Source organism: Macrosteles quadrilineatus, unplaced genomic scaffold, assembly GCF_028750875.1.
Source record: "Macrosteles quadrilineatus isolate MER2022 unplaced genomic scaffold, UCM_ALF_1.0 Scaffold_8__2_contigs__length_117827958, whole genome shotgun sequence".
NCBI classification, from domain to species: Eukaryota; Metazoa; Arthropoda; class Insecta; order Hemiptera; family Cicadellidae; genus Macrosteles; species Macrosteles quadrilineatus.
This window is the reverse complement of record NW_026542601.1, coordinates 108772506-108844594: the sequence shown is the minus strand read 5'-3', so window position 1 is coordinate 108844594 and position 72089 is coordinate 108772506. Positions and strand designations below refer to the sequence as shown.

The following is a 72089-nucleotide window of genomic DNA, read 5'->3' as shown; positions in this document are numbered from 1 at the left end:
TGGTTTAAACAATACAATATGTTGTAATTTAGTCGTATTTAGTACTTAAGGCGTTGTTTGTATGATACATAAGAACTTCAAAAGACTTAACTCTAAAAAAACACTGCCCCAAGAACACGTTTTGGAGCTGTAGTTTAGAATGGCACACTGTTTACTGAGAAGTGCACTTCTAAATTTAAAGTTGAAAGTGTAAATACGAATTGTAAAAATACTGGTCTAGGACATATTTTCATATTGAAACTAGTTATACTTTACTAAAATATGATGTGTATATGAAAGATCCTGAGAGCCTGTGAGAAGAATTCCTACTATAAACCTTACTAATAACATAAACAGGTCAAGAGTGGGTTTCTCGTTGTTCTTAAATATAAAAATAAAAATAAGATTTGTAACACCATAACTGAAAATATACGCCAACAAAATATTTACAAATTGATTTATAAATATATGCACAGTGAAGTAGTAGATAAATGGAATATTTTACTAATACATTGACGAGGAATATATTTTGATACAAAACGAGAAGTCAATTATTATGAATTATCCCCATTATGTTTTGGAAATATCCAGTGCGATGGTACAGAATCGAAAAAAATCAACCCCCTACCCTTATCAAGGACCCTTATCAAGTATTTACTTTAATCTCATTGATATCTATGTACAATGTTTAGATAAAAACTCAGTTTTGGGCAACTAATACGTATTTTTACGAATCATACAGTAAATCAACACATTTGAAACAAGAAACACAAAAATATATGCAATAAATTGATATTTAGACTACGTAATGCTCCTGGCTAACTATGGGTAGTGAAAAATTATATCAAAAATTTTCTCCATGCCTGTGACAATTTGAAGCCAGGAAAGTTATAAACATGTAACTTCAGGTGTTGGCTCTCTCCATATCAAATTATCTTTTGTTGACGTCTGCACTTGGAATTAAATTACTTTCTTGGAACTATGCCATGATGAGCAAAATGCTGGTTGATATGCTTGTAAATCATAGTGTCACATTTATAATAGAACGTTTAATAACTTGGTTTTTGGATAGATAGTAAGTATAAAATAAGCTATGTCGATTCCAAGATTTTTATACCAAACGATAAATATAATTAAACAGTTATACTGTGTATTTTTATAAACCTTTAATGGTTCTTGAACATGCATTTATTTTTCAAATTGCAGGTTTAGCGTTTGAAGTAGTATTATTTTTCCTAGAAGTTAAGTATAAATTTAATTTATACTTATACTATTGTGGTTACTGGGATATTCGTATCACGCGCGTTCCAAGCATTATCCAATGCGCATATTATCCATTAGTTATCTATTGTAGTATACAATTGTTAATTGTACGGATCTAGTAATATATTTGATTAAATCCTCGGCAAATCATTGTGTAAAAAAAGTTAAATTAAAAAAAATTATACGAATGTTTATAACTAATCTATAGTGGTAGATACAACAATGCCACACAAAAATATGGGCAATCAATCCAAAAGTTTGTATAAATTGTATTTGGCCTGGTAAAACTTAATACGAAGCACCCAAAATGACGATGATATCGAAAGATACGCTAGTTATTGGTATATTCCAATTTCCTGAATGGCGGATATCGTACAACTACTTCCAATATCCGCTGCTTTCCTCAACCCTCTTAAATAAATTGGCAATGTCGGTGAATGTACGGTAGTCACCTAACACGACAGTGAATAAACATGTCAATCTTCATTGTACAGTTGAACACAGTTTGCTATTTTCTACCGTCACTATTCTGTTTACCTTTATGTGCGAAGAGAAACAAGCTAACTGAATATATCTTTTGGAATCTGGTGGGATTGATGTATTTAGTTATTTGGAATACATTTATACATATAGTTTATTTAGTTTTATTGTATTCACATTAATCCATACAGACAATTAATTGAGCTACGTATTGCATGGTTAAGTAATTTCTAAATATCTAAACAGTTTCTGCAAAGCGTAAAATGAAATAATTTTTCATGAACATTTGTTCACAAGTTGAAAAATTTGAACGACTACAGTAAATATCACTTTTGAATTCTGTGTAAACATTTTTTTTTTTATTTAGAAGATTTAACTAGATTAATTCAAGTTAATATCCCTGGTATAATTATAATGGCTAGGAAATAAACATTCCTTACACATAAAGCTGTCATATGTTTACCATTCAACACCAAATATATTGAATAAATCCCCTTTTCTTAACTTAACTGGCTTCACATAAACAAAACTGAATATGGTGAATATTTCAAACAAACTTTTCACAAAACACAACGTAAATATTATAAAGACTAATAAACAATAAGTATCATAACAACAGCAGATATTTGAATCTGTTAAAACTGTGTCCCAAATAAAATCGGACAAAGTTCAACCCATTCATTTTTGCTACATGTTTAATTTTTATATTTTTTTTTAGATAACCCATATAACAAATCTGAATTTTAAAAGATCTATAAAATGTTTTTTTTAGAGTATCCAACTTCGCTAACCTGCGGATATAGTAAAGTGATATCCCTGGCATTACTGCATATTATGCCAGGGTTGTTTATGTATATTATGTTTTAGTTCTACCCATTAAAACTTGTTTATGCTTAAATCTGCTGATTATAATGTACTAAAGTATAATTTGGTAAAGTAGCATAGAATATAACGTTAAAGCAAAACATTATGCATTGGACAAAATTACAATGAAGTTATGTTTTGAAGCAGAACATGTTCACTGTACAGAATTTTTTTTAAATTTGTTTAGTTATGGCTTTCTTAAAACCAAAATAATGATATAACATTTGTACTTTCAGCTAAAATTTCAAAAACATTGTGGCCTAATTAGAAATTCTTGGAAATAATTCAAAGGGAAGATATATTCTAGTTATTTAGATCGTAGTAGTATTTTTAGATATTGAGACTAGGAAAATGTCTAGGACAGTGTTTGATTAGCTTTTATATTTCTTAAAATACTCAACTTATATTCAGATTTTACTGTTCAATTATAAACGTTCGTAATTAAATCATGTTTTAAATATTTATTTTACGTAAATTTGATTTCAAACAGACATTTCAAACTTGACGAAGCCAAAACTTTGATATATGAAACAGGAAATTAAGGAAATGAAATATGATTGCCTTCAAATGCCCAAACGTATATCCCCGCTATGGTATATACCCAACCCACACAGTTTGGCATCCAATATCCAACCCATTATTATTACTAAATAGTAATAGTTCGAAATATCGATATCGTATCTATGCCCACCCTTTGCCGTAATTAATTTATTTCACGAAGTTAATATGCAGTGATTTTTTTGTTACATTGAATTCAGTGGGGTTAATATTTCTAACAACTTTTTTTATGGTTAGTAGTTAGGCAGTTTTTAATTACGTATAATCACAGTGATTTCCAAACACGATGCTTAATACTGTGTTTAAAGAGATCTGTAATGCAGCCAAGGCACTCCTCGCATTTGAGACTTATATTTTCTGTACTCTAGCTAGTTAGTCGTTTAGCTAATTAAAAATTCTGGGTTAAGGAATTATCACGAAGGCAATTTTCGATAGGTAGGGTTTGTACTCGGTTGATACAAATCATTTGCTAGATCACCACCTCCACTATGAATATTTATCAATATCACTTACATCCTTCAAATTTACAGGGCTATTATCTTAATTGATTATTGAGAAGGGTTATATATTTACTCTAAATTTATTGGCTCCTGTCTTCACTATTAAATATGTTCTCAGCAATAAAATAACATATTGAAATAAAATAGCAGGCCATGAGTGTGCTGCGGACACTACATCTAGTAAGTTTTGTCCACTAAGTATTTTGAGTTTATTCTTATAAAGAACAGAAAAAAGAAGAATTCAATTTTAAATGGATGGTTAAAAAGGATAATGTTTCAAACCATAAATTTCACATGTCATAAATTACCGAAAAGCTTAAATCTTTTAGAGTTTTGTAAATATTTTTTCGAAATAAATAACCTTATGTAGGAAGTTGGAGTGTAGAGGTGTAACAGATACCTTAGTTCAGAAAAAATTTAAGGTAACAGAGACCGGACAACTTGTTTAGCTGTTTACCGCTCGCAATTGGACTTGCCACCTCGTCTCATTTTCTCGTCCAGTTTGTGTTTCTTCTCCTCCGTTATAACGGCAGTTAATGGAAAAGGTAATACTACTTAATACCCAGAATTTAAAATGTTTAAATATCTAAAAAGACAAGGCCCTTATTGCTTAGGTCTACAAGCTTTCTCCATGTCTTGTTGTCAAGTCAAACTACAAGCCGTATATTATAAAATTGTAATTACAGTATTTATCATATGATTTAAAATTAAAACGACAAGATTAAATAGGTGTATATAAGTAATTGAAACATTTTTATCCAGTTCTTTCATTGTGAAACGTTTTTTTTATATTTAAAAAAAAAGCTCAACAAATGTATTTGTTAGAAATGTTTTAGCTACCTGATGTCTAATTACCAGCACAGTGAGGCAAAACAAAACCTTAGCAGCTACTACCTAACTTGTACAACTATATGCAATAGTCATTCCAAATAACAATTGGGTAAATTTTATTTGAATTGTTTTGATAAGAAAATACATTAGAGAGTCAAGTTTGTGTTTCAAATCTTCAGTATTGAATGGACAGTCTGACAAAGAGTTCGAAGTTGATTAAAACGACGGTTGAGTGGTTTAAACAATACCATAGGTTGTAATTTAGTCGTATTTAGTACTTACGGCGTTGTTTGTATGATACATAAGCACTTCAAAAGACACAACTCTGAAAAACACCGCCCCCAAAACATGTTTTTGGAACAGTGCTTTGGAATAGCATTCTTTGCCGAAAATTGAATTTCTAAACTGAAAATTGAAAGTGTTAATATGAATTTTAATTCAAAATAATGGTCTTGGACATATTTTGAGATCAAAACTTAGTTATAGTGTAATAAGATATAATGTGTATATGAAAGTGACCGCCTGCTGGGTAAAATTCCCACAATGAAAACCTTCTCGTATCATTTTAAGGGGTTTATTGTTGTGTTTAAATATAAAAATAAATAAAGTGTATAAAGCTTTGACTGGAACCAATTGTCACTTAATAGATGTACGAATAGAGAAATCAATATATGCACAGTGATACTATGTATAAATAGGTTCTTTTACCGCTATATTAATGAGAATATATTTTTGATACAAAACGAGTAGTCATTTATTATGAATTATCCCCAAAATGATTTGGAAATATCTAATGCGATGGTACAGACTCGATAAAAAGTAACCCCCTACTCCTATTAAGGACCCTTTAAATCTCATTAATATCTATGTTCAACTTTTAGACAAAAAACTCAGTTTTGGGCTTAACTAATTCGTATTTTTACGAATCATACAGTAAATCAACACATTTGAAACAAGAAATACAAAAATATATGCAATAAATTGATATTTAGACTACGTAATGCTCCTGGCTAACTATGGGTAGTGAAAAATTATATCAAAAATTTTCTCCATGCCTGTGACAATTTGAAGCCAGGAAAGTTATAAACATTCGTAACTTCAGGTGTTGGCTCTCTCCAGATCAAATTATCTTCTGTTGACGTCTGCACTTGGAATTAAATTACTTTCTTGGAACTATGCCATGATGAGGAAAATGTTGGTTGATATGCTTGTAAATTATAGTGTCACATTTATAATAGAACGTTTAATAACTTGGTTTTTGGATAGATAGTAAGTATAAAATAAGCTATGTCGATTCCAAGATTTTTATACCAAACGATAAATATAATTAAACAGTTATACTGTGTATTTTTATAAACCTTTAATGGTTCTTGAACATGCATTTATTTTTCAAATTGCAGGTTTAGCGTTTGAAGTAGTATTATTTTTCCTAGAAGTTAAGTATAAATTTAATTTATACTTATACTATTGTGGTTACTGGGATATTCGTATCACGCGCGTTCCAAGCATTATCCAATGCGCATATTATCCATTAGTTATCTATTGTAGTATACAATTGTTAATTGTACGGATCTACTAATATATTTGATTAAATACTCGGCAAATCATTGTGTTTACACGTATGTTTATGTTATACGTATGTTTATAACTAATCTTTAGTGGTGGATACAACAATGCCAAACAAAATATGGGCAATCAATCCAAAAGTTTGTATACATTATATTTTGATAACTTATGTGTAAAACGTTATGAGAAGTACCCAAAATGACGATGATATTGAAAGATACGCTAGTTATTGGTATATTACAATTTCCTGAATGGCGGATATCGTACAACTACTGCCAATATCCGCTGCTCTCCTCAACCCTCTTAAATAAATTGGCAATGTCGGTGGATGCACGGTAGTCACCTAACACGACAGTAAATAAGGTCCGTGAAGTTGGCGTACCCATATTAGCGTATCCACTTTTGATCATACCAATCGTTAGTTCATCGTTAGTTCTCGATAGTTCCCAAATTTTTTCGTTAGTTCTCAAAAAATAAAAAAGTTATAGCCGATTATAAGTGGGTACGCTAACTTCACACTTCCGGGTTCTAGCACGCGCCGTTTTCTGAGGAGAAATGTTTACATCTATATACCAATCGTTAGTTCTTCGTTAGTCCTCGATAGTTCCCAAATTTTTTCGTTAGTTCTCAAAAAATAAAAAAGTTATGAGGCATACAAAGTGGGTACGCTAACTTCACAATTGTACAATTTCCAGCGGGAACAGTTTTTTTACTATAAATGCCTATATCTATACACCAATCGTTAGTTCTTCGTTAGTTCTCGATAGTTCTCCAAAATTAACGTTAGTTCTCAAAAAATAAAAAAGTTACGAAGCATAAAAAGTGGGTACGCCAAATTCACAGTTATAGAATTTCCAGCGGGCACAGTTTTTTTTACTATAAATGACTATATCTATATACCAATCGTTAGTTCTTCGTTAGTTCTCGATAGTTCTCCAATATTTACGTTAGTTCTCAAAAAATAAAAAAGTTAAGAGGCATACAAAGTGGGTACGCCAACTTCACAATTATAGAATTTCCAGCGGGCACAGTTTTTTTACTATAAATACCTATATCTATATACCAATCGTTAGTTCTTCGTTAGTTCTCGATAGTTCTCCAATATTAACGTTAGTTCTCAAAAAATAAAAAAGTGAAGAGGCATACAAAGTGGGTACGCTAACTTCACAATTGTACAATTTCCAGCGGGAACAGTTTTTTTACTATAAATGCCTATATCTATATACCAATCGTTAGTTCTTCGTTAGTTCTCGATAGTTCTCCAAAATTAACGTTAGTTCTCAAAAAATAAAAAAGTTACGAAGCATAAAAAGTGGGTACGCCAAATTCACAGTTATAGAATTTCCAGCGGGCACAGTTTTTTTACTATAAATGACTATATCTATATACCAATCGTTAGTTCTTCGTTAGTTCTCGATAGTTCTCCAATATTTACGTTAGTTAATAAAAAAGTTAAGAGGCATACAAAGTGGGTACGCCAACTTCACAATTATAGAATTTCCAGCGGGCACAGTTTTTTTACTATAAATACCTATATCTATATACCAATCGTTAGTTCTTCGTTAGTTCTCGATAGTTCTCCAATATTAACGTTAGTTCTCAAAAAATAAAAAAGTTAAGAGGCATACAAAGTGGGTACGCTAACTTCACAATTGTACAATTTCCAGCGGGAACAGTTTTTTTACTATAAATGCCTATATCTATATACCAATCGTTAGTTCTTCGTTAGTTCTCGATAGTTCTCCAAAATTAACGTTAGTTCTCAAAAAATAAAAAAGTTACGAAGCATAAAAAGTGGGTACGCCAACTTCACAGTTATAGAATTTCCAGCGGGCACAGTTTTTTTACTATAAATGACTATATCTATATACCAATCGTTAGTTCTTCGTTAGTTCTCGATAGTTCTCCAATATTTACGTTAGTTCTCAAAAAATAAAAAAGTTAAGAGGCATACAAAGTGGGTACGCCAACTTCACAATTATAGAATTTCCAGCGGGCACAGTTTTTTTACTATAAATACCTATATCTATATACCAATCGTTAGTTCTTCGTTAGTTCTCGATAGTTCTCCAATATTAACGTTAGTTCTCAAAAAATAAAAAAGTTAAGAGGCATACAAAGTGGGTACGCTAACTTCACAATTGTACAATTTCCAGCGGGAACAGTTTTTTTACTATAAATGCCTATATCTATATACCAATCGTTAGTTCTTCGTTAGTTCTCGATAGTTCTGTAATATTTACGTTAGTTCTCAAAAACATAAAAAAGTTACGAGGCGTACAAAGTGAGTACGCTGACTTCAAATTTATAAAATTTCCTGCGGGCACCGTTTTCTGACTAAAAACGCTTATATCTATTTACCAATCTTTAGTTCTTCGTTATGTCGTGTTAGTTCCCCAATATTATTACTAGTTCTTAAAAAATAAAAAGGCAATAAGGTCTTAAACGTGGTTATGCCAACCTCAAACCCAAATCATTCCTAGCGTGCACCCTTGTCTGACTAAAAGTGCCTATATCTTAATATTAATCGTAAGATGGGCTCACTCATTTATTTTGTTAGTTCTAAAAAAATTAAATAAATATACGTATAGCCAATAATCAATAGATTAACTTATTTAATGCTTCTGATTTCCAGCGCGCACCTTCATTCAACGAAAAATGCTTACAGTATACTACTATACAACTAAATAAATATTGTCTCGACCCCGCCATACCCAATACGCCATGCTAGTAATGTGTTGTACACATTTATTCCATCCACTACTCCAGTCTCCAGTTTGTTCAAGTCCGTATGACCTTCCAGTCTCGATCCGTGCAACTGTCACTCGTAACGTGTTACGTTTAATGATGTAATTTTATAATACTAATACCGAACACAAACAAATACAAACAATACAAACGATTAGTTTAATTAACCAAACAGAAGTTCTTTGATCGTACATATTTTATCTGCTTAATCCAATTCAAATAATCACTGCTTATAAATTACTTTATACCATTTTACTTAGCAGACTCTGGTTTTCATTTTGATGGATAGTTTATTTTGTTTCCATGATGGACTTTTTATAAAATGCACTTTTTCACACAACTAAGTAGGTATAAATATGATTTCATTGCTTATCTAAAACCAATTTTTGGAAGCGTTGTCTTTTTTGGATGTTCTAATTAACTGAACATATTCAACTGTTAATCATTTTGATAACTTAATCAAAATTATCACTCCTAAAAAATAATCTAACCGAGTGACACCTGCAACTACTATTGCGAATATCACAGATAAGCGCTATCCTGGAACTGATAAGCAATCCTTTCTCTTCGAGAGAATCATAATGTGATAGTTATTCTATTGTCAGTGTTACTTTGATTTTCATTGTGTGAAGATGAATCAAATTACAATGCATGGAACTAAAAATTGGTATATAGATTTAAGCGTTTTTAGTCGGAAAACGGTGCCCGCTGGAAATTTTATAATTTTGAAGTCAGCGTACTCACTTTGTATGCCTCGTAACTTTTTTATTTTTTTTTTTTAGAACTAACGTAAATATTGGAGAAATATCGAGAACTAACAAAGAACTAACGATTGGTATATAGATGTAAGCATTTTTATTTAAAAAAAACTGTGCCCGCTGGAAATTCTATAATTGTGAAGTTGGCGTACCCAATTTTTATGCTTCGTAAATTTTTTAATTTTTTGAGAACTAACGCAAATATTGGAGAACTATCGAGAACTAACGAAGAACTAACGATTGGTATATAAATATAAGCATTTTTATTTAGAAAACTGTGCCCGGTGGAAATTCTATAATTGTGAAGTTGGCGTACCCACTTTTTATGCTTCGTAACTTTTTTATTTTTTGAGAACTAACGTAAATATTGGAGAACTATCGAGAACTAACGATTGGTATATAGATATAGGCATTTATAGTAAAAAAAACTGTTCCCGCTGGAAATTGTACAATTGTGAAGTTAGCGTACCCACTTTGTATGCCTCATAACTTTTTTATTTTTTGAGAACTAACGAAAAAATTGGAGAACTATCGAGAACTAACGACAAACTAACGATTGGTATATAGATATAGGTATTTATAGTAAAGAAACTGTGCCCACTGGAAATTCTATAATTGTGAAGTGTGCTTACCCACTTTGTATGCCTCTTAACTTTTTTATTTTTTGAGAACTAACGTAAATATTGGAGAACTATCGAGAAATAACGAAGAACTATCGATTGGTATATAGATATAGGCATTTATAGTAAAAAAACTGTGCCCGCTGGAAATTCTATAACTGTGAAGTTGGCGTACCCACTTTTTATGCTTCGTAACTTTTTTATTTTTTGAGAACTAACGTTAATTTTGGAGAACTATCGAGAACTAACGAAGAACTAACGATTGGTATATAGATATAGGCATTTATAGTAAAAAAACTGTTCCCGCTGGAAATTGTACAATTGTGAAGTTAGCGTACCCACTTTGTATGCCTCTTAACTTTTTTATTTTTTGAGAACTAACGTAAATATTAGAGAACTATCGAGAACTAACGAAGAACTAACGATTGGTATATAGATATAGGTATTTATAGTAAAAAACTGTGCCCGCTGGAAATTCTATAATTGTGAAGTTGGCGTACCCACTTTGTATGTCTCTTAACTTTTTTATTTTTTGAGAACTGACGTAAATATTGGAGAACTATCGAGGACTAACGAAGAACTAACGATTGGTATATAGACATAGGCATTTATAGTAAAAAAACTGTGCCCGCTGGAAATTCTATAACTGTGAAGTTGGCGTACCCACTTTTTATGCTTCGTAACTTTTTTATTTTTTGAGAACTAACGTTAATTTTGGAGAACTATCGAGAACTAACGAAGAACTAACGATTGGTATATAGATATATTCATTTATAGTAAAAAAAAAACTGTTCCCGCTGGAAATTGTACAATTGTGAAGTTAGCGTACCCACTTTGTATGCCCCATAACTTTTTTATTTTTTGAGAACTAACGAAAAAGTTTGGGAACTATCGAGGACTAACGAAGAACTAACGATTGGTATATAGATGTAAACATTTCTCCTCAGAAAACGGCGCGTGCTAGAACCCGGAAGTGTGAAGTTAGCGTACCCACTTATAATCGGCTATAACTTTTTTATTTTTTGAGAACTAACGAAAAAATTTGGGAACTATCGAGAACTAACGATGAACTTACGATTGGTATGATCAAAAGTGGATACGCTAATATGGGTACGCCAACTTCACGGACCTCAGTAAATAAACATGTCAATCTTCATTGTACATTAGAACGCCGATTGCAATTTTTCTACCGTCAATGTTCTGTTTACCTTTATGTGCGAAGAGAAACAAGCTAACTGAATATATCTTTTGGAATTTGGTGGGATTGATGTATTTAGTTATTTGGAATACATTTATACATATAGTTTATTTAGTTTTATTGTATTCACATTAATCCATACAGACAATTAATTGAGCTACGTATTGCATGGTTAAGTAATTTCTAAATATCTAAACAGTTTCTGCAAAGCGTAAAATGAAATAATTTTTCATGAACATTTGTTCACAAGTTGAAAAATTTGAACGACTACAGTAAATATCACTTTTGAATTCAGTGTAAACATTTTTTTTTTATTTAGAAGATTTAACTAGATTAATTCAAGTTAATAACCCTGGTATAATTATAATGGCTAGGAAATAAACATTCCTTACACATAAAGCTGTCATATGTTTACCATTCAACACCAAATATATTGAATAAATCCCCTTTTCTTAACTTAACTGGCTTCACATAAACAAAACTGAATATGGTGAATATTTCAAACAAACTTTTCACAAAACACAACGTAAATATTATAAAGACTAATAAACAATAAGTATCATAACAACAGCAGATATTTGAATCTGTTAAAACTGTGTCCCAAATAAAATCGGACAAAGTTCAACCCATTCATTTTTGCTACATGTTTAATTTTATATTTTTTTTAGATAACCCATATAACAGATCTATAAAATGTTTTTTTTAGAGTATCCAACTTCGCTAACCTGCGGATATAGTAAAGTGATATCCCTGGCATTACTGCATATTATGCCAGGGTTGTTTATGTATATTATGTTTTAGTTCTACCCATTAAAACTTGTTTATGCTTAAATCTGCTGATTATAATGTACTAAAGTATAATTTGGTAAAGTAGCATGGAATATAACGTTAAAGCAAAACATTATGCATTGGACAAAATTACAATGAAGTTATGTTTTGAAGCAGAACATGTTCACTGTACAGAATTTTTTTTTAAATTTGTTTAGTTATGGCTTTCTTAAAACCAAAATATTGATATAACATTTGTACTTTCAGCTAAAATTTCAAAAACATTGTGGCCTAATTAGAAATTCTTGGAAATAATTCAAAGGGAAGATATATTCTAGTTATTTAGATCGTAGTAGTATTTTTAGATATTGAGACTAGGAAAATGTCTAGGACAGTGTTTGATTAGCTTTTATATTTCTTAAAATACTCAACTTATATTCAGATTTTACTGTTCAATTATAAACGTTCGTAATTAAATCATATTTATTTTACGTAAATTTTATTTCAAACAGACATTACAAACTTGACGAAGCCAAAACTTTGATATATGAAACAGGAAATTAAGGAAATGAAATATGATTGCCTTCAAATGCCCAAACGTATATTACCGCTATGATATTTACCCACACAGTTTGGCATCCAATATCCAACCCATTATTATTACTAAATAGTAATAGTTCGAAATATCGATATCGTATCTATGCCCACCCTTTGCCGTAATTAATTTATTTCAAGGAGTCAATATGCAATGATTTTTGTGACATTGAATTCAGTGGGGTTAATATTTCTAACAACTTGTTTTTGATGGTTAGTAGTTAGGCAATTTTTAATTACGTAAAATCACAGTGATATCCAAACAAGACGCATAATACTGTGTTGAAAGAGATCGGTAATGCAGACGAGGCACGCCTCGCAATTGAGACTTATCTTTTCTGTACTCTAGTTAGTTAGTCGTTTAGCTAATTACAAATTCTGGGTTAAGGAATTATCACGCAGGCAATTTTTGAAAGGTAAGGTTTGAACTCAGTTAATACAAAACATCTGCTTGATCACTACCTCCACTATGAATATTTATCAGTATCACTTACATCCTCCAAATTTACAGGTATATTATCTTAATTGATTATTGAGAAGGATTATATATTTACTTCAAATTTATTGGCTACTGTCTTTAGTATTGTATACGTTCTCAGCAATAAAAATAACATATTGAAATAAAATAGCAGGCCATGAGTGTGCTGCGGACACTATATCTGGTAAGTTTTATCAACTAAGTATTTTTAGTATATTCTTATAAATAACAGAAAAGGAGCAATACAATTTTATATGGATGGTTAAAAACACATAATGTTAAAACAAATTTAATAAATACAAATTTTCCTATTAGGGTAACACATTGACATGGGTTTCACTTTACTCGTCATAAATTATCGAAAAACGTAAATTAATTGTTTAGAGTTTTGTAAATATTTTTTGAAATAAATAGCCTCATGTAGGAAGTTGGAGTGTAGAGGTGTAACAGATACCTCAGATCAGAAAAAATTAAAGGTAATAGAGACCGGACAACTTGTTTAGCTGTTTACCGCTCGCAATTGGACTTGCCACCTCGTCTTATTTTCTCGTCCAATTTGTGTTTCTTCTCCTTCCTTATAAAGGCAGTTATTGGAAAAGGTATTTTTAATGCCAGTAATACAGTAGTAGGGAATAATATTGAAAACACTTAAACAATCTCATAAATCTACTATATAACTAAAATTACTATTAAACAGTAGGCCACCTTGGTAAAGACACTACCCTTTTTGATGATTCTATTACATGTATAAAATGTTATTACCTATCTAATTAAGGTAATTATAACAAATGGTGTGATGTTATCGTAAATAAAACACATCACATAAAAACTGTTCAAGTAAATTAACTTATTATAATTATAATTGCCCAAAATATACAAATTTGACAAAAATACTATTGAAATATATTTGTTGAAACCCTCTTAAATTTGTATTTAAAATTGTGTTTTAGGGGCTATTATATTTATTTTGTAATTTAATTAATTACAAGTTACTTTTACAGATTACAGGTAAGTAATACTCTTTTCGGGAATTTAGAGAAGTGATATAAATGCAATTAAATGATATATATAACTAAAAATATAATTAAACAAATAAAATGAGCTTAACAAAAGCACTAAAAAAATAGTAAATACACAGGGAAGTAACCTCTTTTTAGGGTCTAGAGCACCAACGAAAACGTGTTTCCGGTAATAAACCTGGTTTATTGTGTTGTAAACCAAAGCAATCGCTGCGCTCAACGAGGGTCGCCTCTGTAGACAGTGAGAGCTACTGTATTAACGGAATATGCGAGTATCAAGGGCATTAACTTATTAACTATGTAATAACTGACAACTTGGTAATGCAACATTCTTTAAAAAATTTAAATCCAATAGGTTTTAGTTTTTTTTCGTCACGAATGCCGATATGCCTTCAAGCCTGAAGTTCACTAGTTCGATATTCGAAGATGTTGGTTCTGAACAAAAAATAAATATCCCATTTGTCGGCTATTAATTGATGAAGATATCTGGTTAGCAACGAGTAACAAAACCAGATGTTGGAACTCTCCCTAAACAGTGAGGTTTTAAGTCCCTATTTGGGTTGTTAAAAATAAACTAAACACAACATAAACATTAAGATTTCTTCGACGTAACAATTTAGGGTTAGAGCAAGGAACTTGAGCATAGAAGGTCTCGGATAAAAACCTGCAAACTAAGGATATATTTCTTAGGCAAGACGTTTTGTTTGTACTGTAACAAATCTCTATAAGCTAAGGAAGGAAAACATATTCTACAAAACAATCTTCAGTGGTTCCATAGGTAATGACGGCTTAACTTGAGCTGTTGTTTATAACGATATGAAAACTTGTCAAAGTTGGGGTTATTAGTTTTTGTCCAGCGCCACACACCACTTGGACTAAGGACTAAGGTTTAAGATACTTTTGAAGTAAAAAAAATTGTATGGAAAAATATAAGTAGGCCTATAGTAAACACTCTAGACTAAAAATATTGTTGCAGTAGGAAGACAAATCTAACTAGGCAGCCAAGTAACTAGGAACTATGCGTAACCCAGAAATGCATCAATCATTATATTGGCATTTGCAATTCAGACGCAGTTCCAATAATGTTAGGTTTGAATGATCTAGGTCGCTTACATGGGGCATTCTGCCTTATCAATAGAAGTTGGCTTGTCTATCCCGCATTTTCCTCATCGATAAGTGATGTCTGAATTGCTTCGCTTAAATGACGTTCTCATTCCAGTTTTTCATTGTAAGTAAAAATAAAACATCAAACAATTACATATTTGTGTTTTTTAACACCGTGATAATGTTTTGGGCATACATTTAGTTCAAACCAAATTAAAATTTCAAAAAGAAAAAAGTTTTTTTTTACCAGGTATTTTGTCATTTTCTAGTTTTTTTTCGTCCCCGATGAATAAACTTTTTAGAAAATTAAAGACTAGCAAGATGCCCTAAGTAAAAATTGTAGTTATATCACTAGGAGAGAAAGTGGCTAGTTTTTGTATACAACCGTGTTTTACAAGCGAGGCGCAGACGAGTTTAGAAATACGGTACCCAAAATACACTTTTGCTCCGTGTGATTAACAACCATTTTCATCATACTGTGGAAATAACCTTCTAATCGTTACAAAATTAGACCACATAATTTTGTTTTACAGAAAGTCTTCGAAAATTTTTACCATATATTTTTCTGTTTTCTATTTGAAGTTAAACGAAAACGATGATTTTGTGGACGATTAAGTGAACTAAAAACGGCTGTTTTTTTACGATTCAACTGCTTTTATGATACTTTAAGGATTTTTTCAAGACTCGTATGGGCCATAAATACCACGTATGGTACCACGTTAAAAATAATAAACCTGTAGGTATTTTATAGGTTGGCCATTAATATGTAGACATACTTCGAATTAAATTTAGTAAATATGTGTAAACTATTTTATGCTGATTACGGTTTAAATTAAATTACTACTCATTACTATTTCATATATATACGATTTGAAACATTATTATTCCATGCTAGTTTTTGTACTTCATAAACAATATGTTTTGACTTAGACAATATTCGGTATTTTATTATACCTACTACATTATTTGTTTTAGGACGGATTTAGTACAGGCACCAATTTACTTTTCGTACCATACCGTATGTGAATCCTGGTGTAAGAATGCATGTTCAAACCAGTCTTAATAAAATACGATACCATAAAATATGATGGAAAAAAAATCAATACAGCCATATATTAGCATTATACAGTTCAATAAAAACTTCTGTTTTAAAAGCAAATTAATTTATGGAGAAGTCATTTCACTTTATTATGTCAAGCCCTTCAGATATCAAAATTTACATTTTGGTTTTAATCTAGAGTCAACTTCTTAAACAACTTCCTGCCTAACCAACTTAAAGTCAAACAATGGAGGTAATTTTATTGTTAACGCAATTTCTCAGCTCTTACATTTTAACTTACTATATTTATATTTTGTCACACTTTGAACTCACGACTATAATAGTTATAGTAAAAACATTTTACCAATAAAATTTTTAACTACAGTGTTATAAACTCTGAACTAATACTAAAACTGTATGCCGTATCCCTCATTAACATGCTAAGCATTGTATTATTAGAAGAAAGCATAGAAACAACTTCAGGTCCATTAGCCATAATTGAAAATCTAATAAAATTTACATTGAAATAAATTTAATTCACCAATTAAATCAATGCAAGCGAATCTATAACCCAACAAAATATAACGCAATGTATAACTAAGCATTAATTAATTAATGGCTTAAAAATGTTGCGATTGAATCGAAAAGCAAAGATCTATGAAACGTTTAACATGGATACAACCATTACTCGTTTGTACTTATTGAGCACTCCATAGAAACAAATTGTTATTTCTAACCGTCTTTTAATGTCTTAAAATTACTATTTTTTATTATGGAAAGTGATGATACCCCGCCCATATTAATCTAGAACAACAATTTTCACGCATTTTTCAATGAGCCTCATGCTCAACGTTCATTCTCCATCTCCATGTACTTCATCTCCTTTTAAGTGATGGGTGATGGGTGATGGGTGATGGGTGATGGGTGATGGGTGATGGGTGATGGGTGATGGGTGATGGGTGATAGGTGATGGTGATGGGTGATAGGTGATGGGTGATGAGTGATGGGTGATAGGTGATGGTGATGGGTGATGGGTGATAGGTGATGGGTGATGGGTGATAGGTGATGGTGATGGTGATGGGTGATAGGTGATGGGTGATAGGTGATGGTGATGGGTGATAGGTGATGGGTGATAGGTGATGAGTGATGGGTGATGGGTGATGGGTGATGGGTGATGGGTGATAGGTGATGGTGATGGGTGATAGGTGATGGGTTATGAGTGATGGGTGATGGGTGATGGGTGATGGGAGATAGGTGATAGGTGATAAAATATGGGTGATGGGCGATGGGTGATGGGTGATGAGTGATGGGTGATAGGTGATGGTGATGGGTGATAGGTGATGGGTGATGAGTGATGGGTGATGGGTGATGAGTGATGGGTGATGGGTGATGGGTGATGGGAGATAGGTGATAGGTGATAAAATATGGGTGATGGGCGATGGGTCAGTCTGAAGGGGATATTTTTATATTTAAATGAGAATGATAATGTATATGAAATGTAAATAAGAATAAGGAAAGAATAACGAAGTTAATAGGGTATGAGGAATGGGTAATAGGAAATGGAGAATAGTGAAAAGAGCAATCAGCAATGAGTAATAAGTAATAGTTTTTGAGTAATGAGTAATGAGCAAATGAGTTATGAGTAATGAGTAATGAGTAAGGAGGAATGAGTAATGAATAAAGAGGAATGAGTAATAAGTGATGAGTAAAGAGTAATGAGTAATGAGTAATAAGTAATAAGTAATGAGTAATGAGTAATGAGTAATGAGTAATGAGTAATGAGTAATGAGTAATGAGTAATGAGTAATGAGTAATGAGTAATGAGTAATGAGTAATGAGTAATGAGTAATGAGTAATGAGTACTGAGTAATGAGTAATGAGTAATGAGTAATGAGTAATGAGTAATGAGTAATGAGTAATGAGTAATGAGTAATGATCAATGAATAATGAGTAATGAGTAATGAGTATTGAGTAATGAGTAATGAGTGACGAGTAATGAGTGACGAGTAATGCATTATGAGTAATGAGTAGTGTTTCGAGAAGTGAGTAGTGAGTTATGAGTATTGAGTAACGAGTAGTGAGTAGTGAGTGGTGAGAAATAAGTAATGAGTAATGAGTAATGAGTTATGAGTTATGAGTTATGAGTTATGAGTAATGAATAATGAGTAATGAGTAATAAGTAATGAGTAGTGAGTAATTAGTAATTAGTAGTGAGTAATGAGTAATGAGTAGTGAGTAATTAGTAATTAGTAGTTAGTAGTGAGTAGTGAGTAATGAGTAATGAGTAATGAGTAGTGAGTAGTGAGTAGTGTGTAATGAGTAATGAGTAATGAGTAATGAGTAGTGAGTAGTGAGTAGTGAGTAGTGAGTAATGAGTAGTGAGTAGTGAGTAATGAGTAGTGAGTAATGAGTAGTGGAGTAGTGAGTAGTGGAGTAGTGAGTAGTGGAGTAGTGAGTGATGAGTAGTGAGTAGTGAGTAATTGGTAATTAGTAATATGGAGTGAGTTATTAGTAATTAGTAATGAGTAATGAGTAGTGAGTTATTAGTAATTAGTAATGAGTAATGAGTAGTGAGTAGTGAATAGTGATTAGTGAGTAGTGAGTAGTGAGTAGTGAGTAGTGAAGAGTGAAGAGTGAGTAGTGGGTAGTGAAGAGTGAGTAGTGAGTAGTGAGTATTGAGTAATGAGTAATGAGTGACGAGTAGTGAGTAGTGAGTAATTGGTAATTAGAAATGAGTTGTGAGTAGTGAGTATTCGGTAATGAGTGATGAGTGATGAGTGATGAGTAATGAATAATTAGTAATGATTAATGAGTAACGAGTAGTGATGAGTTAGTAATGAGTAATTAGTAATTAGTAACGAGTAGTTAGTAATTTGTAATTAGTAATTAGTAGTGAGTAGTAAGTAGTGAGTAGTAAGTAACGAGTAGTGAGTAGTGAGTAATGAGTAGTGAGTAGTGAGTAGTAGGTAATGAGTAGTGAGTAGTGAGTAATGAGTATTGAGTCATTAGTAGTGAGTAGTGAGTTGTGAGTAGTGATTATTGGGTAATTAGTAATGAGTGATGAGTGATGAGTAATGAGTAATGAGTGACGAGTAGTGATTAGTAAGTAATGAGTAATGAGTAATGAGTAGTGAGTAGTGAGTAGTGAGGAGTGAGAAGTGAGTAATGATGAGTGAGTACTCAAAAACTATTACTCATTACTCATTGCTGATTGCTCTTTTCACTATTCTCCATTTCCTAGTAATGAGTAGTGAGTAGTGAGTAATGGGTATTGAGTAATGAGTAATGAGTAATGAGTGGTGATTAATGAGTAATGAGTGGTGAGTGGTGAGTAGTGAGTAATGAGCAATTATTAATGAGTAGCGAGTAGTGAGTAATGAGTAAATTATTAATGAGTAGCGAGTAGTGAATAGTGAGTATTGAGTATTGAGTATTGAGTAATGAGTAGTGATTAGTGAGTAATGAGTAATGAGTAGTGAGTAGTGAGTAGTGAGTAGTGAGTAATGAGTAATGAGTAATGAGTAATGAGTAATGAGTAATGAGTAATGAGTAGTGAGTAATGAGTAATGGGTTGTGAGTAGTGAGTAGTGGGTAGTGGGTAGTGAGTAGTGAGTAGTGAGTAGTGAGTAGTGAGTATTGAGTAATGAGTATTGAGTAATGATTAATGAGTAATGAGTTTTGAGTTGTTATTTATGAGTAGTTAGTAGTGAGTAATGGGTAATGAGTGATGAGTGATGAGTGATGGGTGATGAGTGATGAGTGATGAGTGATGAGTGATTTGTGATGGGTGATGGTTGATGAGTGATGTAGTTGTGAGTTGTGAGTAATGAGTAATGAGAAAAAACTTGATCTTAATCTCCACCTCTATGTTTATCTACATCTCCATGTTCATCTCCATCTCTAACTCAATGTTCATCAACATGCTTATCTTCATTTCTAACTCCATATTAATCTCCATCTCCATGTTTATCTCAATCTCCATCTCCAACTCCATCTCAATCTCCATCTCAATCGCCATCTCCATGTTAATCTCTAACTCCATGTTCATCTCTATCTCCATGTTACTCCATCTCCATCTCAATCTACATGTTCATCTCCACATTCATGTTAATATTCATCTCAATCTCCATCTTTATGTTATTCTCCATCAATCTCCATCTCCATGTTCATCTCAGCTCCATCTCCATGACCAGCTTCATTTCCATTTCCATGTTAATCTCCATCTCCATGTTAATTTCCATCTTCATCTCCATGCTCATCTCAATCTCAATCTCCAATTCTCTATATCCATGTTCCTCCCCATCTCCACCCCATCTCGATCTTCATCTCCATATTTATCTCAATCTCCATCTCCGTTTCATGTTAATCTCATTCTCAATCTCCATGTTCATCTCCATCTCCATGTTCATCTCCATCTCCATGTTAATCTCAATCCCCATCTCCATTAGAATGAGTTATTTTCTAATAGAGAGTGATGAAAAACTTAAACATTACTTCTTTGTAAACCTATGATGAAATATTGGGGCCAAATTGTTTTATAGTCATGGGACGTGTGATCGCATAGTTATCATATTAGTTGAGGCAAGGCCCCACTAGAAAAAGCAGGCCATGCTGCAGGATCCATGACGTCACACTAGTGGATAGATTTCATTGATAAATTCATTGCCATCACCATCCCCATATGTTTTAGGTAAATAAACAAGCTGTCTGTTTGTGGGATTTTAATGGTAAGAGTTTAGTACAACTATCCACCACTGTGACGTAGTGTTGCGCTACACGCGCTGCAGCATGGCCTGTTTTTTCTAGTGGGGCCTTGGTTGAGGTCAATCAATTCAAATGCATTTGAGATACTCTCCCCATTAAGGGATCACATTACATGTTTTAATGTTTATCTTAATCTATGATTATCTCCTATTCGTATGGTAAAATAACAGATACTAAAGTATTGAATTTCGAATCAAGGTACTAAATTATAAAACGACAGCATTTTTATCCTTTATCTAATTACAATCCTACATTTGGTATTTCTTTTCTTATGCTTGTAAAAATGGTTGTCTTAATTTAAATACGTACCGGTAGCTCTTATAATAAGCTGCAGACTTCGTAACATGCTTGAGTTTTGAGGACTATTGTTAAAATATGTAGTTTTTGATCCTTCAAAAAACGTAAAGGGGATATTTTTTACAAATAATGTGTAATTTTGTATGTAGGGGCAGCATTACCCAAAGTTACAGCATAAGATATATAATCTAATTAAAGCGAATTTAATTTCAGTTTAAAATGAATCTAATGTGACTTTAACTCTAACCCTTTAAAGCAAATCTAATTTCAGTTTCAAATGCACCTTGACTCCTAAATATCTTATCTTAATTTACTTATAAAATAAATCTTGTGTCAGGGGTGAGCTAATCTAATCCTAATGGTACATTGCTCCTAAAGTATTTTATGCTGATAAATGCTGCATAAGCAGCTGGCTTACAACGATGTTGGTTATAACAAATTGTAGTAAAGTGTATTTTTTCTACTGGAAAAAGTCAATAAGACTAAGACAAGAAAATGAGCTGTGTCTCTATTAGGTAGTATAATAATTTTCTTCTTTGGAAGAAAAAAAAATATTTTTAAACATTTGGGATTAAATTTGTCTCAATTCCTCCTAATTGCTCAAACCAATTATCTAAAAACCAGATATAATTATGATCTAAATTGTGAAACTATAAAAGTAACTAAAAATTAATTTTCTTTAAATACTTTATGCAATGATTATAAACATGTGGTGGTTCGTGAGCCGTGACTATTTCCACCGGGCGAATGTCACGACTCATGATCAATGGTTCAAGTGTTTTTTTATAGTAGGCTAGTTCAGTGTTTCGTTGTCACTCCACGGCCCCCCGAACAAGGCTGTGGGTTTTGTTCTTTTTACTCTTTTTCCGCCAGCAACTTATAGGTTGTGTGGCGTTGCTCGACTCCGGGTCGGCTCATTTTGGTTATCCGATTTCATCTTAAAGTTTGTGGCATGGTTTTAATGTTAATTGCCCCTATTTGGTTCAAGAGGAGACAAACGTCGACCATGGATTAAATTTATCGCGCCACGCGCGCCTTTTGGGTGAGTTTTGCACATTTTTTCTAAGGTTAGGTTTTTGCACATGGTTGCACTAGGTCTGGAACCTAGTCTTGGGGTCGTGGAAGACTTTTGATAGTTAGTTTCCCTGTTCTCTGTGGTTTTGTATAATTCAGGGCTTTGCCCGAAATGCTAGGCCTAGAATTGACTGAGAAATGTTTGTTGGAAGGCCGCTATTTGAGAGAAACTGCCAAGTCAGTTTTGGGTCCTTCTGACTGTTTTGTGGTAGGCCTAGGCTTACAATTTTGCTCAGTAAATGTAATTGTCTTAGGCTACTACTCTGGTAGTCTTTTGTTTCTGTGTCCCGTACAATTTTTAGTGTTGTTTTGTCTTGTAAAATGTTCAGTTTGTGTTACCCAGTCAAGTAAGGTTAAAGTCTTTTATTTTGCTTTGTCCTTGCCAAAGTAGTTAAATTAAGTTGTATTAACTGCTCTTAAAGCTCCTCAGAAAGTTTGAGTCATTTTGCTCAAGTTTTAAGAAAGTTATGAGGATTTAAGAGTTTGGCAATTCTCCATTCAGGTTTGAACTGGGTAACACGGAAGGCCACTGGTTTCAGCCTTTGAGTTAAGGTTTGGAATGGTCTGGAGAAGCTGCTGGAACATTTCCCCCAGCTTTTAAGACCATTCCAAACAAATTCGGATCACAACTTTTGGAGAAATTAGCAAAAATACATGAGTCGTTGCGTTAGGCCTAAAATTTTTGTATGGAACGTTTTTTGTCAATTTTAAAGTATTTCTCTGTGTTTAAGTGTCAATTGTTCTCTGTTAACTTGTTCTTCTGGCCACTTTGGACCAGACAATTTAAATATTTTCTCTCTATTGGTGAAATTTACCACTGTCACATACCTGTCTGGCCTGCTGACGGTTTTACCGCAAATATTAATGTTACCATTCTTGTACTGTTTAACCTGTTAATTGTTATGTTTAAAATATTGTTATTGTTTAAAATGTTTTATATTGTTAAAGAGCTGTTAAAGAGAGATAAACCTTTTAAAAATTTATAATTTTTTTGAAAATATTATGTTAGGCCTAATCTGTGGATTTTTGGAAGTCAGTGAAAAACAAAACAAATGTGTGACAGTGAACCTTGCCGTAATGAACTTAGACTGTGACTACTGTGTTTTCTGGGTTTGTTACTCAGGGCCCGTGAGGAGGACTAAGATGGACATGTTCTACCACAGCAGAGGGGAAGTTCGCAACACCCTGGCTGCTTCTTGAATTATGGCCCCCTCTCCGCCCTGCTGCATCTCCCCTCCGGTGCTGTCCGCCCGAAAGTAGTGACATTCTACACCGCCCTACCGCAAGTTACCATTGTTGCTGTTGTTGTTATGTTTTATAGTTTTATTCCACAAAAGGAAGAGACTATTTACAGTATTAGTTGTCATAGGCCTACAAAGTTATATTTATTGTTATCTGTTTAAAATTTTATTTTCAGTGTATTAGCCTATTTGTTGACACTTTTAAATTCTATCATATTATCAAATACATATTCTATTAAATTTCAATTTTGGGGCCCCTAAATTTTCTATAGTTACCATGAAATGAATTTATTAAAAGAGTCATTAGATATTTCATTGTTGTAATTTGTTAATTTAAAGGTTAAAACTGATTAAATTTACTTTGACTGAAATTAGCCTATTTTGAATTTTTTTTAATTAATGTTGTAAGTGAGTAGGTCAGAGTGGTATCAAAATTTTTTAAAGTTTTATTGAGAGTATTTAATTCATGTATTATTGTTAATTATTGTTGTGTTGTTCTTTTAAATGGTTAATTACAGCTCGTTTCTCTCAAATGGCGTGTTGTTCTTGAGCCTCCATCCATGGTTCTCATTTTGTTAAGTAAAGTTTTGTGAGCCGCTCCTCGGGCCTGCGCATGGATCACGCTTCCATTTCGTTAGTCTGGGGGCAGGCTCGAGGGCATGGTTCATTCGTTAGTGAAACACATAATATCACAGGGTAGGCTTATAAGGTACAGAACATTGTTCTGTTTGTCTACCACTCAAATGTTGCAGAAAAGAACTCCGAACTTATATGTACAACTCAAAGTTTTTGAATTAGAGTTATGTGTACCTGGCAGGAACTAAGGAAACTTTTATATTTTGCCTCCTTTTGTGTTTCCCATTAAACCATTTATTCAGGTTTCGAAATGTTCATAAATTGCAATTTTTTTAATTTCTTCAAACTATATTTAATTCGCATTTAGTGAAATATAATTTGAAATGAGGGTAATCATGTTTTCTAGGCTAAGTTGGCTTCACAAACATAATTATCATTAGTCTTCGACAAAGTAGTTATTTTTGCCAAAGACTAATTAATTGCTTAAAAACTATTACTTTGAACTGAACAAACTTTATTAAAATATGATAAAACATTTTAATGTTACGATACCTAGTAAATGTCTGAACTGTTAAATATTATATGAATATGTTTTCAAGACACTGGATAAAAGCTATTTGACAACATGCATTTATAATATCTTTTCCTACAGTTACCTAACAATGTACATGTTATCTCACTGATTTGAGAAACAAAGTGGCCAATTCACTCATCAGTGAGACAATGTTAACATTGTCTCACTCCAGATTTGCAACGTGAAGGCACGAAAGTGGCCAATTCGCTCATCAATAAGACAATGTTAACATTGTCTCACTCCAGATTTGCAACGTGAAGGCACGTTTATTTACCAATTTATTCGTTTTACGGTAACTGTAGTAAAAATAAAATGTGCAACTCGAGTGCTAAAGTGCAATCTTGTGATGCAATTGCTCACTTTGCTTACTAGTTGCACAAATAAAATATTCCATTCCCTGTTAGAAGTTGTGAGAAAAATACTTACGCATTTTTTTTTAACTGCAGCTCATGATTTAGTTATACTTTTATGATTTGAATTATGTTAACCTAAACTTATACTGAGTTTCGAGGAAGAAGATGTCTGATAAAACGTTTGCGGGAAAATTTGGGCGCTTAAGAGAAAGGTAGTTTGTAAGCTGACAAACACAATACTCGGGAAGAGAATACTTCGTAATGGTTTCACTGAAAGCAGATACTGCTTTGTGCTTCTTTGGTGGTATTTAATTTTGAAATAATCTCAACCATTTGTTTTTAGTAAACCAATATATGCAATTATAAGGCCCCTTAGTTAATCAGTGGTATGTATTATTTGTTTGATTAAATTATTAGTCTGCTTGTAATGTAAAAAATGTATCATATTGAATAACATGTTAAACCTATTTTAAACTAAATTAAATTTGTTATCACTTATGAAATAAAATCTTTGCTAATTTACTGACTAAACAAACATGATGAATCGATGAACTGATTCATAATGTTATAAATTCCATATTTTTGCATATCATAGTGGTATCATACTTAAACCTTTTCGTATAAAACTCCAACTTTAGCTAAAAAAGACAAGGTTATTGTTTACTTGGTTTCGTTTTAGACATTAGTACCTCTTTTGTTTCAAAAAAGAAAGTAATGTGAAATATGGATTTTTAATGTATTTGGACTGAAAATTATTATCAATCACACCTGTTTGTAATTATTTTTACAGTATCAACAACACTGTGTTTAAAATTCGAAATATTTGATTGCTACAAGCATCAATATAAATTGTTTTTGTTCATACTTACCACTACCGAGGTTACCACAATTAAACATTTTTTTCTGTAATTGGAGTATTATTTGTAGAACCTCTAGCAGACAGGTTGATTAACTCCCGTAGAATGTGTGGCAGAAGTTAGGTAATTGAGTTGGTTGTTGGGTGGGATCGGAATTCTCTTATTCGTCTCCACGCTAACACTTCCCCAGCTGTGAGGAATCGTGCCTTGTTACTATTGAAAAATTAATCTCTTTACAAAAATAAACCACTACAATCACATGCAAATCTGTATTTAAAATAAAATTAATGCCAAGCTTTACTAAAAGATTCAGTTATCATGAGTTCCTATTACCATAAAATAAGTAAGACGTATTAAATCATATACACATGTTTATTAATTAAAAGTGAAATTGCCACAAAGTGAATGAAACCTACCTGCATCCTGCAACTTCTAGCAAACGTCAACCGGTAACTGTAGTGTAACAGGACTGTTTTGTGTTTGTAATCTTTGTATTATTGGTTAATCTTAGGTTAGTTCCTCGTTTGCAAAACCCACTTAGGCTCTTTTTGTTAAGCCAGCAATACAAAAAAACTTATAAAGATGAAAACTCCTGATGGTAAGCAAATTGTATACATCATGAGTTAGATCATGATTTCACTAAAAATGATACCTAATTGAAGATTTTAACCAACCCAGGAACGCTAAAGTATGTACAAAATATTTCAATAACAATGGGTTTTTTAAAGTGTACTTTTGTAGTTCTAAAAGCTTGTTATGATTTATGACTACCTGCTTTCTTTTAAACAGCCCTAAATATTAAAACTTTTCGAACGTTCGTACGTTACTGCTGTTCTTTTAGAATTTCGTTGTATTACAGTGGCTTAGGCTACACTCCAAACATAAAAGTAAATTGTTTTCTATATTTATACATGAAATTATTGACCCTCCAGTATTCATGATCAGTTGCATCGACCATTTCCTCAATATCTCGTTAAATTATACAAAGAAGGAAAATTGCCTATTACTGTACATCTGCAAAAATGTCAGCTATATAAAAAAAATCATTTGTAAGCTAACATTTACTTAAGAAGCGTACTTGTATGATTATTTCTTAATACTAAATCTATCAACGGACTAGCTTTACTACGATAAAAAGTTACTTGTAGCTGATTGGAGTTTTAGAAAAAAAATTCCTGTAACAAAAAAAAAACTAACAAATAAATGATAACTGAATCCAGCCCTAATCTGATACTCATCGTTACTTAACTACTATTATTATAATAATAAAAGTAAATATAAATTAATTGTTTTTAAAATACTTTATGCAATGATAATAAACATGTATTATTATGTATGTTATGTATTTATGGATTATTATGTATGTTTGTTAATTTAAATTTGCATAATAATAATGTGTTATTATTATGCACGCTTTCCCCTCATTAAAAAGTGGCTAGATTAAGTAACGTTAGATTTTTTTACAAGTGCAGAGATTTAAAAAAAAATGCGTGTGTGGAAAAACTGCATCATAACCGGTGCTTATATATACGCGCATTTTTTTTTATCTCTTATATATATATATAACTAGAAAAAAAAACTCTCTTGTAATAGAAAAGGCATACCATAATGCTTTTGAATGTATACAACGTACATGGTATTTAAATATTTACAGTTTTTTTTTCATTGTTAGCGATACTAAGATTCAACACGCTCTTAAAATAATCTTAATGTTTATAAATGCAGAAAATTTAAATAACATAAGGCTGTGAGTTAATTTAGCTTTATTAATCTCCTGATTAAGGCTTAGTAACGTCAGGAGATTTGCCTTTTTCAAACATAAAGAGATGACTACGTCTCTAATAACTTCCCTCAGAGACAATAGCCTTTGTAACAGCTCTTTGTGATATTAATTACTACGTCCCACAGTCCTTATAATACATATCCATTATACCGTTGTGATTACTTTAATAAACCATAAAAAAATAATCATAAAGGTTGTTGAACTGATTTATAATCACCTATTGTTGCAACCATCTAGTTTGGACCTCTATCCAACTCAACATGCATTGCGTTTTACTTGAAAAGTAAAAGATAACGTATAAAGTAAATTGTTTACTAACATAAAATCTATAAACTGACGTTATTCTTATGTATTTACAGCATATTTGCATGATGACTTCGTCAAATGTATTATTACTACGGAAAGTTAAAACCGCTCACGAATTCATCGAGAGAAGTGGCAGTTGAGACAGTCCTTGGGCGAATTATTAAATAGGAGGTTGGCAAATGGAGTCTTCAACGTCTTCCTTTTTCTTTAACTTCAAAATATTCAAATAAGAAAAATTTCTGTGCATTCAAAAGTACCAAATTCACACAAATTACCTAATTTGCCTTGCAAGTTTTCATATGTTTCCCCTGTACCATATTTACATCTTTAAACTAAATTTACGTCCCAAAAGATATATGTTAGCAAAAAATTTTGCATACTAATTCTACATAATTTAAAGATATTTTGCGCACACTAAATACAAAAACCTTTAAATGGAATATGTATTCCTCTGGGATAATTTATATATTTGCAATTTTTAGTAGCAGTAAAGTTGTATTTTCCTGTTTTATAGGTTTTAGATTTTTTTTTTTTTCGAATGTGATTTTTTTTTGTCTTTCTTAAAGCCACAGGCCATGGAAAAGGCATGGGGGAGAAACAATAACTAAAAGCCTTTAGTTTTGTAAATTAAAACTGCTTTTGTTAACTCGAAATGTTAGTTACTCGAAATAGTTAGTCAAGCAATGAAAGATTTCTTTTTAAGTTATTATTTTGATTTCAAAAATCTTGTAAAAAAGACGTCACATGTAGAATCGAAAGTTTTTACGAATACAAAGTTTCACTCACAAACAGCCAAATGAAACAGTTCAATCAGTCGCAATAATATTTACCTGGAAACAGGTTGTTTGTGTTTGCCCTCCTATCATCAATCTCCCGTCGTAGAACAAAGAATACTGTAGTTGATTACATGTTTCCATTAACACATGCGTTATGTAGTTCTCTACATCGTTGGTTATACTTCATACCTCTGGTATCTTTAAAGGTTTGTAGGATTTTTATTTAATTAAGTGATGAATTATTAAATATTGAGATAAAAGGTATAAAATCTATCAATAGTAAAATCTAACAAAAACAACATTTACTTTAGTTTATTGTAATCAAAGTAAAAATAGAACTAATAACAGGTCAGATGTACAGCTTTTGAGCTTTTTCTATGAAAAGCTTTCAAAAGTATAATTATTTTAAACCTAAGTATTTATCCTTACAGTAGTACCATTAAAGTATTATATTGTCTATGGTAGTACTGTCGAAGTTTTGATCATTTAAATATACGGTTAAGTTGCATGAATCATGAAAATTACTGAGGTTGCATTGGTTTAATTTGATATTATTCATTATAGAACGGTTTTAAAGTTTTCTTTACAACACCTGCAGCAAATCATTAGTATTAATATTATTATTTAAGTCTAAGCTTTAGTAGGTAATTTAATCAAGCACCTAACAAAAAAGTATTTTTGTGTAGGTCTATATAGTTAAATACTATCTTTCACATATTTATTCTAGAAATTAATATCGGTGAGCTATAACGTAAAAGTAAATAAATGGCTAATACGTAAAACGGCTCAAGTACAAGTTTACATGTACAGAATAGTTTTCTTAATAGTTAAATGTTTAAAAACGTTTAAATAATAATCATTAATTGTCTATAGTTCAAATTTAGAATAAAGTAAAATGTGTTAATTAGTAACGTAAATAATCGGGCAACGCAGAAATAAATTTTGATTTGTACAAAATTTCCTAGCTAAATACATAATCCGTTTATGGCCATAATTAGTTGTATCATAATATTTTTGTATCAACTTTTGACTCATTTATTAAGCACAGTGTTAATAAATACAGAATACGGTAGTTCTTTTGTAACCATGCTTAAACTAATGTATAACATTCACACTAAAACTGATAATAAAAAATGACAAACATGCTCTATAAATGTCTGCATTATTTCGTAAAACATTTACCCTCTTAATCTTTGAATAAAAATAAAGATAGGGCATTTTATTAAAAATCCGTGTTTATTACGAGCATAAGGGGCAATAAATAATTTACCAAATGTAATAAGCCCTCGACATTCTTTCACTTTAAAAAGGAACCTCGGATCACTCTAGGTTACAAATCATGAGCCTGATTTATTATTTGGTCTACAAAGTAAGGAAAAGTAGTAATTGAATTTTAAGTGTAGATTTATGAATATAGCATGGTAATCTATTTTTTTTGTCCTAGGACGCTAGGCATGAGATCGGGATTGTTTTTCACATTAATTCAGGGTAGACCTAGGGGTTGCGGCATTATCACTTAGATAAAATCCATTGATGATTTGGCGGGATTTAAACCCGGGACCGAAGTCCCGCGATCTAACCACTACACCAGCATCACATGGTAATCTGTTTATCAATACCTTTACTTAAGGTATTTTAAAAGTTAAAGAAAATAACAGAGACGGCAAGCTTTGTAAATAAATGTCGGAATGCATTGTTTAACTTACCAGACTGTTCGATATTAATGTTAAAGCTTTTCAGGTCGTTATAAAAAACCGGACTTGTGACCTGGTAGTCTAAGTTGTATATTCTAACAATTACTAATGACCATAGACCGTTACAAAATTTATAAACTATCGTTTTGAGTTTCCTTTGCGCTTCTCTATTGTTCAAAATGCAATAGAAACGTTTTCAAATCAATGCAAATGTTCTTTTCTTTTATCAGATTCATGCCAATTAATATACCTAGTTCACTATTGATTTCAATAAGTATACCTAATGCTGTAGGAGTATTATACCAATCCTGATCTTATTCTTCATTTTTATTGGCTAAACTGACATTATTAAACATCAGATTCTTTCATAATTGGGAAAATTCGTACCTCGTTTAGGTCTGTAAAATATTTGTTTACGAAACAGCATCGTGAAGCAATTACTATTGCATTTTTATTCGGTAATATTACACTACAATTCACATTTTCGAATATACCACAGATATAGTTCAAAATTATCATTGCTCAACTTAGCATATTCAAATACACTTGCCCGGAAGCCAAATGCAAATGTAACATCTGCAGTCTATATGATACTGAAATATTGTAAAGGCAACAAATCATTATTTTTGTATCAACAAGTATTGAAACATGAAAGTAAAAATCACAGTTTCTTTGTAAGAAAAGTGCAAAATATTTGTTTGCTTTCCTAGAATTAAATCTGTTTACAGTGGATGTTATTATAATTTGAAAACTGTTATACTTACTTTTCTTTTATAATAAATACAATCACAATCAATGAAGCACGTTTAGTGGGAAAAGTTATAATGGACTAATGCAATACATACTTTGAAAATATATATAAATGAATTAATTAATGTATAAACAAATATTTCGGTGGTATAAATGTAATTATATTAGTCATAAAAATGTTATATTGTAACAGAGTTATTTAAATCAGAAATATTTTTTAGTACTAATAAAGGGGCATGTGATTAAATTGTTCTGATACAATAGTGAGAGGAAATTAAAATTACATTCAGAATTCAAAAGTTCGTTATTTAAAGTATGATGTAAACAATAGACGGAAGATCGTTATATCACTGTCTGATTGTGTCTCATTTCTCTAGGTACCAACGTCAATATCAGAAATGCTGTATTGCGGAATACACGTTAACAATGCTGAATCTGCAGACGATCTTGTAGTTAAATATTTCAGAATACTCTGTATTTTGGTAATAAAATCCAGTAATTGTAATCACCTTACCCTTATCTTGTAGTATACAATACACAAACGGAAAACCATTTTCTCCTGGAAGTCATTACTTCAGTGTACTTTCAAAATACCATACGGCACTTTTATGTAAAGTAAACAAACCAAGTCATGGATTACAAATATTTAACAAAGCTCCAATCAAAGGAGTTTACAAAAATTGTAGACAAAATGTGTTGTAGCCAAAGAGGCTTATTTTTATCATGATGTAAAATATAATCTTAAAAAGCACAAACTTACTAAATGTTTAAATAATCGCGAAAAAAAACTTCTTCAATGTAGTAATAATAGCCTCAGATTGCGAAGAATAACTTGTAATAGTGGTTTAAACACCTGGTTCTGACAATTCAATTAATTTGATAAATTAATTAAATTGATTTCCAGAACCAGGTAATTAAACCACTATTACTAGTTAAAACTTATGTCTAATTTTTTATATGCAGTGATTAAGTTTACAATAATTCTAAGGAGACGTTCCTTGCCATATTATAAGAATAATCAGTTTCAGCACTCGAAAGATGAGATTACTCAGGTGGTATTACAGGAGGCGGTTGGGATAGCTAGCACTGTTTTACCGTTCTAATTTGTAATGCTTGCTTCTGGAGAGGGATCCAACCCAAATAGTGTTATCTACATTATGAATTTGTCACTGAGACTCTAATGAAACATTTTTTTTAACTTTTCAAGACTAAACACATTACTATATTATCGTGAATTAAATGTGTCAGGTGTTATTCACGTATTACTGTTCTAATATCCGTGACACGTAGGTTTACTATGCTGATTAAGGACTCGAGCGGATGAAATCGCTTCTTTGGCTTACAAACATTCATTGGACTTTTAAAATACTATTTGTAAATATGAAAACTGTAAACTAATTTATGTTTTTTTGTGACAATAGAAAGGTGATCTAAAATGAATTTGTCATCGAAAAAACTCTAAATACTTATAGGGTTACATTTAAGTTTACAAAGGTTAGTAACCGTATCCAAAATTTTCCCTAAGTGATGATTTTTATAAAGTTTATGAAGATGTGCTTAGAATAATTTTGTTGAGGGTTTTAATGTGGAGGCATCTGTCCCACAGTCTTGTGGATTCTCTAATCGCTTAATTATTGTGGCCATTGTGATAACTAATCTCTAAAAAGTGGACCAGTTTTTTTTAATTAATACTTTTATTCCTTTAATTTAATTGTTTTATTTTGTGAAAACTTAACTTTCTTTCTCACTAATACGTAATAGTAAGTTATACACAATAAAAATTTATATTTGGAGAACGGAGATATAAAATCAAATGTTAACACGACTATAAGCTTGCTTAAGGCAAAATCTATATAAAGTTAATGAATGAGTTATATCTTTATTCCAACAAAGTATTTACAGAATTTGTACAAAAATATTTAAATAAAAGTGAATTTAAGCGAGCTTAAGTGAATTTTAAGTGAACTTAAGTGAATTAAAAAGAATAAAATAAAATTAATTCTTTATTAAAAAAATAAAGTTACATAAAATTACATCTATGTTTAACAAAGCGTACATGTTTATAAGGAATAAGCCGTCATGGACAGCGGCCTGTGCGTTGACTGTAGTTGCGTCCAAACTTAACATTATTTTATCAAAAACAAAGTCTAAATAAATAAATAACAGAAGATATGGTGAAAATATGATCTAAATGAAGTTAAAAGAACACATTGTGAGATAAATAACTATGTGAAGAAATATTAGGTGGCATAGTTAGGTTTAAATAAAAAATAAACAATATATACACGTTGTGATATCTTGGTGATTGTACAATATTTACACTACATCATCGTATCTAATTGATATATTAAACCATTAGCTGTAATTTGAATCATTGAAACGATTTGCAACGAGGTAAAAGTCAACAGTTGTAGAGCGACGCTTTGAATTAGTTCGTCCTTTGTTCTTACAATACCCTGGCTTTGTTTGTTTCAACCTTTGATTGTTTGTTGGCTCACTAAAATTATAGTCAATAATTTCTGATTTTTAAAACGTTTTCTCTTATTTAAATTCTTTTTCAACATATTATTTTATTGGAATTGTTGCTAACCATTTGCATAAATGTGTGATAGAACTTTGATCATAACAAAACTAATGTATTGGTCCTCAGATTATTTATTTAGGAAGCTATTTTCATGTTTACGATAAAAAAAGAAAAAAAACAAAAACTGAAATTTTTTTACAATTGGTTTATTCCTGGTCAAACAAACCTCCTCTAAACCTAAAAAAAACTACCACTTCAGTCAACTATGTATTATATTTACATTAAAATCAATATTATTATACATAGATTTTACCATCCAAAAATAATGTGTCAAGTAGTAAATCATAAACATTAAATCAAAGACTAAAATAAAATGGAAAAGAATAATTTTTAAAACAAAATTAAAACACAATATAAAGTTACTCTACTCCTAAATGTTCGAATGATTTGTTTATATTACAATAAACGAACGGTTTATGAAAGTACTCGATCTATATTTTAAATGAAATAGGTTAGCGAAACCATTTATTGATGCCACAGGTTAAAATAAAAAATGAAGTTTTCCAAAAATTATTGATTTTTGGTCATATGGTGTATATATTGCTTAATATTCATTTAATCAACAGTAATTTATAAGAGAACACCATTCTAAGTGAAAATGTACAAGAGTATATTTCAGATGGTTAATTTAAGATCAAAACGTATTACTATTATTATAACGATATTCATATATCACAAACAATTCTACTGTAACTTAAATTATATAGAATTGTTACTGCATTATGTAATCCATTAGTGTATTATTCGAATTACTATTTGTATCGATATTGTATCTGTAAAAAAATTACTAAACATCGGAAATGACACAAATTTTTAATTCTAAAGCATAATGTAGATTATAATTTGGAGAAATATATTACACAATAGCCATTTAAACGTAAGTAAAACGTTAAAAGTAAGGCAAAGCAGAGAGGTTTTGATTACAAACTAAGAGTAAATCAAGTTAGTGTGATTCTCTGCGTTTGAACGCACAAACTCAAAGTCAAATCTGAAAACCTCGCAAAGTAGAACATTTAATTATTTAATTTTTTACCGTATGTTGTATTATGAGATTTGACAATTTATTTTCTAAGTATTGGTGACAGTTTATTTTTCCGGAACATGATCACGTTTTCATATGTTTTAAGCTTGTCAATATTTTAAGATTAACATTTTGATGAATTTGAGTACTCAATTAATGTTCATGATTCAAGCAGTGAACTTCTGGTGAACGAATCAAAATTTAATTAGTTTTAAAGAGAAATATAAATAAGTAGGTTTGTACGAAAGCATATCCGAAGCTCTTTGAAAGGGAAATTGTAGAGAAAGTCACATAGCTCCAACCGTTTCTGGATGTTAAGCAGCTTAATCGGTGCTCTGCATGCAACGAGTCTTAACCAGCACAAGAAACTTTCTAAGTAGGAGGTTTATAGCTTGCATGGCTTAAAGTGTCTTAGAAATATATATAACTACAATCTAGTTTCGTATTATATGCATTTAAAATATATTGTTTATTGTTTAGGGAATATAATATTTTGTTACGAAATTGCATTTAATTTATCTATTTATGTTATTAGGAAGCTGAACACAAAACACTGATTGTGTCCTGTTTGTTGTTAGGATATCTTTAAACACAAAACAAACTTGTTATATAAACTCAATTTTATTTTGAATAAAAATTGGATTTCGGACAAATATTCGTGTGCACTCTAAGAAAACAAGTTTGTTATCAAAGTCCTATACGTAAAATGAATTTACTCTTGTTTTGAATAAAATATAACTTTTTATGAGCGAAAAGCTAAATTTTTGCAGTGCTTTTGCATTACCAGTAACATTTATGTGTAACACTACCCAATATAGCACCTCTAAACATGAAAAAGTATGTAAGTTTTAAAACGTCAATAAAAGACTCGTGAAAATTAAAGAATTGTGTAATTAAAACTTTAAGTTTTGCTTTTAAGTATAAAGAGAAGACATCCATTAACTTATAAAGTCATGTCGAAGATGTCAATAAACTTTCCAACTACTTTCTTGAAACTTTTTCAATCAAAATAAGTCTAACTCGGAATGTTGACTTAAACACGTTGCAACTTTTTCCAATAATTGGCGATGACATTTTACTTTAAGATAACAGACAGAAAGGTTATATAGTTTTAGTTAACATTTAGAATTACTAATCACAACTTTAATCTTAGCAATTGACTTACTTAATCAGATGTATACAATCTAATACTAATAATTACACAAAAGTGTAATATACTTAAAGAAAAAATATTGATTGAGAACAAGTGTTTAACATTTTGTTTCCAAACAAGGGAAAAAAGTTATCTTCAAATACTTTTATATGTCTTTTTCCATGTATCAACAAAGATCCTTGAAAATAAACTTCGTCTAAAGACTCTAAAGGACACCACATGTTTAAACTGGTTTTTATCTTCTCCCTCCCTTATTGCGAGGATATTACTAACATCCTTTAATAAGGTCTCTGACAGACGTTGCCCTTTGCGAACGACCTTTGTCAAGTTAATTAGGACTGCTTTCCCTCCTTGCCCTATAATGTTCTGAAATTTAAGTCTTATCAAGAGATAAGCTCATCACAATACATAAATGAGACATAGCCACCTCTCTTTTTATCCAGAGTAATTATGATATTAATTTTGCAACAGAATTGTAGAGCATTCTACATCTTTAACATCTAATTACATAGTTTAACGCAATTTGAGTTTTATAGCTTTTAATATTGACACTCATTGCAAGCTAAATCTAAGTAGTTTAGCAAACATTTAGCAAATATTTTAGCGATGCGAGATGAGGAGGAAGATTATCTGGATTGTTTATCTCCAAAAAATCATGTGAACTTTCGAAAGGAACACTTTTAATGATGTTTCTGTGCCTAAGTAAAAGATGCATTACTCAATATATTTTTTGTTTATGGTGGAGGTGGATGGATCATTAGTTCGAAGCAAAACTGTTTTATTGACTTTGAACATACGCTTTCCTGTAAGCTGTCCTTATTGTATGGATATGAAAAGCTAACTTAACATCTAATGGTGATTTTGTGGTTAAGTATCTTGGTGGATACGGCCACGTATTTTGGCGGGAAATGACCACTTTACTAATATCTTTAGAACCAGCTATTGTACACTACTCTTGCTTTAGGTTTTCAGTAAGTCAAATAATTTTAAATATGTTTAAGAACGCTAAAAGTAACAAAGAACTTAAGGCTTTGACACAGAGCAATTAACTAGACACATACAGTTTGCAAATTTATCTTCAACCATAGTTTGTATCCTAATGTTAGGTAATTGGCATATATTAAAGATAGTTGTGCCTTTAATTAGTTTCGCACGATTTTCCAGTGACACTGAGTCTACTTGTGTTGTTCTCCATGTTTCAAAACATTTAGCAAATGTAAACGTGAAAGCCTAGCCCCATTTTAACTTGAGAGTTACATCGGAACGGTTTCCAATACATTGAGTAGGAACTACCTTAGTAGATGGTGATATAACTCTGTGTTAGGTGCCGTTTCAGAGATACCTTGCGTTTACTACAACCTTCAAGAGATCTATCGAGACATTCGTTCGACAAGTAAGCTGAACAGTATATAAAATAAAACTCAACCTATATCAAATTTAATGGTAAGGGGTATCTAGGTGGTTTTTTCAAAGCGTAAATCACGTAAACAAATATAAAGGAAACAATATAAGGAATTATGAAATTAATCAACCACTATCACTGTAGTCGAATACAATATTGAGCTTTGAAAAACCTTATAAGAGTTTCGACAATACTTGTAATTTACATTTTCATTGTTCTAGTTTACTTTGTTCCAGGATGCTAGGCACGAGCCCAGGAATCGTTTTCACATTACTTAGGGCTTGATTTAGTTTTTGTGGCATTATCACTTAGATAAAATTATTGGTGATTCGGTGGAATTTGAACCTGAGACCTTACGGAAAGAAGTCCCGCGCTCTACCACTAAACCAGCTCGCTCCTTTTTTGTTCTAGTATAATTGACAGAAAATAGACATCTAAACCACATTTCATGTAAAATCTAGAACAATTTTGAAACAAAACAAACAAAACTTTGTAGATACAAGCATCTCTTTTTGGGTATAGTTTAATATTAGTGAATGCTTGCTAGGTAGAATCCAGCAAAGTGCATTCCATATAGCGCATATATATTTTCTGCAGGTTTCATACTGGTTTTATAATTTACTACTCATCATATATATATATATATATATTATACGCAATAAACGGACAGACATGTTGAGTTGAGTAGTATCGGTTAGGATGTTGTTTTGTTACCATCAATAAAGCTAACTGGATCGTTTAAAGTTACGACAATTGCTAGTCGGGGGTGGAGTTATTGGAAAAGCATTTCTTTCCTTTTTACAATTTTAAAGTGATAATCGGAAATGGACGAAATAATATAGTCGTATTGGCAAGCCCAATGGTGCTTTAAGTATTAATAATACCATTGACTATTGGATACTATAATACTGAGATGGCAATTTTTTAGATACCTAACCAAGTAAGAGATGCTCGCAGCACATTGTTATTTGATTATTTTGTACTAAAGGTTATCCAGTGGTCGAGTACCTACTCGACCAAAAAATATGTAATGCACAGACTTCTCTATGTTCACGCCACGCCGTAAATAAAACAAAAGATTGGAATTTCGTCAATATATTTTTTTCTGTTTATATTTTGTTGTTAGGTTAGGTTAGGTTTCGCCACCATGGCAACCCATAAGGCCCATGATAATTATTCATATTTTGAATTAATTTTTGTGCTTATTTTTAAGCCTATTTTAATGTATAACAGGATTCTGCACATCTAAAGGAAAATATCTTTCTAACAGTATGCGTAGATTTGTCCTGCGATGCACACGATCTGAGAAAAAAGAGCTTTAAAGGAATATGATTACCTAATAATATATAGATGTTATAATGTGTAATGTTTTAATTTGTCGATGAAAAGTTCTTAAGACAATCAATCTAAATTAGGCACCACTAAACCAATGCAGTATATAAATGTTCAATACCATTGTATAACTCTATTAACATACTTATCACTCTGCTTTATGATTATTCTTTACTCTGTGGGCTAACCCCGAACAAAAAAAAATGTAATATCTTGAAATGAAACTTTTAAAATCGGATTTTTATCCCTTGACAACTTAACTATAACCACTTAACTATTAACACTTAACACTTAACTCCTAACACTTAACACTTAAAACTTAAAACCTAACACCTAACACCTAACACTTAGAACGCATAAAGCATAACGCGAAAACGCATAACGCGATAACGCATAACACGATAACGCGATAACGCATAACGCATAATGCGATAACACGATAACGCCAGAACGCATAACGCATAATGCGATAACGCGATAACGCATAACGCGATAACGCGATAACGCATAACGCGATAACGCGATAACGCATAACGCGATAACGCATAACGCGATAACGCATAACACGATAGCTTATAACGCATAGCGCATAACGCAAAAACGCATTACGCCGTAACGCAACAACGCATAACGCATAACACTTAAAACACATAACGTGATAACGTGATAACACATAATGCAAAACGCATAACTCGATAATGCATAAAGTGATAACGCATAACTCGATAATGCATAAAGCGATAACGCATAACGTGATAACGCACAACGCAGTAACACATAACATGATAACGCATAACGCGATAAGTCATAACGTGATAACGCATAACGCGATAACGCATAACGCATAACGCATAATACCTAACACTTAACACTTAACACCTAACACTTAACACTTAATACTTAACATTTACAACTTAACACCTTACACTTAACTATTAACACCTAACACTTAACACTGAAAACGCATAACGTGATAACGCGATAACACATAATGCAAAAACACATAATATCTCTAAACAGCAAGCCTCTTGACGGTTCGGTAGCGGGTGGAATAACGCATAACGCGATAACGCATAACGCATAACACATAACACTTAAAACTTAACACTTAACACCTAACACTGATATTTGTTATTAATATGTATTCATAATGATTCAAATTGAATTTATGTTGTTAATGTTAACAATTGTAAATTTCTACCCTAAAAGAAGCAACATTTATTCATAAAATTGTTAAATTAAACCATTAATTGTTTAAAAAAATGTCCGATTTTATGATGGTTTATAATAGTGCTACGAGATATCCAACTCATATAATATTTAAATTTAACCCAAAAAAAATTACTTCGAATAATCGAAACAATACAACATGTACAAAACATATATAAAGATATTAATAAATACTTAGGGGTTGATTCTAGGGTTTGGTTAGAAGGATCATGTCCACACTATAATAGATCAGCCGGATCAGGGATGTAATATTACTAAAGCTAATACAGTAAGCACTCAGTTATGAACCTTAACATACAAATACTCATGCACTATAAATACTGCACATGAAGGATATTTGCGAAAATTTATGGGTTGTCCATTCACATATGGTTGATAATTAACATTCCTTCAATCAAATCAGCCTTATTAAAAAAAAAAAAAAAAAAAACTAATAAAAATAAGATTGTGTACAAAACCGTCTCTAATAGTATTTTTTTTATGTCTAACACATTTAAGCTAAATTACTAAAATAATTTTAACACAGCGTGGTTTTGCCGTCTTATTTTTTAGTTAGTTGGACATGCTATTAAAATACATGTTAAAAGTAACAGAATGGTATGGTATAAAAAACAAAACAAAACAAAAAACAACTGGCAATGCTTGTGCTGATGAGTTGGTCTGAAATTAGAGGCGTCTGCTCTCCCAGTACTCAACTGGCTCTCAATATCCTCGTCTTCAAAACACAACAAGCACTTGCTGTAATGAAACCCTGGAGTTGATGGATCAACAAATAGTCAATAAAGTAGCATCACAAACTTTATTTATCACGTACTTTCTTGAATAATTATAGCTGTTAAGATTTTTTATAAGCTATAGTTAATCATTCTTTTTAAACTTATTTAGTAAATGTAAAAATAAATTGGAAAAAAGGGTTTTAATTGGGTTAATGCAATGATATTTTTGATTGTTTACAGTAATTGGAAGCATAAATGTTAAAGAAGTCAGTAAATATTTAAATCAAACTTCTAGAGCAGTTTTTGTCGTGATTGTAGTAAAGATTGCTACTAATTGCTAATCGTTATCAGAACGGTATTTAACAAATCATTATCAGCGGCAAATAAGAGTCCAGACAATTGTAAACAAGCAACTGTTTGTAGGGATATTTTTTACAGTTTACTACTGCGGTTATAATGTAAAATCTTTCATACAAAAGAGTGCAAAAGTACAAATTGTAAATTTATATTTTTGTCAGATTACACAAAGTTACATTATTCTTTAGTTATTCTATCAATGCCACTTTGTAAGTAACAATCATAAACTAAACTAAACTAAAATAACCTAAGCCAAATGAAGCTAACCGCCACAGTATACCACTTAAAAGTGGCGCTCTGTACTCGAAAAAGATCAAACAAACATTTATAATTTTTAGCTTTTGTGGACATAAAGCAGGTTTATAATAAGCCTCAGTGACTGCAACACACACTACAACTTTAACAGCTGTTTGTGTCTGTGTCACGTGGTAAAAACACAGTCACGTGACACTCGTGACGTCACGTACACAGAGCTACAAGTGACCGTATTAATTGGTTGTGGTTGAAACATCAGATGATAACGTTACAGCTTCACCTGCAATATTAAAAGTATAGCTATAGTGCACCTTTCCCAACCGTTTATGTTACTGAATATTCGTAAACCAGATAAATAATTTACGAAGTAAAAAAAAAACTGCTGGAAATATTAAAATAACATAAGAGAAAGGGGAATGCGTAAAGTTTCAGACGGAAACGATTCAACACTTCTCTGTTGTTGACACTTAAAATTACTCTTTCATTTCAGTTATAAAATTTCCTCTTCTCTAAAATCGTTTACCATTATTGTATGTGTAGCCTTTCTTGTGATAGCTGGTGTTTTCCCTCAACAAACAAAATATTCATATTGAAACTTTAAAGGGCTGTAATATAATTGGGATGGAATATGTAATTTCAATATTTTCAAGACATGTAAATAATATGCGGTTACATTTTAGGGATCGTAAGTACCTCAAACATTTTGAAGGACCAATTTAAATCAATCATAGACTTAATCTCGGATTATAAGTGAAACAACACATAAGATAGTGTTTATTTTTAGAGTTTACAAAGTATTTTAAATATAAAAACTAGTACAAATAATAATAAATGTATTTGTAAATTTGGTAAAAATCAATTTAAATACATTTATTATTTAATGGAAATTATTTTTTACATAACTATTGGATAGTTGTTGATAGATTTAAATTTTACTTTTACACTGATAGATCTGAACATAGTATACAAATTTCAAAAAATAGCTTAATGTGTACTATTAAATAAAACTAGGTCTATATAATTAATGATAAATTCATGTTTATACATTACTTTTTTATAGTAGCGTATTCTCAAATTAAATAATGTATAATCTGAGTACTGTGAAATGGAAATAAAGTAAATTTCTTGCATTTAAAAGAACATTTTCAAATATGGCAAAACTTCCATGAAGCAAATATCAAAGCTTTCATATGCTCTCCTATTATAAGAGTGTAATGAATAAGTTTCCCTTGGTTAGTGAAAAACAAAATGTCTGCAGTATAAATATTACTAGAAATACATACAAAACTGTTAACTTAAAATTTTCAAGTCCCTTACGTAGCAGCAATTGTTTTTTTTTTTTAAATACCTCCTTCAATTATAATGAAATCCATTTTATTAACCTAGTTTTCGTTTCTGTTTAACTCCCAAATTGCTAAAAAAATCTATACTTAATCCCATTTTTGATAGACAAACAGGAATTGCCTGAGAAATTCAGACAAATGGCTATCGTACGGACTGTTAGCAAGATAATTGAGACTTCAGTATATTTTTCTAGTAAAGTTTTGCAACGGACAACGGTACGAGCACATACAGAAATACATTCAAATGAAAACGACCAGAAAATTACGTCGGTTTGTTCTGAAACTCATGGGAAATCTCAGTCAACATCTTAGAGTTGATCAAATAAAAGAAAAAAAAACATATTGCTAACTCTCTGTTCTTCCTTAACGAGCACTTAATATTTATGCTTACATGATATTCATTAATATTAGATTTAATAATTATATCATAGCAGTATTCCACGTCTCTTACTTTTCCTTGCTATATAATGTCATTGAGAAATCGTTCTTGAATACTCAGGTTTAGAATATTGACTGTGCTATCATTAATATCCCAAAAATTATACGATTGTGAATCTTATCTCTAGATTTTCTCTAGAATCCCTACTTTCTTTTAATTTGCTTAGGAGGTACAACAAGCTCCTATATTAGAAAAGGCTTCTCGCTGTGTTTTTTTCACGTGATTAACATATAATATGGACCACAATACAGTATTAGAAAAGAGTCCAAGAAAAGTACAACGTTATAATAATAACCATGTGATAAATCATTTATATATACTATACATTCAAAAGGGAAAATTACAGAAACATTGATTGACTCCTACTTGAATTGGTGAACAGCAGCTGTTTAATATACAGCTGTTACTACCTAACACATATCAGCTGACTGATGGGGTGTTTTATGTCAGCTGTTTGTGGAGGTGCCACGAATACTAAAAAATACCGGTATGGATCATAAACATAAACAAATGACGTTGTTGGTCCGAATCCTATAATAGTAGCATTGAACATATGTTTTGGCAGTTCCATTTAAGCAATGTTAAATAATGTTTATTTTCGGGCCAAAAACGTCATTTGTACATTTATGTTTATGATCCATACCGGTATTTTTATAGTATTCGTAAGAGGTGCTAAACAACGAAGTAACAGTTGAACCATCAGAGAAAACGATCATCAGGCACTATTTCAGCAATAGGTTTAAACCCGTTGTTTATATAAACATTTAGTTTTCACTTAATTGTAAAAAATACGCTCAAACATGGGGAACCCTACCCTCATATTTACTGGTTGGCATTCAAATTTATTTGTTATACCACAAAACAGTTTTACCCATAAAATGAGATTTTGGAGGCTGATCGAGTTTTAAGTGTTAGAAACAGTCTAAAACTTAAAAGGATCAAGAGTGGAAAATGCTTTCGTTCAAAATATTTTGTATGCACACTATTACTTGTAACACAATATAAATAAGTAAAATAAAAGAAAAAATATCGTATACAAACTTTTAAGTATACAAAAAGTGTTTAAAATAAAATGTTTCGCTTGTTTCTATGTTTGCTACACAGCGCTATTATAACAGTAAGGTCATTAAACAAATTATATTGTGTACTACATAAACCAAACACATATAATAGAGTTTCTTTAGGGTTATTTTACTTAAATGTTTTTTTGTGTAGACGAAATAGAAAAATGTTTTTCAGTCTGCAAATCAAACGTCAACCGATTTGAATCTGTGCCAAATACTGTAATAAAATGAGAGCCAACATCAAACCCCCTTGTTCAAAATGTGCGAAAACACTATAAATGAGAACGATCCAGTAAACATACACATTGACGTTACTTACATTTATATTATTCATGTAAGCACTAATTTAAAAATATTATAAATTATAGATAAACAGAATATAACAGTAAAGGAGGCTGAAGGTAAAATTTTATATTCGTTATATGGAAAAGCTTTTATGTAGAAGTTTTTACCTTTCTTGAAGTCACTCTAAAAATCTTGAAATAATATGCCTTACCATTTGTTCAATGTGTGTTTCTCTCTAACCACGATTTCAAGAAATATTGAGTGTTTCTTAGAGTAAACTACATCAGTGGATCTTTCTTTCTGTTACAACTATCCTGAATAAATGATATCCCGAGTGATATATTTTGTTTTATTTCTAGAGCCGACTGATGAATAAACAAAACGTTCCTAGCCAGGCAAGGCACTATGCCAAGCTATAAGATTTTTTATTATGCATATGCTTCCTAAAACTAAAATTCAGTATGAATATATATTCCAAAATGTGTAACTCTAGGTTAATTTCTTACGAGCTAAAGTCTAATCGGAAAAAGTACAGTTTGAAAAGTGAACATGGTATAAATAATAATACAGCATTTTTTCCTCTTGTCATTGATTAATTCTTAATAGACTAAAGTGAGTTCTGAATACGGTTTTGTTATTTTAGATTTAATATTGAAACTTGTTTCGTAAGATATTTTATAACTTAATCCACCGTTCTCGATATTGAGATCAAACAATTTCTAAAATGAGATTACAAAGGCTTTTAACAGATTTGTATAAAGGGTGATTCAATTTTGGATGTAACGCCAATTTCATCCCTATTTCACACCCAACATAATGATCAGAGAGTACATAGAGTGTTGTATTTAAACCCTGTAATTTAAAACTGTTGACATTTTTAGTATCCTACATTTGCTTGTAGGCAATTAGGTAATTTAAAGCGGAAGTAATGTAGTAGGTCTCCGGAAGTACAGTAATAAGCGTTTAAAATAACGTTTGGATGAAGGGATGTCAAACATTACAATCTTACGATTTATGCTCTTCTTAAATTTTATAAATATTGTATTTTTAAGGAATTGTTTTATATAACCTTTTAATATTCCTACTTTATACCTTTTATACGTTAAACAATTCCAATAGAACCTTATAAACAGTGAAATATTTGGTTAATAATACGAGTGGTTGAGAACATCTAAATTGTCCGTCACTATAACATTTAATCGCTTTTTATTGTTAATTTTAACCTAAGATCATGATAGTGGAAGTGCAATTTAATATGTTACAGTTGTAAAACTGATACAGTCTCGTATGGCTGAATGAGAAAACATATCCGATCTTTGTCATATACATGGTGTCCCGGAACTCTCTACCAAAATTTTAGAGCATTGTGGCCATTTAAAATTTTGATTCTTAAAACAACTCAAAAACCGTTAATTATACAACACTTTTATCATACCCTTCTAAGGCAATTTTATTAAAAATCGATCGAGGCCTTTTTTTGAAGATTTGACGAATTTAACTGAGATATGGCAGCTTAGTGATACTTGACCGCTGGAGGTTAGTTGCAGCGCATGCTGGAAGCGGTCACTTATTACAAAAGCTGCCATGCGTCAGTTAATATTCGTATATATATTTGTAACAATGTTACATTTACAGTAAATTAAGTTCATCAGAATTCATTGTCCTACTTCTGGATATTGCTTTATATTAATTAAATTATTATTGTTACCTTACAACCGTGACGGTACCAAAATAAATGTAATGCGTTTTACGTTTGTTCTGTGTTTTATGTTTTAAATTGATGACGAATCTGAGAAGAGGATAACCTGAGGACGTGGCAGTCGCCACGAAACATGTAGTTGTTTATCTACCAACACTGAACAGGATATTGTAAGGTAACAATAATAATTTAATTAAATTAAGTTCAATAAAATAGTTACCTCAGTGGTACATTATACTGAAGCTTGCCTGTTTATGTAGAAGTATGCTATTATAAAAAGCGTTCTGTTTCATTAGAGACTAAGGATGGTTTTAAAGACTCCTTAGTGCATACCAAAGGCACGAGAAATAAAATTAAATCAAGAATGTCTTAGCCACCAGGGAGATTGCCCAGATTGTATTTACTATGTCTGTCACGAAATGGAGGGGCCGACATTGAAGTTATAAATCTAATCTAATAATATTCTTTTTAAGTTACGGTTAATTTCATATTTACGAATTTCTACTGTATTTTATTTTATTTATAATTTTAAAATACTAATATTTTCCAGTGTCCTCGGTAGTATGGTAATAATATATGTCAAATGATATTTCAAAAGCTTTTAACACTTATTCATAAAATATGAAAGTGTTAAATGCTACGCCATTTTTCTTCTTATTACACAACCAACTATACAGTATGCTACATATTATTGACTTTTTTGACATTTTTACATTCTAGTAAGTACTTTAATTCACATGGAAACTATATAATTATAATAATTGGACTTTTTATAATAACAATACTAACATTTTTAAAATCTAAAAAAACATATAAAACACTGACAAAAATTCATCTGAAACATATATTATAAATTACTATCCTATAAAACTACGATAATAATGTTTGAATGGTTATAAATATCTTTATGATAAACTAAACAATTTTTTCTATGAGTTAATGTTTTTAACGACAAGTTACTTTGAATAGTTAACGCGATTAAAAAATTAATATAAAACGAAAAAAATACCTTAACTTATAAAATGTGGGACTGAACGATTGGGTTGAGATTTTACATAAGACTAATACGTATACATTATTTTTAAAACTCGGTCTTTTGATACATTGGAAATATATCCAAGATATTTTAGTTATAATACTTATCTTACTTCGGTTAGAAAGTCTAAGCCCCATACATTTTAAGATGTACAATTAGGTAATTGGATACCGGAAGTATTATAATTGGTCTCCGGAAGTAAAGTAATGGGCGTTTAAAATTATGTTAGGATGTCAAGGGAAACCAACCGTTAAATCATTACAATCTTACACTCGAGTTAAGACGTAGGTTATAACCTTTATGTTTGCTTCTCTCAAATGTGATAAATACTGTAGTATTCGAATTTTAAGATATGTTTCATTTAGTAAGTTAAGATTCAAATAAAATTATGTTAACAGTAAAATATTTGTTTTGCTGTATTTAAAGCACTAATAGATAGACTAATTTATTTCATAATTAATTTTGATGGCTATATCATAGAACATGATATTTTTCATTGTATGACGGTGCAACTAAAAGCAAAGTAATAGAAAGAATAGTCCTACCTTGGTAATTGAGTTTATTAGATTTTATTAAAATTTATATTTATCGATATACCGTGATTTTGTGATGTTTAACAAATTATTTTAACAAGAAAAACTCTTGCGAAAGAAATACACATAAAAGGTTAAAAGTTTTACCTCTCACTAATAGATTAAATCCAGTAAAAAAAAAAAAAAAACAATACCTTAAAGTATGCTATTTTCAAATGTGTTCTGTAGGATTAGATTCTTAAGCAACATGTTTTAATGACTCCTTAGTGCATACATGGAGACGAGACATCAAATTAGTAATGAACGTCCTAGCCACAAGGGATATTACTAGATTCTTATCTACTGAGTTTATTTTCCAGAAAAATAAATATTTATTGAGAAAATGTTACACACATTTAAGATTAGAATCATTAAAAACCAATTTATCTAGGGAACGGTTCTCTATATCAAATATTTAGTTTTTTATTGGTTCTCATTTAAATATTAATATTAATAAATGATAATGAAAAAAGACTCATCAAGCTTTTTATGTCTGCTTCGTAACAAAATAGAATTAGTCAGGTGTATTTCAATTTTGTTCCACTATATCATTTTCCTCAAATTTCACTTATCGAATTATCTCCAACACTATGTTCATATTTTTATATCGATGCCAGCCCGTAAACTTTTTTACAGATTTAAAAATAAGAAAAAAAAACACTGTCAAATTTGATATATTTGAGAAGTTTACATTACGACAGTTAGTTAACTTACGCCATGTGGTGCTGGATAACAGTAAAGGCTGGTATTTCATTAGCTCACCCCTGTCCACATTCAATGGACAGTTGGGTTTGTTGTGAAGTACTGTGTCACTTGGCTGGGCAGGATTGATGGAAGCAGCTCTATATTGAATGTTGGTGTTGACTCATCCTCTCTACTACTGTGGACAGTTGGGTTTGTTGTGAAGTACTGTGTCACTTGGCTGGGCAGGATTGATGGAAGCAGCTCAATATTGAACGTTAGTGTTGACTCCTCCTCTCATCTGTCAGGCTAGGGCACTTTATAATTTGGAATTAGAACATATAGGAGTCAATGAATGGATGAAGATTAAATTTCTCTTTCAATATGCTTATAAAATATAACTTGTCTTGATGGCTCAGTCAAGATTTAAAAGCTATATTGCAACGTAGTCACAAACTATTTAATCAATTTTGTAGATGAAGTTATTGTTCAATCATAACCTAAAAGCATTTAAATCGCATGATTCTAATAACTTACGTTCAGTTTTACTTCAATGGCTTTTCAAAAACGGTATAAATTCGCTTTCCAACCAATTCTGTAGAATGTCGCTATTGACATTAAATGGCTAAATGGCTTAATAAGTGACAAAACTTTATTGGGTTGATTTTCGAAGTTACAAGGATCATAAAAAATATTATGATTTAAATAGATCTCCCCTTGCGGTCCTTAATAAATTTTATTAAATGGGACTACCCACTTAAATATAACACTTTCCGGTAATTTTAATTAAAACTGGTTATATCGCGACAGATCATTTAGCTTTTAGTATGCACGATTAAAAGATAAATGATTAAACCAAGATATAAAGTAATACTATATAAATCCGTGTATTATTAAACTCAGTGTGATTATGCCATGTTACACAGTTGATACGGGAAAACAAAAACAAAATATATTGAAAATATTTGGGCTTGCCGGAAAACAATATATTTTCATATATAGGCCTACATTGATTATGTTCTATCTTGATAAATATCAACATAACAAATAATGCCAATGCTAACAATTAGGACATTTTTTCCCAAGTTAAATTTAACATTTTTTTACGAGGAACAGTCACGGAGGATTCAGAACTGTTGATACTATTTTCCAACAACTGACAAACATGGTCTGTTTATTGCAGAGTTTCATGTCCGTTATTTATAGCCCAAATTTACAGTGAAGTGGCTTGTAATGAAATACCTGGTGCTGACACAAACGTAGAACACAGTCTAGAGCGTGCAGATTCGAAGTGTTTAGTTTTAATTATTTTTTATTGATTTTAAGAATAAGATTGACGGAAATATTGCTTTTTCTCGTCCTTCGCGAATTTTCTTTTTGTGTTATATTCTGATAGAAGCTTAGGTAATAATAGTCGCGTTATTAAAATAAAAAAAGTTATTTTACCAACAAATTAGAGTAGGTAATTGTATTGGTAAAAAGATAGATATTGTATTTTATTAGAAACAAAAATACGTTCCCATACAAATTAAATCCAACCCAAACCACCTGTAAAACCATGTTTAGGTTTTGTGACGACACTGCAAACCTTAGATAAAAACAGTATATTTTAGAGATCATCATTGTTTATGAAGATAACGATATACCTCATTATCGGCAGATCTAATATCCAAGCCTTGGAGTTGTAGAGTTTCGTTCACAAGCGGCGATGTTGTGGCTCTGGCCCAAATTGACAAACATTCAAGTCCTTACACGTTCTCTAGAGGCCACATCACCTCCAGAATTGCATATCAATAATTTCCCCATCTCTGTTCAACTGCTTTTTGAAATGTAACTGAACTCATGCACTGTGTCAGCATTCAGGAAATGCAAAATTGGGTTCGAGGTATGAACGTTATAAACAACATAAATAGCCTATAAGTTGAAAATACAATAATATGAGTTGATAAATGATATCAATAAAATTTCCAATCCATATAGAGGCTTTAACTGAAAGCTTTAAGAGCTTTAACAGTTATTATCTAGTTTACCGATGTTAATGGGTAATCTAATTTATAAACTACATCCAAGTCCTTTCTTAGGACTCAAACAACTGTTTAGCGGAAAAATATTTCAGGTGTTTGTATTGCGTATTATAAAGCCTCTGTACCATTCTCTATAACAATGAGAAGGAATTCATCATCTTGTAACAAGAACATACAAGGTTGAGGAACTATAAACTATATCAAAACACATTTCCATAATTTAAAGAGGTAATTTAAAAAAATCGAAATGTTTGATGGTTTATTCATTCCTTGTGCATAAAGTACTTTTTCGTATCTCCCCTTAAAACTCAGATACTTTTTTTTATAGCAATGGAGGCGTGTGATAAATTGTTGCTATATATAAAAAGACATTTAATAAATTAAACTATGGTTCTTTATTTCATAGAAATGTAAACCAAATTAAGAACTTTATTTAAATATTTTTAAAATGCCAAGTCTTTGAATTTTTTAATAATATTTGTCGGAATATATATTGTTTTAATAATTAGTTTATGAGTCTTTCATAAAAATTTAAATAATGAGACCGTAAGGTATAGGCTTTGAACACATCTACGTACAGCTGTGGGTACACAATACTGTATGGGCAGTATATATATGATACTTATATATGGTATATATGATTTTTACTTCAGAGGTAAAAAAATATATGTTAGTAATTTTTATTTTTCAAGGATTTTTCTCACAACCCAATCCACTACTGAACACATATGGCCTGTACACCCAAACGAGTATATTTTATTGAAATAAGTTTATCAACTAGTTGCATAACATGGTGACACAACAACGTTTTCGTCTTCCAGACATGTCTTTTTAACATTCATATTGGGGGGTAAACTTGCCTAAAAATGTTCAAATGGACTGTATGTTGAAAGAGCAATATTAAAAACTTGTCACTAATTATTTAACAGATAATACTGTAATGAGATTGATGAGGTACCTTCCTTTTAACTGAAGTGTTGAGAAGACGAAGCCGGTAGACGTACACGAGTTTCTTCTGCTGGCCAGCTATTGCGTATTGCTCGTACACAGACCCGGACCGGCAGTAGTAGTGTTTCACTTCACAAATGTTCAATAGTTCACTTTTAATATGTGTCACTAATAATAATTAAATATACTTTGGGGTTAAGAGATGAGAGCAGCAATTGGGAGTTAATTGTGCCGGGGACATGTTAGTAGTTGCATGAATGCAAGAGAACTGGGGCGAGATTGGGGTTTCCAGACATCACGTGACAGGACAAAGGTTATTGTATGATATGAAACGTCTGGAAATATCTAGGTAGCGCTTGAATACGGAACATGCCGCCCGCCTTGAACCATACATGGTTCAAAACATTGAGAAAGTTACAAAGTGACACATAATGAATATAGATTGACATTGAAATATAAGAAACATAGATTAAATATATATACATAACATTGAAATAGAAATATGTTTGAAAATAGAATAAACATTTTGTTTGGTCTGATAATGAGATCAGGGGAGCGGGTACACCTTGGTAGCAGGACGACAGAAGGTTCCCCGCTGAGTCTTGATGGTGACAACTCGGACGATGCCGTCTGATCCAGGCGAAGTCTTCACTATGCGTCCAAGAGGCCAAAGTAGTGGTGGTGTTCTAGGGTCCTGAATTATAACGAGATCACCCACTTCTAGATTCTTGTTGGGCTTTTCCCATTTCTTTCTTTGTTGTAGCTGATGTAAATATTCTTGATGCCAACGTCGCCAGAAGCGTTGATGTAGGGCTTGTACAGTTTGCCAATGGTTGAGACGATTTTCGGGAACCTCTTCAAGATTTGGTTCCGGTACTGCCACAAGAGAAGTGCCGATAAGAAAATGACCCGGAGTAAGGGCTGAGATGTCGGATGGATCTGCGGATAACGCTGTCAAAGGTCTCGAGTTTAGTACAGCCTCCACCTGTGTGGCGAGTGTTATTATTTCCATTAGTGTTAGAACTCTATCGCCTATGACTCTTTTCAGATGATATTTAGAACTTTTTATAGCACTCTCCCATAGGCCTCCTTGGTGGGGAGCGGCTGGTGGTTGAAAGTGGAAATTTATTGAGTGATCTAACGCGAAGTTGTTAAGAGCATCTTTAGTGTTTGATTCCTTGATGAAATTCTGAAAGGTTTTCATGAGTTGCTTCGAGGCTCCAACATAGTTAGTTCCGCAATCTGAGTATAAGTGGGCACACACAATCCACGACGAGAAACAAAACGTTTTAGTGCAGCTATGAAGGAGTCTACAGATAGGTCTGTTACAATTTCTAGGTGCACAGCTTTCGTAGCAAAACATACAAAGAGGCAGAGGTATGGTTTTAACCGTTGAGCGTTCCTAGTTGAATGAACTTTAATGTCAAAATGTCCACTATAGTCCATGCCAGTGTGATAGAATGGCCTTACAGGTTTTAATCGAGTTTCAGGAAGATCTCCCATCAGTGGAGGTTTGTTTACAGGCTTAAGTCTGAAACATCTTTGACACTTGAAAATCACAGATCTTATCACGCTGCGGGCTGATAATATCCAAACCTCTTGAGACAGAATAGACTGCAGCAATTGAGGGCCTGCGTGTAGATGCTTTAGGTGATAATGCATAATCAACAGTTTGACAGTACAGTGAGATTTAGGTAACAAAACTGGATGTTTCGCATCTTGTGTAAGGTTGGAATGTTTCAACCTGCCGCCTACTCGCACTATTCCACTGTCATCAATATATGGGGATAAACGAGCAAGTTTTAAGCTGCATTGAGATCCCTTTTTGAGAGCAGAGATGTCATCCTTAAATGATGTATTTTGTATGAGTTTGAAAATTCTTAATTTCGCTGAAGAAGTTTCTTGGCAAGTAAGTCGTCCAATGCGGGGATCATTGGCTTGCAGATTATGAATGAATCGCAATATATATGCCATGACATTTACAAGTTTCCTGAAACATGAATATTTTTCTAGTATATCAAAATCAGTGAGTTTAATCTTCTCTGTGGTTGCTAGAACGTTTAGAGGATTTGGCCTTATTTCAAGAGTGTCATTATCAATAACAGGTATGAATTTTGGCTTAGGCCAAGAATCTGACGATGACTGTAACCATTCCGGTCCATTCCACCATAAATGATGAGTAACAAGTTGAGAGGGTGAAAGACCACGAGTGGCGCAATCGGCCGGGTTGTCTTGAGATTTGACATAATTCCATGAGTGAGGAGAGACCAATTCTTGGAGTTCTGAAATACGATTGGCAATGAAGACTTTCAAGCGGTATGGAAGAGTACGTATCCAGGTTAGGACAATTGTGGAGTCACACCAAGCATAGATTGATTCAATCTTCATATGAGCAGAGAGTATGTTTGAAGAATATTGAAGGAGTTTTCCCAGTAAGTGAGCGCCACAAAGTTCAAGCCGTGGCAGAGAAATTATTTTCAAAGGAGCGACTTTTGATTTAGAGACGATGAGATAGAGCCTTGTATTCTCTTGAGAGTCAGTGGCACGAAGGTAGACAACAGCAGCGTAGCCTTTCTCTGAAGCATCGCTGAAGCCGTGGAGTTGCACAGCCGTATGCAGAGAAGTAGAAATGTAGCGTGGAATTCTTAATTCTTGAATTATTGGGAGTTCTTCTAAGAATGAATGCCACTTGGTTCTAACATCATTTGGAACAGGTTCATCCCAAGTTAGCCCTGTTGTCCAGAGATACTGAATAAGTGTTTTTGCCCAGAAAATTACGGGTGTAAGAAATCCTGGTAAATCGTACAGTTTAGCGATTGTAGATAATATTCTTCTCTTTGTAAGTATAGCACTTATTTCAACATCCTTAACCTTGTAAGAAAGCATGTCAGACTCTGGAGTCCATTTTAGACCTAGGACACTGAAGAAGGCTTCACTATTTTCAGTTAACTCCACTGGAGTCTCTTTGTGTTCAATTGGGACTTGGTCCAATAGTTGGGGTGCGTTGCTAATCCATTTTCGGAGTTCAAAACGGGTGAGGTTCATAACTCCAAGTTTTCATAACTCCAAGTACTTTTAAATACAACATTTCATAACTCCAAGTAAAATTATGTCCAAGTAAATTAAAACCAAAATATCATAAGACCAAGTTTCATAACTCCAAGCGTTCATAACTCCAAGATTCATAAGTCCAAGTTAAAATAAAACCAAGTAAATTAAAATACAAAATTTCATAACTCCAAACGTACAGATTTGCAAGGATCACAAGTCCAAGTTTCATAACTCCAAGGGTTCATAACACCAAGTTTCATAACTCCAAGTGACAATGGGTACAGTCCGTGCAGGAAACGATAACGTACGCACACACACGCACCCATTACACACACACATGCAGGAAGAGAGTTTCCGATGTTGGCGATACTATTCGAAGTGGTGCGTTCCCTGTCGCTTTGCACGTTCGTCTAAATTGTAATACAAATAGTGAGAGGATGAAATTTACATATTTAAATTCTGCGTAGACTGATGTTTAATACTATATAAATACAATTTAGTTCGTGCAGATGATTAATTTTTAATAATGGAAAATATGAAAAGGTTGTTCAATGTAAACATGAAAAAGTAAGTGAGCGAGGATTTTTTTTATTTTTTGGTCAGATGAAAACTTTCAGCGAGAAAAGTATAGATAATAAGATGTTCTTCAATTTTTGTTCCAAACATTTTTTCGTAAGACTTTTAGTTTGTCCAATAATCGACTTAGATGACCACCACGAGGTATGAATGAATTAGTTTACGCGCACGGTATTTTAGCAATTGCCGTCATCCAACAACAATATTAAGGAAATACAGTATTAGTTCACGTTTTAATATTTCTAAACTATGAAAAATATTTAGTCTTAACTTCTTCAGCTGTATGTACGAAATTTCGAAATTTTTTCTACATAATATTCGTGGTGCACAACGCAAATAAGTCGTAGTGCCTTTTTTCCACTATTTTTCATCTCCTATTTTTCGGAAAAAATTTACACAGGATTAATCCAGGTTAAGGTTTTATCTTGTAGCATTAATTTGTAAATATAAAATTTGATTATAGTTACAATTACTTGTTCCCTCATAAATCTTTATTCCGTAACAAATATGAGAGTGTATGTTAGCAAAGTAAATTGTACGCAAAATGTCTGTAGTGCATAATGGGTTTAATAAAAAAAATACCATATTTAAAATTTAAAAAATACTATCTAGATTTGTATGATCCAAACAAGCGGATATAATCTATAGATAGGTCTAAACATTTGGATTTCGAGACTAAATTATCGTAGAAATATGTTTTTGAGTGAATACATCTATACTTAATACCAGATTGTTTTATTTGAGTTAAATCGAAGGTATTTATCAATTAGGTATTATTTAATCAGTGGCGGCGGAACCAGGGGGTCAGGGGGGTCAGTTGACCCCCCTGAAATTTTAGGAAGGGTCAGGGGTTCATAAAAAAAAATTAAAGATATAAAGCATTCTGTACTGTATACGTTTATTATTTCGGCCCAAGAAGAAAAGTATAAGTAGGCCTAATAACAGTTACTGAAGATAAGTACAAAGATAAACAATTTAGTTATTAATAATAATCTATTATATTTATTATGAAGGGGCTTAATACTCACAAAACCTTATAAAAGTAATAATTAATTTAATTGATGTTCATGATCGTATTGGAATTTTGGAGAGTTAATTCCTGGAGAGTTAATTACTGACTTGGACAAGAAAAAGCTTACAAGCCAATTAAACCGTCTACAAGATTTACCAAAAAAGAAAGAAGTTAAAAGTGTACGTGATTTAGTTGTGACTTTAAATAGTGAGCCTCAAGAAAACAAACGATTTTTGTCTGAAGTAGTAAAGGTTGTCAAGTTACTGCTTGTCTTACCAGCGTCTGCAGCAACTGCAGAAAGAACCTTTTCTTGTCTTCGTCGCTTGAAAACGTGGCTGCGTTCCACGATGACGCAGAAGAGATTGAACCATCTTGCCATCTTATCCGTCCATAGGGACATTGCTAAATCTATTGATGATAAGCACATTGCATGAATGTTTGTCAATAGAGTTGAAAGTCGCTGTGCAGTTTTCGGGAATTTCAAAGGCTGAAGTTCAAGTTAGGGCCTACTGAAGTTTCATCAGCAGAAGTTTAAAAATCTAGTAAACTTGTAGTAGGCTAATATCTTGAGATTCTACTGTGGGATTTTACTTATTTTAGCAATAATTCATCAAAAAGGTTTTGTATTTCTTAGTAATTTTATGTTGTGCCAATACAATGTTTGTAATGTTTTTTGTGTAAACCATTATTTAGACCCAGTGGACACACTTACTTGGTTATACCCTACCGTCTTACTTTTGTGATTAACTATAATCAAGCAGCCAATTTTAATTTAACTTATTATTAATTCAGTTTTAAGGGGGAGGGGCAGGGCCTGCCGAAATTACGCGAACACATAAATCCCTAGGGCTTAGAGCTTGTTTACTCTTCTCTGTCATCTGCAGCAACTCATTGCTGACAGCTTTAGTAAAATCTGGGCACCAGTACTTCATTTTGTGTTTGTTTGAGATGTGTGTGTATTATTTATTATAATGTTTTTATAATGAACAGAGTAGCGTCTTTGTTAAATTGTAAATTTTATTTGTTACTGCTTGAACAAAAATGTTCTTCAGGTAGCCTAAAAACACGTTTTAAGGCTTTTATTTTTCAAAATTTTCCCCGGACCCCCCTTGTCCACTGGGGGGTATTCCATACCCCCCGGGTGTAGGACCTCCACCATAGGCTTCTGACCCCCTAACTAAAATTTGCTTCCGCCGCCCCTGTATTATTTAAGTACCTTAATGAGTTAAGTACTTTAATATAAGAATGGATGTCGTCCAGTGGTCAAAACTCGACCACAATCCAAATAAAATATGAACTTATCTATATTCATCCCACGCTGAAAATCAAACATGTGATGATTGTGTACCAGTCTTCAATTTGTTTTGATTTTCTGTATATTTATCGTTGTTATTGCGTCACCAGAATTTTAACTCATAATCCAAATGTTAGTTTTTTGTTTATGTTAAATTCGTTTTCGTACTTATTTTTCATCATTTTTTTAATTTATTAAGTTGTTCTGGTTATCTACAGGAAAATATGTTTCTAACAGTATGCGTAGATTTTCCTTGCGATGCACACGAGCTGAGAAAAGGGCCTTAAAGAAACATATTTGCCTATTAATATATAGATATAGCTAATACTTGTCATACCAATAAGGAGAATAAATAAGCAGACACAAGAAGGATCTTATTTAAGAAACATAATTTAATGTAGGCTATTCTAATAGCCAGTGAAATTCATTTTTGTAAACCTCACAAGAGAGATAATAGTAATAATAATCGAAAGTATATAGTAAAATTTGTGGGATTCTGTTCACTGCCGCAAACATTTTATCAGTACTGTTCACCTTCGTACTGTAGTACTGGCTCATCCCTTCCTTTGCTTGATACGTTACACGCACAGATCTGTAGTCTTATGTGGACGGGCAAATGCAATGTTTAACCATAGATTAAAAGAAGTAGACATTTTATCTATGGTTTAACAGAGACCACACACCTCTTTGTTTCCCTAGTTGGAACACATAATTCTTCATCCAAACTCTATGGTTCTTGAGAGTCACTTAATTGTATATACACAACATATGTAAGCAATATCAGTTGTGTGCTTTTAGCTAATTTCCCATATAGGGAATAAGCTATTACTGTAGTACTCATGTAAGACCTGGACCCCGGACCGAATTAATTTTCGTTTTGAGATCCCTAGAGGCCAAAAACACCATCTGTTACGAATAGACTGACAAAAAAATGTGAGTACTTAGTGAAAGTAGTGACAATAATTTATTTGATCCATTTTACTACCATCTTCATTATAAACCAACATAAACTCAACTCATTTGTTTACAATCTCTCCTTTAAATTAATAACATGTGTTTTAATTATTAGTAAGCATACAATATTAACATTGACCACAGCTGGCAATTTAAAACCAGTAAGTTTAACCATTGACTATAGGTTAAACCAACACAGCATATATAACACCATCCGTTCCTTTTTTTTTACATTTTTTAGAGAAATTAAAACATGATATTATGGAGCCATTTATGTTGCAAGCGCTAATAACTGGATGATAGTTAAATAATATGTAGAGAACGGATTTAATTTGTTTGTGGCATCAAAACATATGTTTATGAGAGTAAGGAATCTGTTACCAATACTAACTAGTGTACATTTTGCTCGAATTCAAGCAATTGCAAAGTACCGGTATTACAGAAGTTATTTCAAAAACAATAACAGTAATATTTACAATGAGTTTAAAAAGTCAACTCAAAGCCTACCGGTGTGTATCATATGGAGGTACTCACGATGTACATAACAGTAATCAACATTTCCTGTAAATATTTTATCATATTTCATAATTTCATAATTTCTGTTGTTGCTTTTTAATGTTTTCTACAAACATTTCCTGACTTATAGCCGCATAAGGTTGTCCATATTTATCTTCGTTATTGATAAACCTATGCGTGCTACCACCTTTGTCACCAGCAGTAAGTTTACAAATTTCAGTTATTCTTTAATAAGGATAGAATCTGTTTTTATCACCTTAAGGACTTGCTGTTGTCCGTCACAATTTTATTTGTTCAATTAGTGTATTTTTTGTTTAGTTGCAATAACGTTAATTATATTTACCTGAGAAAATGCAGAGTTAAAGACCTTCTGTTGTTCAGTTGATTTTTGTTTCCCTTATTATATGAATAATAATTAAATGCCTTCAGTAAAATGTTAGTAAGGGGCTCTTGGATATTTTCATAGGCTATTATTAAAATTGCTTGACTTGTATGAAAACATAGATTAATGTCATTGACGTACCAGATTTATTTGGCTTTAGAGGGATTTCCTTTGCAATGATCACAAAGTTAAGTCCATGTTTCCTACTAAAAATTGTAGCACTTCGGCTAACATCCTCGTTCATAGTTTGTAGGAATCTGAATCTTGCAGGTGTTCTTCATTATACAGGCTAATGACGATAGTTAATTCTTTAAAAAAATATTATCTCTATTTCTTCTACTAGCGGACGTTCTATGACTTTTAATGTTTCAATAATTTGCAAATGGGTCCTTTCAATGATTTATTTTTTAAAGATTTAATTTTTGTAGGACGCTTTTCTTTGAATTGCAGCTTAAATAATTAGGCTGTAACTCCTAAACGAGTGGGTTTATCGAAAAAATGTTAAGAATAAAAAAGTTTTTAAATTGCATGTTCTATCCGAAAACATGATGAAATATAGGGTGTTCTATAAGAAATTTCAAAGTTGGCCGCCATTTTGGAAAATGGCGGCTGAATTTTGAAAATACAAAATCATATTTTTAACTGCCACAAAAAATAAAGGAATGTCCCCCATTTAAAGTTTTCTCTCATTCTTACCGTTTCCAATATCCCAATGGTGGCCTCCTTGAGTTGATCACTCTGTATAGATATACGTATCACGTTTCGTGTAGCCTACAGGCAGAAAATGTCGCTCATTACGAAAATATTTATTAATTCTTTTAATAATGACTCTAGAGAAGATTTAGACAAATTAAAAGGTGTAGAACAATATAGCTAACAAAAGTGGTCCTGTAACATTTGGTCATAACTTGAACCCATATGACATTATGGATCCTTTCATGTTCTGGAATTGCTGGAGAGTTGCGTGGAGGGGCGAGCAGGGGCGTGTGGGACTTTTTTAGTATCCATACTGGCAACCTGCCTGCCGCTTACTTCGAATTGTCAATGTTACCAACATGACGTGGCTTCCGTGCCCCGTCTTCTGAACAGTCCGTTTAAAAAGAGTAAATCTAAGTAAGAAAGGCCAATATCTCTTGTAAGCTCTAATGATGATACATTTTTTTAAACCATTCTCTATAAAATAAACAGAATCAGCAATCTGACACATACATTATTCCAAAAGCTTGTCAACAACTAGTATCATGGATAAGCAGTGGGAGTAACTACTATCATAGATAAAACATACTGTTGGTTAGTCTATGCTACTATGATAATTTAGTAGGAAAAATCACAAAATGGCAATAAATTTTGAACCGTAATCGTTACAGTACTGGGGGTTGCATTATTTAGTTTAGAATTAGAATAAAGGCCACAACACAATAATTTTGATGGAAATCGGGTTTACAGGTTACGGAGAAAATTCTAATGTCATTCTTATGGAGAATAATTTAGGCTTTGTAGTTTGATTGTTTATTAACAAATGTTGATCAGATTTGGAAAATACATTAATTTCTTACTAAACTATTAACACTTTACAACAAAAACACTGTTTCCCCTCCCTGTTGCAGCAAACCTAAGTACTCGCTAAATTAACTCTATAGTATTTGAATAGGGAATAAATGTGATATTTTTAAGGAGGCATTTTAGTGTAAATCCTATCAGGCAACAACCAATAATAATAACCAATAATTATGGTCACCGGAATAAGGCTGAAACACCTTTGACTTTAAATAATCTACATATCCATTACATTTGAACCAAATATAAGCCTACCATTGAGTTATATTTCCATTTAACTTGAAATTCCAAGTAGGCTTTCCATTTCAGCGAACTAGACTTACAATTAAATAATGCAGACTTTGAATAGGTACTGCAATAATTAGGACTTCCATTAATATGAACCGAAGATACCACTGAGTTAAGATGCTGCAAGTAGACATTCCATTGACGTAAACCAGACGTAACATTGACTTAATATACTGCGAATCGGCACTCCGTTTATGGGAATCAAATTAACCATTTCTTTGGATCCTGCAAGTAGACAATTTATTTATGTGAACGATATGTACCATTGAGTTTGTATACTTCAAGTAAACAATTCGTTTAAGTGAACCCGACGTATCATTGACTTTGAATGCTGCAAATAGGCATCTCATTTATGTGAACCAAATGGACCATTGACATTGGATACTGCAAGTAATTTTCTCATTTTTGTGAAGCTGGTGTACTATTGATTTAGGATACTGCTACTGCAAATATACATTTAATTTATGAGAAAAAGATGAAACATATATACTTTGAAGTAGACAATACATTTAATTGAACCAGACTTGTAATTGACTTTGAATAACGAAATTAGACATTTCATTCATTTGAAACAAAATATATACTAATGAGATTGGATACTGCAAGTATACATTTCATTTACGAGAAACATATGTAACATTGTCTTCAGAAAATTATTTGATTATTATGTCTGCTATCTGCTCAATATTGCAAGCAGACAACTGCTTTGTATACCTAGTGTAAATTACCTGAAATGTAAAGTTAAAACTGTGAAACACAGGAACGTTTCTCATGCAAAGTCCCCGTGCGATCTCTAGTGTTCACTTGGTAATACAGGTGTATTACAAAGTATAGGGTGTTTTCAACTCCCCACGTGAGTGTTAACGTTTCTTAAAAAGTACAAGTTCCTGTATAAGGTAATGTTTTTCTTTTTGCGAAAGACTCTAAAAGTAATGAAAGGACATTTTTTATTTACATTTATTTCGATAACAAACAAGTGTTTTTGACATATAAATAAATTTGTTCGCACAAAACTTGTGTGTATTACGACCCCCCCCCCCTAAAAACTGTTTTTTAGTAGTACATTTTAGGGAAAAATAATATCTTTACCATTCACAGACATCTTACTAATATTATAAATGAGAAAGTTTGGATGTATGGATGTATGGATGGATGTATGGATGTATGTTTGTGACAAGTGAACGCGAAAAATACTGGTCGGATTGGGCTGAAATTTGGCATGATGATAGCTCACATTCCCGATTAACATATAGGCATATTCTTATTTCAAAAATCCTTTCGGGCTCCGCCCCAGTGGCTCTGGAGTTTCCCATGTTAACCTTATGAGAAATGAAATTATTGAATCTTAACAGCTGTTTCAATTAAACAAGTTGGTTCTGTTCTGTGATGTTCAATAGCATTAAAGTTACAAAAATTACCAACAGGGTGCAGCACTATTATTTCTTATACATTTATGACAACAGCTAATTTGCAACCAAAAGGTGAGTGAGCGTAGCGAACGAACTTCAACCTGGAGGCGAGTTAGCGTAGCGAACGAGCTAACCTGAAGGCAAGTGAGCGCAGCGAACGAGCTCCAACCTAAAGGTGAGTGAGCGTAGCGAACGAGCTCCAACCTAAAGGTGAGTGAGCGTAGCGAACGAGCTCCAACCTAAAGGTGAGTGAGCGTAGCGAACAAACTTCAACCAGGACGTGATTGAGCCATGCGAACGAGATAATCTTGAAAATTAAGAAGTTAAACGGGGCAAAGCCCGCGGGTTACAGCTAGTAATATAATCTTTTAAAAATGATATATTTTCCGGGTAGTACATATGCTAGTTATTCAATATCAAACAGTTCAATGACAAAATACATATTTTTTAATACAACAAATGGTTTATATGCAAAACTTGACCAAATACACACACAAATGGCAGTTGGTAAAAGAAATATATTATTTACATTGTATAACTTAAAATAAATAACTCTTTCATTTTGGAAACAGTATACAGTAAAATAAACTTAAATAACAACAAAAAATGTTATTTACCAATAATTGTTAATACAATTATAACAAATATGTAATAACGGGGTGTCAAAAACACCCCACGCGAGTACATACGTTAGTAAAACCCGCGCGGGTAGTTAAAGGTTAAAGTACCTTTAGCATAGAAGTAAGAAGTATAGCAATTAATTAATCTGTAAGTATATAACAAAATTACATAATCGTTTGACAGGCGACGGTAGGTATATAGATACAATGAAGCGGCAAAGTCTGCTGACAGTATTACAGCGGAGCGGACAGCGCAGGAACTTGTGGCGCTGACTGTACTACACATTCCACTTGGAGATATGAGACTCCACTCAACTTTTGGAGTTATGAGACTCTGGTTTAATTTTTACTTGGACTTATGAAACTTTGGATTTATGATCACTTGGACTTATGAAACTTTGGAGTTATGATCACTTGCACTTATATTTTTCTTGGAGTAATGAAATTATCCCTTTTCGGGTACTTGTAGTTGTGAAACTTTGGATTAAATATAATTTGGAGTTATGATCTCTTGGACTTATGAAACTTTGGAGTTATGATCACTTGGAGTTATGAAAACTTGGAGTTATGAGATGATCCCTTCAAAACCTCCTCTAGAGAGCAAGTTCTTGAGTTCATTCTGTGCAGACAAAGCTTCATCAAGACTTTCTGCTCCAGCGATGATGTCGTCATAAAATATTGATTTAGTTAGAATCTCAGACGCCTTGGGGTATGAGTGACCCTCATCTTTGACCAATTGTTGTAATGTTCTGATCGCAATGAACGGGGAACAGTTGAGACCGTAGGTGACGGTATTTAGCTTTAAGACTTGAAGGGATTCATCAGGGTTGGATCGCCAAAAGATTAACTGATATTTCTTGTCATCTTCAGCCACCAGAATCTGGCGATACATCTGTCGTATATCACAAGTGAACACAAACTTGTGACACCTAAAGTACAGCAAGACATCACTAATATAATTCTGCAACTTAGGGCCAGGCATGAGGATATCGTTTAGGGAGACGCCATTGTTTGTTTTGGAACTACCATCAAATACGACTCGTATTTTGGAATTAGGGGGATTCTCCTTAAATACTCCATGATGGGGTAGATAGTAACATTCACCAGAAATGGGTTGCTCACATGCACTCATGTGACCTGATTTGATGTAGTCATCCATAAATTCGGAGTATAAATCTTTGAATTCGGGCTGAGCAGCAAATTTTCTTTCCATCACTTTAAGTCTAAGTTGAGCTGTACTACAAGATTCACCTAATAGTGGATGATTTGGTCTTTTCGGTAACTTAACAACATATCGACCAGAGTTATCACGTGTATGGGTTCTTTCAAAATGCTGTAAGCAGAGAACATCTTCTTCTGACTGAGTCTTGACACATGTCGGGGGTTCTTCGATTGACCAAAACCTTTGAAGTGAACTGTGAAGGTCTCCATCATGTGTAGTGAGAAAAGAAACAGTTTTTGGGATTGATAACTCAGATGTAGCAACAGGAGCTATGCCCATTACAACAAATCCGAATATAGTTCCTAAAACTTGGGGCAGGTTATGGCCTAAGAAGTGCTGCTCACCAGTCAGTGAGAGAGCGAATAAATCAGCTCCGATCAATAGATCAATTTCTCCAGGTTTGTCAAAACAGGGGTCTGCAAGAACAAAATCATTTAAAGATCCCTTCACTTGAGGTGAGACTGGGACCTGAGGCAGTGGTGAAGTGATACGATTCAAAACCAAGCATGGATGATGGTAGGCTAAGCGTTGACCATTAACTGCAGATATATCAATGTGCACTATTCCTCTAGAATGGATTAGTGAGCCAGAAATTCCTTGGATTTCATCATGTGCTCGAGTATGGGAGGCACTGATGAGCTGAACAGCTCTTTCAGATATCAATGTAAGTTGAGATGCAGAGTCGAGCACAGCACGGAGTACAGTTTGCTGACCATCTTTGGAAAACACCTGAACTAAACATGTTCCAAGTAAAATTGTTGTTTTAGTTGGGTTTAACTGGCTAGACAATCCTACAAGAGCACTTTTATTCACTGGTGCGGTGACATGGCTTTGGGGTGCGTTATTTGTAGGTGGCTTACCATATTTTTTTTCAAAAACCTTGGTTGGGTAACTTGGCTGCTGTTGTGTGGGAGTTGAGTCATGTAAGAGAGTGTGATGTCGCTTTGAACAAATTCGACACACTCTATGAGAAGGACAGTTATTAGTATCATGTAGATGGCCTAGGCAGTTGGCGCATAGATTATTTTTACAAGTGAATTCAACTCTATCACCTCTACTTTTAGCCTGAAAGGCTTGACACTTGTATATATTGTGATCGGATGCTTGACAAAACTTACAAGTGTTAGTCACTGTGACGAAAGCTGTTTTAGCTTGAGAGGAGTAAGGTTTACTATCTCGAAGAGGTTTAGGCCTATAACTATTAGATTGAGTCTTTTGCACTGAAGGGTATCTTGCGTTAGCTGAGGGACCAAGACCGATACTAGCTCCTTCTAATCGTTTAAATTCTCTTTCAAGGAATTGAATTAGATCATTTACTGCAGGTATGTCATTGTTTGTGATGCGAGAATCCTCAAAAGATTTTCTTAAATCAGTAGGTAACTTTTTCAAAAGCGTTAGGACAAGCAGAGTATTTTCAGCTGTTATGTCATGGTTGAGATTTTTCAAAACTTGAGTGTTCTCTTTATAAACTGTGAGAAAATGTTGGAGACTTTTGAGAGAACCACTACTTATGCTTGGCAAATCAATGATTTTTGTAACAAGCTGAGTTACAACACGCCTTTTGTTATCATAGCGATCCTTAAGCAGCCTAAGTGCAACATCAAAGTTTTCTGCAGTTATGCTTAAGCTCTTTACTAAATCTAAGGGTTCACCACTTAAAGAACTAAGCAGATATTGGAACTTACTCACAGGGGCCAAAGTTTCATTCCTATTAATAGAAGCCTCAAAAATATTGTAGTAGCTAACCCATTCTTCGTAGTTACCGCTGAATTTGGGCAACTCAAATTTGGGCAGTCGCAGAGATGGTTGGGTGGGAGGTGTTACTTCTTTAGTTTTAGCAGGTAACACTATTTTCAAGTCACTGATCAGAGAAATGTACAAGTCCGAAATTTCATCTTGCATAGAGCATGCTTCAGTTTCGTCATAATCAGAACCAGGATCATCATAAACCACTTTATCGAATAAAGCTTTAAAATCAGAGAATAAACCTCTAACTTCATCATCATAGTTGTGTAAGCGCTGAATGGATACAACATTTAATGATTGAGTTTCTGAGAGAGTAATTTGGGCTGACACAAACTTGCTTATTTTCTGAATTTGCCTATTTTTGACAAGTTTTGCCTTTTTCTCGAGTGTAGAGAATCTCATTTTAACAGACCATTTATGTAATCAAAAGAGTAAGCTATAGGCCTAAGTTTAACATAAGTTTAGGCCTATGTAAATATTCCCAACAACTAAATATCAAAATAACTCCAAGTCTTAGACCTAACAATAATGCAAATTAATAGCTCAGAATAAATCAATTCTTTTACATTCACTCTATAAGAAATAATGAATGTAAAATTATATTTCACTTTACCATCAGACCCAAGATAGACATAGTAAATAAAAGTAAAGTCTATTTAACACAAGTCATTTCATTTGAATCAGTATTTTCGCAGAATATATTGAGTAGGGAAGTATTTATTATGAGCAATATCCTTAATGTAGACAAGAATCGATTCAACCACTAATATTTCGTTTAATATTCACACAAAACAATATTTTCCAAGATGTAAATAAACTTGAAGGTTACGTTTATATTTTGATTCAATTCACACAGCTGTATGTAGCTGGAGTGTTTTATATTCAGTCAGCTGATTTCCTGTGCTTGAAACAGAGTTTTACATATGATCAATTTGAAGAAGCAATATCATTGGGCGATTTATTCTGTTTTACGAATCTCGACGCTCATTGGTTCTTGCGACGTGCCGACTGTAGGCAGAGCGCTCTAGTGGAGAAGTTCGCTACCAAGGTGCATCGCAAGGACAGAAAATATAAAATGGCTGACTTTCTGATAAGTGAAAATATGTTAGAAAATTAAGGACGAAACAAAGTGCAGACAAAAATTATTGTTAATGACAATAATTGATATGGTGAATTGATTGAGAAACTTAGAGAAAATATTAAATATCCTAACTAATTCCTGATTTCAAATAACTATTTGAAAGGAAATATGACGTGATTCATGTAGCAGTGGGAGGACATGAACATGAAACTAACATGAAATATTCACGTCTGAGATGGCACAGGGGAATGAAATAAAATATTATTTATTCACCAAAAATAGTAATGGGGAATACAAATGCTGCTCTAATTATTTAGAGAAGTGACACTTTTAAGAGTTTAGTTGTACAATTTTAACAGTTACAGTAGCTAGGCTAATAAAAGCACAATATATTATTAATGATATGATTTTCATCCGGCTCGAAGGACCAGCGGATGGGGGGTAAACTTGCCTAAAAATGTTCAAATGGACTGTATGTTGAAAGAGCAATATTAAAAACTTGTCACTAATTATTTAACAGATAATACTGTAATGAGATTGATGAGGTACCTTCCTTTTAACTGAAGTGTTGAGAAGACGAAGCCGGTAGACGTACACGAGTTTCTTCTGCTGGCCAGCTATTGCGTATTGCTCGTACACAGACCCGGACCGGCAGTAGTAGTGTTTCACTTCACAAATGTTCAATAGTTCACTTTTAATATGTGTCACTAATAATAATTAAATATACTTTGGGGTTAAGAGATGAGAGCAGCAATTGGGAGTTAATTGTGCCGGGGACATGTTAGTAGTTGCATGAATGCAAGAGAACTGGGGCGAGATTGGGGTTTCCAGACATCACGTGACAGGACAAAGGTTATTGTATGATATGAAACGTCTGGAAATATCTAGGTAGCGCTTGAATACGGAACACATATCACTTGTACTTTTTCAGAAAACAATCTTAAAAATGCATTTAAATAATTATGCTCGTCTTAATATTATTTTATTTTATTCTATGTTAATCAAAGACCTTCGTTTTTTAAACTGCTGTATTTTTGTACAAATGCCTACACAGTTTTTAAGATAACTGCGTTGCGTTGCGTTGAAATAAAATATAAATTCGAATAAAAAAGTAAGAAAGTGCTTTACTGAACTGTAAATATTTATTAACAAAGAAAACTATAAAATAGAACAGATGTTAATTAAAATCATTTCAAATACAAATGTCAACATAGAGGAAACGAGTAACTATGGGCGTATCGCAAAGAGTATCAAACATAAATATTTAAAATAATAGAAATAAATAATTAGAAAAGTTGGAACTAGTATTTAAAAAAATACTTAAAAATTAGTAACGTTTATATATTTTAATAGATTAAGTGTGATAATGAAAGGTAACCTTTATCTTAGAGGATAACTAACATACGATAGTGTTAACAAAGATACTTGAGGTGTTAGAACTAGTCTATGCTTTATATGCAACACCCGTGCAAGATTTACTCTCTCACTCTTCATTATACAAAGAAGCTTCATGCATTTCATAACTTTGCATGCAGATTTCTCTCCAGATGGGAGAACATGAGTTTTGACGTTTATAGTGTATAAAGTTAATAACACTATAATAGGAATAAAACTGTAATGTTAATTACACATTTTCAGGGATGACATATGTTAAACTAAGCTAAAAAGCTGTAGATTGATATCGTAGAACAAATTAATAAAAACTGTTTTAATTCAGTTCTTACCTTAAATGAGTTTTGGAGAGATTGTAGTTCGATTCCGATTTTTTTATAACTGTTTATGTCTACTAATAAAATAGAGAAAACTGATAAAACGACTGTAACTGACAAAGAGATCAATAACTGATGTAGAGATCAATGAGATGCTAACAATATGTGAAGATATTTTATCATAAGCTGGCCAAACATATTTCTAAGGAATATTAAAATACAGAAAAAGGCTCTAAAAAACAATTTTTTTTTATGAGTCGTGTACATTTAAAGGGTCATTCTAACTATAAATCTCACTGCTAAATAAGTTGGACTCGTAATACGGAATTCCTTCGATGGCTAGTGCTAAAAAAATTTCTTTAAATTGGGATGGTAAATTTCCAATGGTAAGGAACAGCGAATGGTTTTCAATAGCAGTTTGACTACTGTTGACAGTTCTAAACAGATTTACAATAAGATTTATTGAGCATAAATTTTTTCTATATTGAACAAACATAACACATTCTAAAGTCCCAATTGAAAAGTAGCTTGTATGACTTTAAAAAAATCAGCATTGCTTGGAAACAAAAACCTTTGACTATTGAAACAACCTCTGTACTCAATAGTCAATACAAAAACTAAAAACTTCTATTAGTATACAAACCAAAGGAAACAAGTCACAGTAAAAAAAATAGTTTTTTTCCTTTGTCAGCGATGGTACTGACATTTCAAAGGTTGTCAGTCAGAGGTTGTCAGTTGAGGTCATGTAAGGCAGAGACGTCCAGAACCTTTAGAACCTTTGTTGTGGTCTTGCAACAGAGTGACCTCGTGCAATAATTATGGCAAATGCTTTAAAGAGTAAATTACTTTGCTGACGAACAAATTAACCCCCCAAGTTAAAATTAATAGTTTTATAAAGCTGAAGTTATTGTGTCTACTTTAGGATGATGATTCTAGGGAAAACCCTCGTAGGTGTTTTCCGAAAATCGCACTCTTTCGGGTTCAAAAAACTCCCTACTTTCAAAATATGGTAAATTTCTTTCAACCTTTTAACCGGTTTTCACTATTTTTTTATACTTAAATCATTCCTTTTTGCAAATATTATTATTGCTTTGTATTCTCCTTACTTTAGTTTAAATTTTACACGGTACGTGTTTGTTCGTAACTTTACTCCTTAACCCCCAAAACTTAGGTTTAATGTCAACATTTGAAAGTTTTTACGAGCCCCATGTTATTCAAATGGAGAAAACATTTACCCCATAAAAACCACCATAAGTCCCCGTTCCCATGGTCCGTTTATGCTATAGATTTACTCTGGTTTACTTAAGGTTTTATCTCCCTATCGTATTTACAACCCCCCCCCCAAATATTAAATCCCCCCAATGTTATTCTTACAGGTGCATAAGTCTAAATCACGTTTACACATTTCTAGATTAACTGGATATCTGAAATTTTGAATGATTGTAGATCTTGCACCCTTTCCGAAAAGTGACATTTTACAAATATAACTCCCTCCCCCACGAAATATAGAATCCCCCCCCAATGTTATTCCTACAGGTCCATCGGTCTAAATAGATTTTACCCACTTCTAAAATAGCTAAAGATCTGAAATTTGGCTCAATTGCAGGTCTTGCGCCATGGCCCATTTCTATTTACCCCGTACCAAAAAAGGGGGCCTGGGGGCGGAGCCCCCAGCGAGCCAAAGGCGAGTTTACCTATAAGGCAGAATGGGACTGTCATCAGGCCATGAAAGCTCTTGGAGAGAACAACAAGGATATCCTTAGTTGGGTTTCAGGACACAAAGGTATTGCTGGCAATGAGGGAGCTGACAAATGGGTAAATAAGGGAGCTAAAAGTCTGCTCATGGGTCCAGAGCCGACGTGTGGTATTGCTTACAACACAGCGCGGAGAGCTGTTCGCCAGTGAATGGGCATAGAACATCGAAGGAACTGGGAAAGAACAGAAGACAACATATAGCAAAGAGCATGCTGACACCTACTCGTGCGATAGCGTCAGATGCCCTTGGGATAAATATAAAGACCTTGCGGATCTACACAAGATGGGAATTCAAGTTGAAAGCCTCTTATGTAGAGAATGTGTTGGAGAGGAGGAGACAGCCTTCCACGTGATATTTATGGGTCCAGCTCTACAAGGTCTGCGTGTGAGACCCCTTGGCCTATCAACCGGAGATCAAAGGGAAGAACAGGTAATCATAGTCAAAAGGATCTCATGGTTCACTAAGAACCTGGGATTTGACAGAGAATGAGGACCTGTGAATGAGGGTGCACAATAAGCTGTTTCAGCTGTGATGCAATTCCATGGTCTACAATCGACCTTAGCCTGACCCTCTATAAAAAAAAAAAAAAAAAAAACACCACGAAACAAGAGCAGTTATAAAACAACATGTGCAGTTTTGCAGATAATAAAGGGTCTACTTATCAGATAATTACGATTGTAATTGTCTAAGCCTCTAACGTGGTTAATTAATATTGTTATCGACCATACCACCAACACGTCGAGTAGTTTCATTTCCCAATCTGTTTGTCAGGAGGTAACTATATAACTCCGAATAATTTTGTACATTAGCCCGTATAATTGTTAATAATAACATACAATGGCAAATTCAAAACATTTTATAAACGAAGGGAGAATTATCTGCAGTTTTATTGAGGACAGTACACATCATTATTTGTGAAATTGCTCATTTTCAAGATAACGCATTAAAAAGAACAAAAACACTACATTTTTCGTATTATATTATTATACATTTTCTTTATGTTTATTTATCTTTTATTGTTTTCTGGGTATTACTACTATGATTGTGGGGAGCGAGCTGGTCTAGTGGTTAGAGCACGGGGCTTCAGTGGCCGAGGTTCCTGGTTTAAATCTCATCAATGACCAATGGATTTTACATATGTGATAATATCACAACCCTCAAGGGTATTTGAAGGGGTTTTGAAGTAATGTGTACCTCATGTGTCCCGGGTTAGGACCTAAAGTCTTAGGATGTGAAGGTGGGACAAAAATAAAAATAAAACTTAAATGGAAGGTAAAGAAATATAGTTTATTTTCAGAAAATCTTGATTAAAATTATTTATTTGTCTATAACACTCTTTTCGGTGTTCACTAATACGTTCTCG

At 32.4% G+C, this 72089-nt stretch overlaps 2 protein-coding genes across 2 annotated transcripts; both read right to left on the bottom strand.

Annotated features, from left to right (window-relative positions):
• Positions 1–17242: 17242 nt before the first annotated feature.
• Positions 17243–20427, bottom strand: LOC129000649 (putative proline-rich protein 21). The gene is made up of 3 exons (XM_054427610.1): positions 20246–20427; positions 19592–19604; positions 17243–17815 (listed from the first exon to the last, which is right to left on the bottom strand). The coding sequence occupies exons 1-3, from the start codon at positions 20425–20427 to the stop codon at positions 17243–17245; spliced, it is 768 nt and encodes a 255-aa protein (XP_054283585.1).
• Positions 20428–63777: 43350 nt separating this feature from the next.
• LOC129000648 (uncharacterized) lies at positions 63778–66336 on the bottom strand. The gene is made up of 2 exons (XM_054427609.1): positions 66120–66336; positions 63778–65168 (listed from the first exon to the last, which is right to left on the bottom strand). The coding sequence occupies exons 1-2, from the start codon at positions 66334–66336 to the stop codon at positions 63778–63780; spliced, it is 1608 nt and encodes a 535-aa protein (XP_054283584.1).
• Positions 66337–72089: the final 5753 nt, after the last annotated feature.

What these genes read in the sequence shown, in the direction of transcription:
- LOC129000649 (XM_054427610.1), bottom strand. Translation starts at nt 20,427, where the DNA reads ATGGAGATAGAGATGAACATGGAGTTAGAGATTAACATGGAGATGGCG.
- LOC129000648 (XM_054427609.1), bottom strand. Translation starts at nt 66,336, where the DNA reads ATGCAAGATGAAATTTCGGACTTGTACATTTCTCTGATCAGTGACTTG. An exon ending in TGAAACTTTGGCCCCTGTGA is followed by an intron (nt 65,169 to 66,119) that starts GTAAGTTCCAAT and finishes GAACATGTTTAG; the next exon opens with TTCAGGTGTTTTCCAAAGAT.